The 68,761-nt window shown below is 43.8% G+C and overlaps 1 protein-coding gene across 2 annotated transcripts; it reads left to right on the plus strand.

Moving 5' to 3' along the window:
* Nucleotides 1-10,773: 10,773 nt before the first annotated feature.
* PRDM11 (PR/SET domain 11) lies at nucleotides 10,774-49,515 on the plus strand. 2 transcript variants are annotated; one of them, XM_066583477.1, is made up of 8 exons: nucleotides 10,774-11,120; nucleotides 20,914-21,035; nucleotides 29,094-29,197; nucleotides 33,497-33,759; nucleotides 36,043-36,110; nucleotides 40,319-40,506; nucleotides 43,917-44,552; nucleotides 44,898-49,515. In XM_066583477.1, the coding sequence occupies exons 2-8, from the start codon at nucleotides 20,920-20,922 to the stop codon at nucleotides 47,057-47,059; spliced, it is 3,537 nt and encodes a 1,178-aa protein (XP_066439574.1). In that variant the 5' UTR covers nucleotides 10,774-11,120; nucleotides 20,914-20,919; the 3' UTR covers nucleotides 47,060-49,515. The 2 variants fall into 2 exon arrangements, with proteins under 2 accessions (XP_066439574.1, XP_066439575.1); XM_066583478.1 differs by lacking the exon at nucleotides 43,917-44,552 and having other exon boundaries at nucleotides 10,776-11,120.
* The last annotated feature ends 19,246 nt before the right edge of the window (nucleotides 49,516-68,761 follow it).

A 68,761-nucleotide genomic window follows, 5' to 3' on the forward strand; every position in this document is an offset into this window, starting at 1 on the left:
AAAAGCTCCCCCAGCAACCCCTCTTCTAGTTCCCTAATGACGCCCCCAGCCGGTGTCCATCTAAACCTTTCACCTTTTAAGCCGTTGTTAATAACTTACTGCCAAGTCCGAAGGTCGCTGCTGCTTATTCGGCTTGAACTAGCCGTGGAGTCTGACGCAGCTGCTGCAGCCCTCTTCTCACAGGACATTGGCATGTAACCACCCTCATCTGATAACTATTACAGCTTCGAGTCACAAGACAGTCAAGTTGTACATAGACGGACGGACGGAAAGAAAACCGCTGAACTACAAGAGGCGGCCACAATTAAAACACTTTAATGATGGGGGTGCATTAAAACACGCTTCTATTCACGGTAACGTGTATAAAAATTCATAGACACTGCATTGTGTAAAGGCATGTGAGAGTGGACTTACACGAGATCTGATATATCTCCCTCATTAGCTCGCCTGTGCTCCTCCATCTCTATCAGCCCCCCTACACGAAAAGTCACAAAGCATTCAGCCACTTTGTAATTTATATCATACCCTGGAGCTGAGATACTGGAGGTTAGACAGCAAGCAGATATAGCTACACAGCTTAAGCTTGGAAGTGAGTATGTAATACTGCCTCCTGCGTCCAAGAATAGAACCGCTATAATACTGCCCCCTATGTACAAGAATATAACTACTATAATACTGCCCCCTCTGTACAAGAATAGAACTGCTACAATACTGCCCCCTCTGTACAAGAATAGAACTGCTACAATACTGCCCCCTCTGTACAAGAATAGAACTGCTACAATACTGCCCCCTCTGTACAAGAATAGAACTGCTACAATACTGCCCCCTCTGTACAAGAATAGAACTGCTACAATACTGCCCCCTCTGTACAAGAATAGAACTGCTACAATACTGCCCCCTCTGTACAAGAATAGAACCGCTACAATACTGTCCCCTATGTACAAGAATATACCTACTATAATACTGTCCCCTATGTACAAGAATATAACTACTATAATACTGCCTCCTATGTACAAGAATATAACTACTATAATACTGCCTCCTATGTACAAGAATATAACTACTATAATACTGCCCTCTATGTACAAGAATATAACTACTATAATACTGCCCCCTATGTACAAGAATATAACTACTATAATACTGCTATGTACAAGAATATAACTACTATAATACTGCCCCCTATGTACAAGAATATAACTACTATAATACTGCCCCTATGTACAAGAATATAACTACTATAATACTGCCCCTATGTACAAGAATATAACTACTATAATACTGCCCCCTATGTACAAGAATATAACTACTATAATACTGCCCCCTCTGTACAAGAATAGAACTGCTACAATACTGCCCCCTCTGTACAAGAATAGAACTGCTACAATACTGCCCCCTCTGTACAAGAATAGAACTGCTACAATACTGCCCCCTCTGTACAAGAATAGAACTGCTACAATACTGCCCCCTCTGTACAAGAATAGAACTGCTACAATACTGCCCCCTCTGTACAAGAATAGAACCGCTACAATACTGTCCCCTATGTACAAGAATATACCTACTATAATACTGCTCCTATGTACAAGAATATAACTACTATAATACTGCCCCCTATGTACAAGAATATAACTACTATAACACTGCCCCCTATGTACAAGACTATAACTACTATAATACTGCCCCCTATGTACAAGAATATAACTACTATAATACTGCCTCTATGTACAAGAATATAACTACTATAATACTACCTCTATGTACAAGAATATAACTACTATAATACTGCCTCTATGTACAAGAATATAACTACTATAATATTGCCCCCTATGTACAAGAATATAACTATTATAATACTGCCTCTATGTACAAGAATATAACTACTATAATACTGCCCCGTATGTACAAGAATATGACTACTATAATACTGCCCCCTATATACAAGAATATAACTACTATAATACTGCCCCTATGTACAAGACTAAAACTACTATAATACTGCCCCCCTATGTACAAGACTATAACTACTATAATACTGCCCCCCTATGTACAAGAATATAACTTCTATAATACTGCCCCTATGTACAAGAATATAACTAGTATAATACTGCCCCCTGTGTACAAGAATATAACTACTATAATACTGCCCCCTGTGTACAAGAATATAACTACTATAATAGTGCCCCCTAAGTACAAGAATATAACTACTATAATACTGCCCCCTATGTACAAGAATATAACTACTATAATACTGCCTCCTATGTACAAGAATATAACTACTATAATACTGCTCCCTATGTACAAGAATATAACTACTATAATACTGCCTCCTATGTACAAGAATATAACTACTATAATACTGCCCCCTATGTACAAGAATATAACTACTATAATACTGCCCCCTATGTACAAGAATATAACTACTATAATACTGCCTCATATGTACAAGAATATAACTACTATAATACTGCCTCATATGTACAAGAATATAGCTACTATAATACTGCCTCCTATGTACAAGAATATAACTACTATAATACTGCCCCTATGTACTAGAATATAACTACTATAATACTGCCCCTATGTACAAGAATATAACTACTATAATACTGCTCCCTATGTACAAGAATATAAACTACTATAATACTGCCCCCTATGTACAAGAATATAACTACTATAATACTGCCCCCTATGTACAAGAATATAACTACTATAATACTGCCTCATATGTACAAGAATATAGCTACTATAATACTGCCTCCTACGTACAAGAATATAACTACTATAATACTGCCCCCTATGTACAAGAATATACCTACTATAATACTGCCTCATATGTACAAGAATATACCTACTATAATACTGCCTCCTATGTACAAGAATATACCTACTATAATACTGCCTCCTATGTACAAGAATATAACTACTATAATACTGCCCCCTATGTACAAGAATATAACTACTATAATACTGCACCTATGTACAAGAATATAACTACCATAATACTGCCCCCTCTGTACAAGAATATAACTACTATAATACTGCTCCCTATGTACAAGAATATAACTACTATAATACTGCTCCTATGTACAAGAATATAACTGCTATAATACTGCTCCCTATGTACAAGAATATAACTACTATAATACTGCCCCCTATGTACAAGAATATAACTACTATAATACTGCCTCCTATGTACAAGAATATAACTACTATAATACTGCTCCTATGTACAAGAATATAACTACTATAATACTGCCCTCTATGTACAAGAATATAACTACTATAATACTGCCCCCTATGTACAAGAATATAACTACTATAATACTGCCCCCTATGTACAAGAATATAACTACTATAATACTGCCTCCTATGTACAAGAATATAACTACTATAATACTGCCCCCTATGTACAAGAATATAACTACTATAATACTGCCCCCTATGTACAAGAATATAACTACTATAATACTGCCTCCTATGTACAAGAATATAACTACTATAATACTGCCTCCTATGTACAAGAATATAACTACTATAATACTGCCTCCTATGTATAAGAATATAACTACTATAATACTGCCCCCTATGTACAAGAATATAACTACTATAATACTGCCCCCTATGTACAAGAATATAACTACTATAATACTGCCCCCTATGTACAAGAATATAACTACTATAATACTGCCCCCTATGTACAAGAATATAACTACTATAATACTCCCCCCTATGTACAAGAATATAACTACTATAATACTGCCCCCTATGTACAAGAATATAACTACTATAATACTGCTCCTATGTACAAGAATATAACTACTATAATACTGCCCCCTATGTACAAGAATATAACTACTATAATACTACCCCCTATGTACAAGAATATAACTATTATAATACTGCCCCCTATGTACAAGAATATAACTACTATAATACTGCCCCTATGTACAAGAATATAACTACTATAATACTGCTCCTATGTACAAGAATATAACTACTATAATACTGCCCCCTATGTACAAGAATATAACTACTATAATACTGCCTCCTATGTACAAGGATATAACTACTATAATACTGCCCCTATGTACAAGAATATAACTACTATAATACTGCCCCTATGTACAAGAATATAACTACTATAATACTGCCCCCTATGTACAAGAATATAACTACTATAATACTGCCCCTATGTACAAGAATATAACTACTATAATACTGCCCCCTATGTACAAGAATATAACTACTATAATACTGCCCCCTATGTACAAGAATATAACTACTATAATACTGCCCCCTATGTACAAGAATATAACTAATATAATACTGCCTCCTATGTACAAGAATATAACTACTATAATACTGCCCCCTATGTACAAGAATATAACTACTATAATACTGCCCCCTATGTACAAGAATATAACTACTATAATACTGTCCCCTATGTACAAGAATATAACTACTATAATACTGCCCCCTATGTACAAGAATATAACTACTATAATACTGCCCCCTATGTACAAGAATATAACTACTATAATACTGCCCCCTATGTACAAGAATATAACTACTATAATACTGCCCCTATGTACAAGAATATAACTACTATAATACTGCCCCTATGTACAAGAATATAACTACTATAATACTGCCCCCTATGTACAAGAATATAACTACTATAATACTGCCTCCTATGTACAAGAATATAACTACTATAATACTGTCCCCCTATGTACAAGAATATAACTACTATAATACTGCCCCCTATGTACAAGAATATAACTACTATAATACTGCCTCATATGTACAAGAATATAACTACTATAATACTGCCTCATATGTACAAGAATATAGCTACTATAATACTGCCTCCTATGTACAAGAATATAACTACTATAATACTGCCCCTATGTACTAGAATATAACTACTATAATACTGCCCCTATGTACAAGAATATAACTACTATAATACTGCTCCCTATGTACAAGAATATAAACTACTATAATACTGCCCCCTATGTACAAGAATATAACTACTATAATACTGCCCCCTATGTACAAGAATATAACTACTATAATACTGCCTCATATGTACAAGAATATAGCTACTATAATACTGCCTCCTACGTACAAGAATATAACTACTATAATACTGCCCCCTATGTACAAGAATATACCTACTATAATACTGCCTCATATGTACAAGAATATACCTACTATAATACTGCCTCCTATGTACAAGAATATACCTACTATAATACTGCCTCCTATGTACAAGAATATAACTACTATAATACTGCCCCCTATGTACAAGAATATAACTACTATAATACTGCACCTATGTACAAGAATATAACTACCATAATACTGCCCCCTCTGTACAAGAATATAACTACTATAATACTGCTCCCTATGTACAAGAATATAACTACTATAATACTGCTCCTATGTACAAGAATATAACTGCTATAATACTGCTCCCTATGTACAAGAATATAACTACTATAATACTGCCCCCTATGTACAAGAATATAACTACTATAATACTGCCTCCTATGTACAAGAATATAACTACTATAATACTGCCTCCTATGTACAAGAATATAACTACTATAATACTGCCCCCTATGTACAAGAATATAACTACTATAATACTGCCCCCTATGTACAAGAATATAACTACTATAATACTGCCTCCTATGTACAAGAATATAACTACTATAATACTGCCTCCTATGTACAAGAATATAACTACTATAATACTGCCTCCTATGTATAAGAATATAACTACTATAATACTGCCCCCTATGTACAAGAATATAACTACTATAATACTGCCCCCTATGTACAAGAATATAACTACTATAATACTGCCCCCTATGTACAAGAATATAACTACTATAATACTGCCCCCTATGTACAAGAATATAACTACTATAATACTCCCCCCTATGTACAAGAATATAACTACTATAATACTGCCCCCTATGTACAAGAATATAACTACTATAATACTGCTCCTATGTACAAGAATATAACTACTATAATACTGCTTCCTATGTACAAGAATATAACTACTATAATACTGCCCCTATGTACAAGAATATAACTACTATAATACTGCCCCCTATGTACAAGAATATAACTACTATAATACTGCCCCCTATGTACAAGAATATAACTACTATAATACTGCCCCCTATGTACAAGAATATAACTACTATAATACTGCCTCCTATGTACAAGGATATAACTACTATAATACTGCCCCTATGTACAAGAATATAACTACTATAATACTGCCCCTATGTACAAGAATATAACTACTATAATACTGCCCCCTATGTACAAGAATATAACTACTATAATACTGCCCCTATGTACAAGAATATAACTACTATAATACTGCCCCCTATGTACAAGAATATAACTACTATAATACTGCCCCCTATGTACAAGAATATAACTACTATAATACTGCCCCCTATGTACAAGAATATAACTAATATAATACTGCCTCCTATGTACAAGAATATAACTACTATAATACTGCCCCCTATGTACAAGAATATAACTACTATAATACTGCCCCCTATGTACAAGAATATAACTACTATAATACTGTCCCCTATGTACAAGAATATAACTACTATAATACTGCCCCCTATGTACAAGAATATAACTACTATAATACTGCCCCCTATGTACAAGAATATAACTACTATAATACTGCCCCCTATGTACAAGAATATAACTACTATAATACTGCCCCTATGTACAAGAATATAACTACTATAATACTGCCCCCTATGTACAAGAATATAACTACTATAATACTGCCTCCTATGTACAAGAATATAACTACTATAATACTGTCCCCCTATGTACAAGAATATAACTACTATAATACTGCCCCCTATGTACAAGAATATAACTACTATAATACTGCCTCATATGTACAAGAATATAACTACTATAATACTGCCTCATATGTACAAGAATATAGCTACTATAATACTGCCTCCTATGTACAAGAATATAACTACTATAATACTGCCCCTATGTACTAGAATATAACTACTATAATACTGCCCCTATGTACAAGAATATAACTACTATAATACTGCTCCCTATGTACAAGAATATAAACTACTATAATACTGCCCCCTATGTACAAGAATATAACTACTATAATACTGCCCCCTATGTACAAGAATATAACTACTATAATACTGCCTCATATGTACAAGAATATAGCTACTATAATACTGCCTCCTACGTACAAGAATATAACTACTATAATACTGCCCCCTATGTACAAGAATATACCTACTATAATACTGCCTCATATGTACAAGAATATACCTACTATAATACTGCCTCCTATGTACAAGAATATACCTACTATAATACTGCCTCCTATGTACAAGAATATAACTACTATAATACTGCCCCCTATGTACAAGAATATAACTACTATAATACTGCACCTATGTACAAGAATATAACTACCATAATACTGCCCCCTCTGTACAAGAATATAACTACTATAATACTGCTCCCTATGTACAAGAATATAACTACTATAATACTGCTCCTATGTACAAGAATATAACTGCTATAATACTGCTCCCTATGTACAAGAATATAACTACTATAATACTGCCCCCTATGTACAAGAATATAACTACTATAATACTGCCTCCTATGTACAAGAATATAACTACTATAATACTGCCTCCTATGTACAAGAATATAACTACTATAATACTGCCCCCTATGTACAAGAATATAACTACTATAATACTGCCCCCTATGTACAAGAATATAACTACTATAATACTGCCTCCTATGTACAAGAATATAACTACTATAATACTGCCTCCTATGTACAAGAATATAACTACTATAATACTGCCTCCTATGTATAAGAATATAACTACTATAATACTGCCCCCTATGTACAAGAATATAACTACTATAATACTGCCCCCTATGTACAAGAATATAACTACTATAATACTGCCCCCTATGTACAAGAATATAACTACTATAATACTGCCCCCTATGTACAAGAATATAACTACTATAATACTCCCCCCTATGTACAAGAATATAACTACTATAATACTGCCCCCTATGTACAAGAATATAACTACTATAATACTGCTCCTATGTACAAGAATATAACTACTATAATACTGCCCCCTATGTACAAGAATATAACTACTATAATACTACCCCCTATGTACAAGAATATAACTATTATAATACTGCCCCCTATGTACAAGAATATAACTACTATAATACTGCTCCTATGTACAAGAATATAACTACTATAATACTGCCCCCTATGTACAAGAATATAACTACTATAATACTGCTTCCTATGTACAAGAATATAACTACTATAATACTGCCCCCTATGTACAAGAATATAACTACTATAATACTGCTTCCTATGTACAAGAATATAACTACTATAATACTGCCCCTATGTACAAGAATATAACTACTATAATACTGCCCCCTATGTACAAGAATATAACTACTATAATACTGCCTCCTATGTACAAGGATATAACTACTATAATACTGCCCCTATGTACAAGAATATAACTACTATAATACTGCCCCTATGTACAAGAATATAACTACTATAATACTGCCCCCTATGTACAAGAATATAACTACTATAATACTGCCCCTATGTACAAGAATATAACTACTATAATACTGCCCCCTATGTACAAGAATATAACTACTATAATACTGCCCCCTATGTACAAGAATATAACTACTATAATACTGCCCCCTATGTACAAGAATATAACTAATATAATACTGCCTCCTATGTACAAGAATATAACTACTATAATACTGCCCCCTATGTACAAGAATATAACTACTATAATACTGCCCCCTATGTACAAGAATATAACTACTATAATACTGTCCCCTATGTACAAGAATATAACTACTATAATACTGCCCCCTATGTACAAGAATATAACTACTATAATACTGCCCCCTATGTACAAGAATATAACTACTATAATACTGCCCCCTATGTACAAGAATATAACTACTATAATACTGCCCCCTATGTACAAGAATATAACTACTATAATACTGCCCCTATGTACAAGAATATAACTACTATAATACTGCCCCTATGTACAAGAATATAACTACTATAATACTGCCCCCTATGTACAAGAATATAACTACTATAATACTGCCCTCTATGTACAAGAATATAACTACTATAATACTGTCCCCCTATGTACAAGAATATAACTACTATAATACTGCCCCCTATGTACAAGAATATAACTACTATAATACTGCCCCCTATGTACAAGAATATAACTACTATAATACTGCCCCCTATGTACAAGAATATAACTACTATAATACTGTCCCCTATGTACAAGAATATAACTACTATAATACTGCCCCCTATGTACAAGAATATAACTACTATAATACTGCCCCCTATGTACAAGAATATAACTACTATAATACTGCCCCTATGTACAAGAATATAACTACTATAATACTGCCCCCTATGTACAAGAATATAACTACTATAATACTGCCCTCTATGTACAAGAATATAACTACTATAATACTGCCTCCTATGTACAAGAATATAACTACTATAATACTGCCTCCTATGTACAAGAATATAACTACTATAATACTGCCCCTATGTACAAGAATATAACTACTATAATACTGTCCCCCTATGTACAAGAATATAACTACTATAATACTGCCCCCTATGTACCAGAATATAGCTACTATAATACTGCTCCTATGTACAAGAATATAACTACTATAATACTGTCCCCCTATGTACAAGAATATAACTACTATAATACTGCCCCCTATGTACCAGAATATAGCTACTATAATACTGCTCCTATGTACAAGAATATAACTACTATAATACTGCCCCCTATGTACAAGAATATAACTACTATAATACTGCCCTCTATGTACAAGAATATAACTACTATAATACTGCCTCCTATGTACAAGAATATAACTACTATAATACTGCCTCCTATGTACAAGAATATAACTACTATAATACTGCTTCCTATGTACAAGAATATAACTACTATAATACTGCCCTCTATGTACAAGAATATAACTACTATAATACTGCCTCCTATGTACAAGAATATAACTACTATAATACTGCCTCCTATGTACAAGAATATAACTACTATAATACTGCCCCCTATGTACAGGAATATAACTACTATAATACTGCCCCCTATGTACAAGAATATAACTACTATAATACTGCCCCCTATGTACCAGAATATAGCTACTATAATACTGCTCCTATGTACAAGAATATAACTACTATAATACTGCCTCCTATATACAAGAATATAACTACTATAATACTGCCTCCTATGTACAAGAATATAACTACTATAATACTGCCCCTATGTACAAGAATATAACTACTATAATACTGCCCCTATGTACTAGAATATAACTACTATAATACTGCTCCCTATGTACAAGAATATAACTACTATAATACTGCCCCCTATGTACAAGAATATAACTACTATAATACTGCCCCCTATGTACAAGAATATAACTACTATAATACTGCCCCCCTATGTACAAGAATATAACCACTATTATAGCGCCCCCTATATACAGGAATGTAACCACTACTCTAGCGCCCCCTGTGGCGGAACAGGTATTGGAACAGCTGCACTGTGTCACATCCTTCCCTCCCCGCAGGGGTTAACTCCAGCTGTCTGCCCCGCAGCCCTCAGCGCCGCGGGGGTTAACAGGCAGCGGCGGCACTGCAGGTCCCAGCAGGCCGGCAGTGCGGGGGTTAAGGAGCGGCCGGTGCTCGGGGTCCGGCTCTGCCCCGCACACGCCGGTTCTTCCTCCGTCCCCCGTCATTTCCTGTGGAAGAAGATGGTGGTCACAGCTGGCAGCAGCAGCAGCGGCGGCAGTGGCGGCGGAGGGGAGAGGAGTAGCCGGCACCGCTGAGAGCAGGGTCCCGCACACCCCACCTGGAGGGGGCAGCACTCCCACCCCGGGGCCGGGGACCCCCAAGTCCGAGGGCGCCCGGAGAGGTGAGTTTTCCGTACTAGCCAATGTGGCGAGTGGCCCGACTGGCGACTGCGTGGCGGACAGCGGGGCTCAGAGACACCGACCACCACACGGTGTCCGCCGGACACTGACGTCACATATCGGGGGGCTCCTCGGTGCCGGGGGTCCCTGGTGCAGGTATCAGCGGGAGCGCGCATCGCCTCTCACCACCGCGCGTGCCCGTCATTCTTGTTACACTCGATACATTATATAGCCCCGCCTCTTTTATGTGAGTGGCGGGCGCGGCAACCAATGCGAAGGGAAGGGGCGGGGTCGGGTCAGTCGGTCTGTGAACTGAGATGGGAGGGGCTGGAATAGGAAAGGGCGGGGCTATAGACCAGGTGGGCTCTGGGTGCAGCTGAGAGAAGAAGAGGCCCCGTGAGGTCAGGGTGTCAGATAACTGCTGTGTGTGCAACATCCGGCCGCAGGGCGAGCAGCATGTATATATATATACCCTGTGGAGTGCAAATACTATATATATATATATATATATATATATATATATAATATATATATATATATATATATTTATATATATATACATATATACACACACATATATATATACACATACATACATATACACACACACACAAACATATCTTGTGGAGTGCAGATACTATATATATATATATATATATATATATATATATATATATACACACACACACACACACACCCTCCCCCCCCCCTGTGCAGTGCTGCTACTGTACATATATACATGCCCACAGGATGTGTTCTACTATTGTGGATATAGAACACCCTGAGCACTTCTGATATTGTATATATTACACCCTGTGTGGTGCTACTACTGTGTATATATACCCACACACTCTGTATACTACTACAGTATATATGTAGCACCTTGTGTATTACAGCTACACATTTGTGTATATATAACATAAGTACTATATAGAACACCCTGTATATATATCACCCCTGTGTACTGCTGTACACTGTATATAGCACTTCCTGTTTGGCATTAGTAGTGTGTATATATATATATATGGAGAGAGATAATCACCTCCCGTTTGCTATGGCTGCAGTATACATCACACCTCCGTATACCGCTCCTCCATGCATTTATATATACAGCACATCTTGGTGTATATATGACATCCCCTGTATACCACTGCTACTGTATACATGACATCCCCTGTATACCACCACTGCTGTATATATAGTCCTTGGGCTATATGTGTTTCTCCAGCTGGCCTAGGGGGGGCTCCCTGGTAAAAGGTGTGCAGAAGGAGAACTATCTAAAGCCACCTACAGGTGACTGCCCTATAAGACAAATCCAAGCCATGACAGGGTAGGTACCAGTGGTGGCTGTAGAGGGGGCGGTCCTCTATATGGTGTCTGTGATATACTGTGCACACAGCAGGACCAGCATATTGGGTGTGTCATAAACATATAGTAATATTAGTACGGTGGGGGGGTTGTATATATCACACCCTACATTGTATGTAACACTCACTGCGTACTACTATATACATATATCACACCCTATATTGTACAGCTGTATATAACACCCACTGTGTACTACTGTATACATATATTACACATGATGTACTACTGCTGTATATAACACTCCCTGTGCTCTACTGTATAGATATATCACACCCTGTATAAGAAAAGCCCCTCCTATTAGTTAACCATTGAATAAATAGTATAGGTGACTGTTGTCTCACCTGGTGCAATGTAACACCCCCTGTGTACTACTGTATACATATATCACACCCTATATTGTACTGCTGCATGTTACACCCCCTGTGTACTACTGTATACATATATCACACCCTATATACTACTGCTGTATATAACACCCTTTGTTTACTGCTACTGTATACATGTATCACACCCTATATTGTACTGCTTTATGTAACACCCCCTGTTATCTATCTATCTATCTATCTATCTATCTCATATCTATCTATCTATCTATCTATCTATCTATCTATCTATCTATCTATCTATCTATCTATCTATCTATCTATCTCATATCTATCTATCTATCTATCTATCTATCTATCTATCTATCTATCTATCTATCTATCTATCTATCTATCTATCTATCTATCTATCTATCTATCTATCTATCTCCTATCTATCTATCTCCTATCTATCTATCTATCTATCTATCTATCTATCTATCTATCTATCTATCTATCTATCTATCTATCTATCTATCTATCTATCTATCTATCTATCTATCTATCTATCCCATATCTATCTATCTATCTATCTATCTATCTATCTATCTATCTATCTATCTATCTATCTATCTATCTATCTATCTATCTATCTATCTCCTATCTATCTATCTATCTATCTATCTATCTATCTATCTATCTATCTATCTATCTATCTATCTATCTATCTATCTATCTATCCCATATCTATCTATCTATCTCATATCTATCTATCTATCTATCTATCTATCTATCTATCTATCTATCTATCTATCTATCTATCTATCTATCTATCTCCTATCTATCTATCTATCTATCTATCTATCTATCTATCTATCTATCTATCTATCTATCTATCTATCTATCTATCTATCTATCTATCTATCACACATGATGTACTACTGCTGTATATAACACCCCTTGTGCTCTACTGTATAGGTATATCACACCCTTTATACTACTATTGTATATAACATCCCCGTGTACTACCACTGTATACCTATATCACACCCTATATATTACTGCTGTATATAACACCCCTTGTGTACTACTATTGTATAAATACATCACACCCTATATACTACTGTTGTACATAACACCCCCTGTGTACTACTGTATGCATATATCACACCCTATATACTACTGCTGTATATAACACCCCTTGTGTACTAATACTGTATACATATATCACACCCTATATATGTATACAGTAGTATATAACACCCCTGTGTACTGCTATTGTATACATACATCACACCCTATATACTACTGCTGTATATAACACCCCTTGTGTACTACTATTGTATACATACATCACACCCTATATATGTATATAGTAGTATATAACACCCCTGTTTCCTGCTATTGCATACATACATCACACCCTATATACTACTGCTGTATATAACAACCCTTGTGTACTAATACTGTATACATACATCACACCCTATATATGTATACAGTAGTATATAACACCCCTGTGTACTGCTATTGTATACATACATCACACCCTATATACTACTGCAGTATGTACAATGAAGTTGCCCACTAAGGACATCCCGTGTGTTTGCTGTTTTAGGGCCATATGCCCTCACCCCAAGGCTGGCGATACCCCAGCATATTCCATACGCATTTGTCGTCCATTATACTTATGTGTGCCTCCACCTAAGGCCGGGCTGCGTGAGACGGGTATGGGTGCGTGTATATACGCGCCCACAAAGAACAATGAGCTCTCACTCGCCTGGCAAAATAGAACAAGCTGCGTTCTTTTTTGCGCTAGCATATTACGCAATTCCGGCATGCTGATGTAAGCGGCACTGCGTGAGGTAAGGTAACTGATTGCCTACGAGTTAGTGCGTATCACACGGGCGTACGGCGCTCATGTAATCCGCGGTGATCATACGCTCGTGTGAGCCCGGCCTAACTGTGGGTCTTCTATCCCCAGCTCCTGGCATCATGGTTTCCTGTGATGTTCAGAGTTCAGGTCGGGAGACCCGCTGTCAGACCGGGATGTCCGTATTACGGATACTAAATGCGTCTGACATGTCACGGGCCCAACTCTGGCGCATCTGGCACAACCATGTATTAGCCTCAGGCATAAATCCCGTCCCAAATTCCGGACGTAGTCACGTGACGTACTGCAATACTTTTCCGGGAAAATGCTAGTCGCATGATGGAAGACCGATGGACCCCACTATAGTCAATGGGGTCCGTTGGGTTCTGTTCATTTCCACCATAGGACAGGATCTGTTCCTGGCCATCATTCCATGAGGTGATTCATGATTGCCTTGGTACCCCCAGCTGAGATTACCGGGGGCAGCAAGGCTTTTCCGCTACGGTGGAAATATCAGACTACATGGCGGTCATACAGATGAATGGTCGTCCTTCAAGGGCGGCTCAATGTCCACCAGAATGGGAGTGACACCTACGAAGCGTCTCTTCCAGCTCTTAGAGGGGATCCTGAGTAGGGAGACCCCCCTGACACCTGTGTGCCCCTATAGGGTATATAAATAGGGGTTGTCTTCATGGGGCGACCCTTCTTAGAGGTGTTCTCTTCTCCACATTATAATAAATTGCAGAACTGTCCAAAACGAAGCGTTTGTTGGAGCGTTAATTGACTTTTTTTCCTCACCGCTAATACTGATTTTAGTGATGCGATATAAGGGAAGTCAATGAGCGCTGCAGGGAGGCTGAAACCGTCAACCACGTATCTTGTGGTAAGCCCTGCAAAACTGAGAGGGGAAACAGGTTTAGTCGTGCTACAACAGGAAAACCCATGTGGGGAGTTTGGCGAGTCATGTAGACGAATAGGTTTCCTCATTGAATGGGGAACTAAACCGAAAAACCTGAGATAGAAGTGATATGTACAATGCAGGGTTAGCGCCCTTATAACCTGCCCCCTACGTGGCCAACGTGGACAATAGACGGAAATGTAGATAGGGGTCCCACACAGGTAGAGCGTGTTATGTAGCGTAGGTGCCATGAATCGTTAAGTTCCTACTGCACTACATTTGCCTCTATTGAAAGGATGGGACTTCCCCTTTAAGAGGCAGGAGGGACAAAACTTTGTCTCTCCTGACTTGCGGTGACTAAATGCATATTGACACAGGAAATTGCAGGAGATCCCATTATAAATACAGGGTGTTTCACAAATACGGACCCGAGCGGTGGACTTCACAAAGGCCACATGATCAATAAACGGACACAAAAAGTTACAAACTGTTTAACCCTTTGCAATCCAATTTTGGATTCAGGGTTTCCTAGGGGGCTTTCTCTTTCTGCCAATGGCGCCGTCCGCTGGCTACAGCCAGTACTGAGGTATGTGCCATGCTGGAGAGGCCCCCGACAACAGAGCGGCCAGTCATCTACAGTAAGAATACCCTGCCGGACGTCTTACGACATCGAAGCTGTACAGCCTTCAATCAGAATGTCTTAAGACGTCAGACAGTGGATTGGAAAGGGTTAATAACAGATCAAGTTTTACAAACTATTTTAGAAACCGTCTGCGCGCCCTCAACATCCAGGCAGCCGCTGAATACGGCCCAAACGCCTCTCAAAGTGTCTTCCTCCACTGAGGTCAATGCTGCCCTGATTCCGTTTTTGAGGTCATTAGTCGCTAATGGTGGCGCAAAAACAAAGTCGTTGATTATATCCTCACTAGGAAAAGTTGCATGTCTGGGAATCTTGGGGACCAAGGATGTAGCGCCAAACCTTGCGGCCATTGTTGAGGCTGTGTGTCAGCACAAAAACACGTTTGAAGAATTAGGCCTCATGTCACTTGGCGTTTTTTCACCGTGCGTTACGCTTGCGTTGTACGGCCGCGGGATACGTGGTGAATGGAGTCAATGGATTTTTGTTGACCCATGCATATGTGCGTATAGACACTGCGTGTCGATATGCGTGAAAAAAAAAATCGCAGCGTGCTCTGTTTTACTGCGTATTACATGTGTGCAGCCCTACTGAGTGTGTCTGAATACGCAACCGGTTGCGTAAGCAGTGCGTGCGAAATGCATGTTGCTAGGAGACATGCAATGAAGTGGAAAGAAAGTGGATGTTCCGTCACATCACTAAGTTCTACAAGCTTTCCTTCGTCACTGACGAGCCTGTACCGGTAGCGACTAGAGATGAGCGAGCGTATACTCAGGCGAGTATTGTCCCTTTTGAGTACCTGCCCGCTCGTGAGAAAAGATTCGGGTGCCGGTGGGGGTGAGCGCTGTGTTGCGGGAGTGAGCAGGAGGGAGCGGGGGGGAGAGAGATCAGGCGATTCGTGCTTGCAGAGATATGGCGCCTTCAGACTGCGGACATCTTTTTTATGTAGTGTATACATGTGATCTAATATGACACATGACTACGTCCAAACTGGGAGTGTCCGAAAAGACTGGCACATGGCACAACTCTCTAGAGAATATGATGCCAAGTACGAGGGGTACGAAGCACCGCTGATGTGATTCTACTGCAGTGAATTGCCCTGTATGAGCTGAGGAAGAGCCCGTGGCATCGAAACATGTTTTGTGCTGGTTTCAACCTTTTTTGCATAAGAAACGGAATCATTCGCTCATACTTGGCATCCTATTTTCTGGAGAGTTGCGCCATTTTTTCTTTCATTATCAAAGCTGTCAAGGGTATGTTCACGCGTAGCGCGTTTTACAGCCCCGGAATGTATAAGAGCAAAAAACGTGCGCAAGAAAAATCGCAGTATGCACTATATTGGCACATATTACACGCTCATACATGCCAAGATAGTGCCTGGCGATTGGTGGCATGCAGCAAGTACGCGATGGCATAGTGTACTTGCTGAGTGCCACGCGCGTGTCTCCTACGGGCGGGAGCCATCTGAGCCTCTGACTGTTGTGGATAACAATAACGGTGAAATTACTTATTGCTTGAAGGGGTTTTCAGGTCCTGCGGAAAACTTTGTTTTGGATTAGAGGAAAGTGGCGTAATATTGACTGATGTCCTCCTTTTGGGCCGTATTCCCCCGGATCCACTGTTTTCAAGATGGTGGAAACTCTGCTGTCTTCATATGATGCAACACGCAGGGCATTTGTAGTCTCAGGCACTTTGTGCTGCTCTGATTGGTCACTGCTGGTCACATGAACAGCGATGGCCAATCAGAGCAGCGTGTAATGTCTTAGGCTGCTGATGTGCTGCGAGTGCTCAATGTGCATTAGATAATCTGAAAGTGTGGCTATCTTGGAAGAACAGACCGGGACTCTGTATCCGGGGGTCCCATGGGAGAATTACTAAATGCCGGGTCATATTACTCCGTCTTATGGAATTTGTCCCGAAACCGGAGAGTCCCTTTAAGTTTTTATGACCTATCCTTTAAGATCGGTCATCAGTATCGTAAGTCCTGGAAAACCCCTTTAAGGGATTGTCCAGGAAATTAGACTATTGTAATTAACGTCCATATCTTGACCTCCGTCCTGGAGGTGGCGCTTAGACAACCTAGACCTCGCTATCGATGTCCTTGATATATCTGGACGTGGAGGAGGACGTATGTCTTTGGGGCCCCCGATGGACAAGGGATGCCGATATGTCTTCGGCTTGAACTATTTCGCCTACTTTTAGACTAAAGCTGCCTTCAACAACTGCCGGACAAACGGTCGTCCATCCTACAACTGTCCCCCCGGCTCGCCCATACACGAGAGTGTTCGACTTGGCTGAGCGTACTTTTTTTTAGGGAGGAAGGCCACAACAAGGCAGCTCTGGCACCGGCTTATCTCCCCGGCTTCAGACGAAGGTCTAATGTGGGGGGGGGGGGCTCACCGTTTATTGTGTTTTATGCGTCGGACCTACATTTTCTAGTTGTAGTTTGATGTATTAATATTTTTTCCGCAGCTCTGTGATTGTGGAGGTAAGCTCCAGAAAGACATCTTGTTTCCTCGACACAATGCCGCTCCTCACAAGGCGGGCGCGCGCGCCATAAATTGGCAGATCTTCTCTCTGGAGTTCTGGAACTCCCGGCTGCTCAACCGACCTGCCAATTTCTAGGGATTTTTTTGAGAAGGATTATTCGTTTTACGTTTTTTTAGCCTTTTTGGTGGCATTTTTTTTACACTTTTTTAAATATTTTTACTTGGTACGTGTGTTTTAGAGGTATTTTTTGGGTGGCGTTTATTTTTTATTCACACATTTTTTCCCTCCATACAATTCTTTCTAGTGTTTTTATTTCTCTAAGAGAAGCTTATGCAAAACGCAAAAGCGGACAAGCATAAAAGTGAGAAAAAAAAGCCAGAAAAAGACGTCTTGCTGTCTTATTTTGTCTTATTTTATACTGCTCAGCTGTTGCAGAACCTCTTTTTGAACTGGAAAATTGCTGTCAGTCAATGAAGTTAAAGGGATTGCTCTTTTTAGACGTCCCTTCAGGGCATAGCGGGTTATACAGGATGGCCTACAGAAAAGTAGCCCATCGCCACCCTGTTGTGAAAGCTGTCCAACAAAAAATCTGTCTTTGTTGCCCATAGCAACCAATCACAGACCAGCTTTCATTCCTTATACTGCTGAGTTAAAATGAAAGCTGCGCTGTGATTGGTTGTTATTTCTTATACTGCTGAGGGAAAATGTACCAATCACAGCACAGCTTTTATTTTACCTCAGCAGTATACGAAATTGCAACCAATCACAGCGCAGCTTTCATTTTACCTCAGCAGTATAAGAAACAGCAACCAATCACTGCGCAGCTTTTATTTTACCTCAGCAGTATAAGAAATAGCAACCAATCACAGCGCAGCTTTCATTTTACCTCAGAAGTATACGAAATAGCAACCAATCACAGCACAGCTTTCGTTTTACCTCAGCAATATAAGAAATGAAAACTGTGCTGTGATTGGTTGCTATGGGCAACAAAGGCAGATATTCTTTTGGACTGCTTTCATTTGAGTGTGGTGCCGGCCTACTTTTCCGTGGCCGACCCTATAGCCGGGTGGGATGGGGGTCCACTGGTCAGAGACCCCCTGAGAGCCTCTCCACGTCACGTTTTTTATTTAAGCTTATTATGTATGCTAGGAAAGCTCCATATTTACACCACGGGCTAAACGCGTCAACAGGGCTCCATTTGTCAGCCAGAGGCCAAAATAGCGTCCTCTCAGCCGCCGGCCGGCATACATTAGCATACCGCTAACAAACATGTCCTAAGCTTTTCCGTAGCGCACCATGACGTATCTGTAAGCCCCCATCACCTTTATTTTGCGTCTGTGATGTATACAGAACATTAAACGGAGGCTGCGGCGAACGCCTGTCCGCGGCGCCATCACCCGTAGACTCCAACGGCGTGCTTTTAACAGATACATCATGTAAAGGTCACGATAAACAAAAGCGTCCGTCATCCATAGACTATAATCGCCAATATTCAGCATCGGTCGCACCTCCGTTTAACCCCTTAATGACCGCTGGTACGCTTTTTTAGGACCTTATCCTGATGCATATTCCTCTTTATGGCGCGGCATCACAATACCGACGCAGGTCTTCCGTGCCAGTAGGAGCTCGGGCACCAGACCTAGCGCCAGGCCTGGAGAAATAGCCGATCCCAGCCGTTTTAATGCTTTACATATAAAAGGCGGACAGAAGAAGGGGCTTTCGCCGTCGCGCATCGGACCCAGGCGGGGTGATTACAGGGCCCTAATGGGCTGTTATGGTACCTGAGGGTCATCTGTGGTGACACTGTTGTGTTCACTGATGATGTCACAGCGCCCTGTGTATACGGCTACGTGCGCCGGTGGATTATACAACTATTCGCTGCAGGTTTAGTTTTTCGTAATTATCTGAACAGGAGTGAACTGGGTTGTGGGGTCACCTGGTGCCAATGAAGGGGCGGCTTGGAACCGGAGGAAGACAAGTTGAGAACTGTCATGCAGGTAGAAAGGTTGGAAGCCGCATTCCTGACGTGAAAATAAGACACGGGTCGCGCCGTAACATGTCACATACCAGACGATGGCGGTAACCACCCCCCCCCCCCTCCTACAGGTCTGGCTCTCTGCAACCAGCTGCGTAAAAACTATCATGGGCCTCTGTCTACTAAGTAATGGTGAGCTGCACCCCGTCATGAACGTCTGTGAGGGTAACGTGCTTCTCCCTTCTGTTATAGGGCATCATGAGCGAAAGTGGCAAGGAATGCCGGGTGGCGTATAGTCCCAATCTTGGGGACCTCGTGAGAGTGAAGACGGAATTGGGGTCACCAGTTGAAGAGAGGAAGTACAGCAAGCAATGGTGAGTCCGCTAGACGACCGAAAATACTTGATGAACCCTCCAAAAATGCTGAGAAAATTGCTTAGAGGGGATTTCCATGGAGATATCATTGATGGGTATCTACAGGATAAGTCATCAATAGTTGGGCCGCCACCCAGAACCGCTATCAGCGCTGCAACACACAGTGATCAGAGCGGAAGCTGCTGCTCCGACCCCTGTGTAGCGGCCGGCGCTTGTAGCTGCAGCTCCCATTGATTTTAAAGAGAGCTGTGCCTGCAGTTACAAGTAGCGCCCACTACACAGGTCGGAGCTGCAGCTTCCGTCTGTACCCCTGAGTGTTGCGCCGGGACAGCTGATCAGCCGGCGTCCCGAGTGGTGGACCCCAGTTGATGAAATATTAATGATCTAGCATCTAGAATCAGTAATCGCCCGCGGATCACGCTCTGCAAAGCTTTCCATAGCGTTGCTATGCAAAGCGCAGCCCTATGTCCATGAGTGGAGAATCATAGCGATTCTCCGCTCGTGGGATTTAAATCGCGGCATGCTGCGATTGCCGTGATTCTTTGCAATGAGCCTATCTGTCCGATAGGCTCACCTCGGAGACTTGTCAGCGCTCCCCCCTCCTCTCCCGCTGCGGAATATGGCTAGCGATATTTCGCCTCGGCCTTGCACAGGGGGCCTAAGCTGAATAGCGGAGGTGCCGGGGGTCTGATATTGATACTGATCTGATATCCTGAGGACAGGTCATCACTTTCTTAGACCTGAAGAACCCCTTTAATCCTGCAATATATTCCTCAACATCCCACGTGACATTTTGTGGAATATAGCACCCACCACAGTACCTATCCACATTATACCCCCAAAATAAGACACTGACCTATATTAATTTTTGACCCAAAAGAGGCACAGTGCCTTATTTTCAGAAAGGGGGGGGGGGTCTTATAATACTCTCCTAGTAGACGGCTTTCGGTTCCCCCGCGCTGGGCTGCAGTGCTGCTGCAGGCTTCCGTGCACTCCTGAGCGCAGACAGAGCATTTCTTCCTGGTAGCCGGGCTTGATTATCCCACCTGCAGCAAGCGATTGCTCTGATTGGTTCATCGAGCGCCGCGTCAGCCAACCAGAGTCGGCACTCGGTTAAGTAATCACAGCCATACATTGAATGACATCATTAAATGGCTGTAATTGGTCAATCAAGGGCCGGATTTTATTGGCTGACGTGGCCCTTGATTAACCAATTAGAGCATGAGCTTGCTGGAGGCGGGGTATTCAAGCCCCGCTACCAGGAAGAACTGCTCTGTCGGCGTTCAGCAGTACGCGGAAGCCTGCAGCAGCACCGCAGTCCAGCGCGAGGGACCCGAACGCCATCTACTAGCTGAGTATTGCTTTTTTTCAGGGCTTATTTTCGGGGGAGGACTTGTATTTCAAGCCTCCCCGAAAATCAGGGTAGGGCTTATTATGGGGGTAGGTCTTATTTTTGGTGAAACACGGTACATATCTAATCACCGGGATGGGGTCCTGAGCCCTCCATTCCTTTAGGCCACCACTATTCGGGCTGCATTCAGACAGCCGATTGGAAGGTGTGCTTAAGAGTAAACTTTGCATGTCCTACTCTTGAATTGGACCAGAATAGGACATGCTGCAGTTTTTTTTTTGGTTTTTTTTTTACATGGACCATCAGTCTGTTAAAAAAATCACGTCTGAAAAGCCTCATTGACTTTAATAGATCCAAGGTGGCTCAGAAATAAAAATCGGGCGTGTGAACTACCCCTTATAGGGTGTTTGAATGGACCTGCGATCGAGGATGCGCCCTGCTACTCTATTCCATGTCTATGAAGCTGCCCCAAAACAGTTTTACTCATCGTATAAAAATAGGAGAGATGAAAGGTGCTGCATACGAAGACTCGGAACCGGATAATTAAATGGTGGCATGAAGTCTTTGGACCGCTACCTGCGCCACAGATGCCTTCTGTACAGGTGAAGGAATTAGGGTAAACACAGTAGTTAGAACAGAGCTCTCTCTGGCGGAGGTCCCAGTAGAGTCAGCCAGGAATAGCTTCCTTCTTTAGTATCCTTTATAGGTATGAAAACACATCATAACGCGTTTCAAGCCTGTACTAGATGTCACCTGATGCAGAATCCAGTACAGGCTTGAAACACGTTGGGGTTTGTCTTGCTACCAATAAAGGATACTAATGTACAATCTGTTCCTGGCTGACTCTATTGAGTCCTGCGCCAATTCTGCATGCGGGAGCCTGCAGCGCAATCCGTCTCTGTTCCCGGCCGGCGACCCTGCATACCTTTTGCTTTTCTGTATTGCGGATGACCACGAGCGCTCGCCGTCGGTCATGCGCAGTACAGATTTTTTATCACAAGGATTTTCTATCACGAAAGAAATATATATTTGTTCTTCCCGCGCCGTCGTTGGGGGATGATGTGGGAACCCGCATCAATCCACAATGTCAATTGCGGATGGGCCACTGGTCGGATGGCCACGATTTTAAATCCACTTGCGAAAAATCGCTATTCGCTCATCTGAACAGATATGCGCATGTTCTGTTCTTTCAGCGTGTACGGAATGCCGCGGAGCGTCCTCGCAGGTGACAAATATGGTCGCAGGAGACCGGCCTTACTCTGCTGTTTCCTTCAGCCCCATAAACACTGAATAGACAGCAGGGTGCTTGCTTGATTGCTGCGCCATTTAAACTCCTTACTTCGCTCAGGTAGTGAGGAGGAACGGGGGCTCGGCGGGGATCGGATATTTATCATCCCTATGCTGTGGATCACTGTCCTACATGGGTAATCCCTCTAAGGATGGCTTTACACAGGATGAGTCTTATCAAGGCTGCGCTTTCACATAAGAGCGATAGTCCTTCAGTAAATGAAGGCGGAGCGCGCCAAAGATCGTTTACGGCCGCCCTCCTCCATTCACTGCGAACAGGCAGTCGTTCAAAGATGCCTGTGAGAAAATTTGCTCACTAGTCGCTTCGTCGTAGGGAGTTGAAATGAAGGGACTGAGTCATCTCTCGCTCGGCACCCTGTCGGGTTTCTGTGTCCACATGGGGCAACTTTTGCCGAAAATCGCCCAGTAGTTGACCCATGTAACTTATGTTCGTACGTCACATCACATTTGGCTCGTACTGCACATCTTTCGGTACTACGGGTCCCTATAAAGCAAGAGCGTTTCTCACGGCTGGGGGTTTGTTACAAAATCGTATCCAGGCAATTGTAGCAGGAGGTGAGAAACGGCGGCGGCGGCGGCGTACGAAAATGTGACCTTTATTGGAGCTTATTTAGAATAAATGTCTGTATTAATGCAGGAAGGTTCCCCGTATTCAGAAGTGTTGAGGGGTCACTTAGATACAGGGAAGCGCATTAATATAGACATTTATTTCAAGTAAACGCTAATGAAGGGCACTTTTTAACCCCTTCATGACACGGCTTATTTTGGGCTTAAGGACGCAATGATTTTTGGCGGATTTTCTCCTCCATTTATCAAAAGTCATTCCTTTTTTTATTTTTCCGTCGACGCGGCCAAATAAGGGCTTGTTTTTTGCGTGGCGAACTGTAGTTTTTATCGGCGTCATTTTTGGGTACATAGACTATATTGTAAAACTTTTGTTTTTTTTTATGATAGCAGGGAGAGAAAACGCATCAATTCTGCCATAGATTTTTTTTTTTTTTTTTTTACAGCGTTAATCATGCAGCATAAATAAGACACTCCATTTTTTCTGCGGGCCGGTACGGTTACAATGATGCCAAAATTCTTACATTTCTTGTAGGTTTTTCAACTTTTCTGCAATAAAAAAACCCCTTTTTTTTGGAAATCTTTTTTTTTTCTCTAAATTGCTGCATTCAAAGTCCTGTAACTTTTTTATTTTTTGATGTACGGAGCTTTATGAGGGCTTATTTTTTGCGAGACGAGCTGTAGTTTTTAATGGTACTATTTTGGGGTACATGCGGCTTTTTTTATCACTTTTATTGCGTTTTTAGTGAGGCAAAATGCTAAAAATTAGCATTTTGCCTCATTTTTTTAGGTTTTTTTTTTTTTTTTAAGCTTTTTTCCGTGCACAGTCAAAAGCATGTGCAGCTTATTGTACGCTTCGTTACTTACGCGACAATACCAAATATGTGGGGTTTTAATTTTTTTTTACCTTTTTTTTATGCTACTCTAAGAAAAAGCATAAAAAAATGTTTTTTTTTACATTTTTTTTTTAATTCATTTTTTTTATCTTTTTTTTTTTTTTTTTACAACATTTGTATCCCTCTGGGGGACTTTCACAACAGCCCCGATGATCGCTGTGATAAGGCATGTCAGGGCTACTGCCCTGCCATGCCTTATCGCTTATGCAGCGACCTCAGACACTGGCAATACAGGACGTCAGTGTCTGGCATCCTATCACCATGGCGATATCGCGAGAACCGGCCGAAGACACAGAAGGAGTGCGCTCTCTCTGTGAACTCCTTCCCTGCCGCAATCTACTTAGATCGCGGCAGGGAAGGCGTTAACAGCGGGGGATGCATCCCCCACTGTTTCAGCGGGAGGCCGGCTGTGACTGACAGCCGGCTCCTGCTGCGGAATAGCGCCGGATCATATGTGGGAATTTGAGCGCTAATCGTCCCGCGTAGATGCATGAAGTGACTGAATAAGAGTTCAGAAAATTGAACCATGCGCCGTTCCGTGTAAACAGCAGTTGGACAATTTTAAATGACTGTCTGCTTAGGCGGGCGGGATGGGGACACACACGCTTCCTGGCCCCCTCCACCTCCATGTTGGCCACGCTGTGAGCGATGCCAGAGATACTCACTCCTGTGTAACAGCGCAGGAGCAAGTATCACTGGGATGAGTGTGGAGCATTGTGTCCCTGACAGTCCCGTCTAAATGGGGCATAGGACACTACATGGTGTGATTGACCAGTTGGAGCAGCACAGAGTGTCTTAGACTATCCATACATTCTAATGTACAGTGTGCATTGGGTAGTCAGGGAAGCGGTGCGGCCATCTGTGTTAGTTGAGGGTTGCTTTAATGTCCACTGAATAGCCCCCGGCCCTCTCGCGATTGGTGCTTCCCTGTATGATAATTCTCCCCGTGACCCCGGGGTGCAGCATAAAATCACGTGACAAGTTTTCCGTGGATCAGTTTCAGCGTGAATCCTCATTATATGGGAAAATCCAGCGATCTGAGTGATTCCAACGAGGTCCGGTCATCGGTGTTAGACTAGCCGGGGTCTCACTGCCAACCGCGGGGGGGTTCTCATTAGGTAGAGCACCTAGACGGTGAGTGAGGAGACTCAAAATGCCATTCATGCTCCTCTCTGTAATATGCAAATTAGGGAGATGGAATAATACCTCCACAGTGCCACCTATTGGAAGGCAGTATTCCTTCAAGCCAAAGTTAGACTCTTTATACAAGCCTTGTAACAATGACCGGGAATTAAAAGTAAAAGGGTTTTCTATGTAATGGTGTGGAGAGTATACCGAGAATGGCGGAAGCATCCAGCGAAAGGGGATCCTGTGGATGGAAACAACTAGTGAACTAAAGGAGGGTCAGAGGAGGATGTCAAGAAATGTTCTGACCTGTTTAGGCGCTGCACAGTCTTGAGCAGCTGAGTACAACGCTGGTGCTCAAACTGACATGTCAAAACGCACAACTTGTGTTTCTTAGCAAAGAAAACGGACCACCAGCTCCAGCGCCATTGTTATATAAGAGAAACAGAAAGACTGCAATGGTCAAAAGAGCACAAAAATGGTATCACTGAGCAGCGGAAAATCATCACCTGGTCAGATGGATCCAGATTTCTGTGCTGATGGGGAGGTCAGAATTTGGCGCTAGCAGCATGAATTGATGACCCCTTCCTGTCAGGCTGGTGAAGGAGGAAAAATGATGTGGGGAATGACTTCTTGGCACACCGCTGGGACTTGTGATACCTCTGGACAGACGTCACAACAAATTGCTGCGGCTCTGAAGGCCAAAGGAGGTGCAACGCACTACTAGATGGGAAGGAGGTGCAACGCACTACTAGATGGGAAGGAGGTGCAACGCACTACTAGACGGGAAGGAGGTGCAACACACTACTAGATGGGAAGGAGGTGCAACACACTACTAGATGGGAAGGAGGTGCAACGCACTACTAGATGGGAAGGAGGTGCAACGCACTACTAGATGGGAAGGAGGTGCAACGCACTACTAGATGGGAAGGAGGTGCAACGCACTACTAGATGGGAAGGAGGTGCAACGCACTACTAGATGGGAAGGAGGTGCAACGCACTACTAGATGGGAAGGAGGTGCAACGCACTACTAGATGGGAAGGAGGTGCAACGCACTACTAGATGGGAAGGAGGTGCAACGCACTACTAGATGGGAAGGAGGTGCAACGCACTACTAGATGGGAAGGAGGTGCAACGCACTGCTAGATGGGAAGGAGGTGCAACGCACTACTAGATGGGAAGGAGGTGCAACGCACTACTAGATGGGAAGGAGGTGCAACGCACTACTAGATGGGAAGGAGGTGCAACGCACTACTAGATGGGAAGGAGGTGCAACGCACTACTAGATGGGAAGGAGGTGCAACGCACTACTAGATGGGAAGGAGGTGCAACGCACTACTAGATGGGAAGGAGGTGCAACGCACTACTAGATGGGAAGGAGGTGCAACGCACTACTAGATGGGAAGGAGGTGCAACGCACTACTAGATGGGAAGGAGGTGCAACGCACTACTAGATGGGAAGGAGGTGCAACGCACTACTAGATGGGAAGGAGGTGCAACGCACTACTAGATGGGAAGGAGGTACAACGCATTACTAGATGGGAAGGAGGTGCAACGCACTACTAGATGGGAAGGAGGTGCAACGCATTACTAGATGGGAAGGAGGTACAACGCATTACTAGATGGGAAGGAGGTGCAACGCACTACTAGATGGGAAGGAGGTGCAACGCACTACTAGATGGGAAGGAGGTGCAACGCACTGCTAGATGGGAAGGAGGTACAACGCACTACTAGATGGGAAGGAGGTGCAACGCACTACTAGATGGGAAGGAGGTGCAACGCACTACTAGATGGGACGGCCATTGCTATAATTGTATACAGCGCAGGCAATCTTCTGCCCCGATAGTTTGCTGCCATGTTTGAATCAATAATATATCAGATCAGTCTGGAGTCCACGCTGTCCTCAGGGAGGAGTGTCTTAACTGAATGCAATTGTAGCAAACCTGCAGCTGTGAGAAGTAATATTTTTACAGATTTTCAGCCTCTGGATGTAAACATGAATGTTCCCATTCGTTGACACCCAGCAGCAATAGGGAAAATGGGGGGAATTGAAACACTAAGGGCTCCTATCCACTTGCAGTTTTTTAACGCGATTGTCAATGGGACTTTCTAATATTAAAAAAGCATCGCATAAAAATCGCGAAGCACAAACTTGCGTAGCGTTTTTAACATTAGAAAGTCCCATTGACAATCGCGTTAAAAAAACGCAGCGTTACCGTAGCGTAAAAAAAACGCAAGTAGGTGTGAGCCCTAAGTATATTGAAAACTTACAGAACTTTTTATTAAACAATGGTTAAACTTTATTTACATAAAACTGGAAAATCCCTTGAATTGGCTTGTGCTTGGAGTCTGCAGTACAACACTGCCATCTAGTGGCCAAGGCATAAAAAGACTTCACTAACATGGATTGAAGGGATTGTCCAGGTCTTTATTGATGACATATGCTCAAGACAAGTCATCAGTAGTTGATTGGTAGGGATCTTCTGCTTGGGATCTACGCCGGCTGTCATTGCAGAGGACTCTGCCCATTGTGCAGTAGCCCATGTTGATACCATGTTTCTCTGAAAATTAGACACTGTCTTATATTACATTTTGCCCCAAAAGAGGCACAGTGTCTTATTTTCAGGGGCAACGGTCAGTGAGCAAGTGCCTGTTTAAACTGCCGAACGAGAAGAGCACAAATTCCCAGCTGTCTGACTCGCACCCGCCATCTAGTGATATGTCACATATATATGTTTGAAGGGTGAAAATAGCAACTTGAGCTCTCAAAGTGATGGAAAATATTCGGATCCTGACTCTTATGTTTTGTCCAGCTCTGCAGGGTCCAACTCGCGCTGCAAGGACTTGGAACCCAAAAGGCTGAAGGAGAAGAGGGACGCTGCAATGTCTAAGAGTCTCCAGCAGGTGGATTTTTGGTGTAAGTTGAACAGTTCATAGGAAACAACGCATTCAGCCTTTGCATTTTGTCATTCCTCTGTAATTCCTCCTGGAAACAGAATGACTGGACTGGGCCCAATATCAACATGTTCTCAGGCTACTGTGGGCACTGCAACGGTTGGACCCTCATGATCAATATTTTATGACTGATTTTGGAAATCATCTTTAGGGTGCGTTCACACACACAGCAGACTTACTGTGGAGAATAGGATTTTATGCAGAGAATTCCACAGCAGAAAATCACGATTTTGGTACTGCGGATCGAGACGAAACAAGCAAACCTTACACATACCTTCTGTACTTTCTGCCCGCTCCCCTGAACAGTTCTGCCTGCTCTCCCACTGACGTCTCGGTCACTGCAGCCTATGATTTGCAGCAGCAGTTTCCTGTTTGTACGCCCCCTCAGCTCTGGAGGTCTGGATGCTGAGACCGGCCAGTAAAGCAGGCAAGACTGTTTAGGGGAAGGAAATGCAGAAGGCGAGTTTAAAGGGGTTGTCCCGCGAAACAAAGTTGGGGTATACACTTCTGTATGGCCATATTAATGCACTTTGTAATGTACATTGTGCATTAATTATGAGCCATACAGAAGTTTTTCACTTACCTGTTCCGTTGCTGGCGTCCTCCTCTCCATGGTGCCGTCTAATTTTCAGTGTCTAATCGCCGGATTAGACGCGCTTGCGCAGTCCGGTCTTCTTCTTTTCTGAATGGGGCCGCTCGTGCCGGAGAGCGGCTCCTCGTAGCTCCGCTCCGTCACGTGCCGATTCCAGCCAATCAGGAGGCTGGAATCGGCAATGTACCGCACAGAAGCCCTGCGGTCCACTGAGGGTGAAGATCCCGGCGGCCATCTTCAGCAGGTAAGTAAGAAGTCACCGGAGCGCGGGGATTCAGGTAAGCACTATCCGGTTTTCTTTTTTAACCCCTGCATCGGGTTTGTCTCTCGCCGAATGGGGGGGCTATTAAAAAAAAAAAAACAAACCCGTTTTGGCGCGGGACAACCCCTTTAATATTTTATTTTTTTAATTATCTTGTCACCCGCGTATTTTGCTGCGGCTCCTCGGGTAATCTGCAGGAAAATGCGCAACTATTCGGATTTATTTGTTGCGGATTTTGACTTTCCCATTAAAGTCAAATGGGGAAAATTTGTAACAAATCCGCAGCCAATCCATAGCACATGTTGACGTGCTGCAGATTTAAAATCTGCACTGCAAGTTAATTTGTGCAACGGATGTTGTATGTAGCATGTGGATGGGATTTCCGAAAATGCCATCCAACTTGCTAGTACTGTGATATGCTGGGTATTTTCCAAACATGTATCCGCTGTGAAAAATATGCAACATATCCTCCCCATGTAAACATACCCTTTAGGCTAAAAAGATCTGGAAACATTCTAAATGTCAAGACATTGCTAAATAGTTGATAATGACTTAAAGGGGTTGTACCAAAATCCATTTTTATCACCTATCTATAGGATAGGTAATAAGTCTGATCGGCGGGGGTCTCTCAGCTGAAATCCCCAGTAATTGCCAGAACGGGGGGCCCGTGACCACTTTTTCTCCTCACTGCTGGTTCACTTCACCCACCCTCAGTGATGTGAAGATTGAATGGATCGGTGGTCGAGCATGCGCGGTGCCACTCTATTCATTTCAATGGGGCTGACAGAAATACTGTAGTAGAAGCGCTCGGCTATGTCTGGCAGCCCCATTGAGTCATAGAATGGTAGACCTGGATGGGACCCCCGGGGTCATCGGGTCCACCCCCCTGCTCAGTGCAGGATTCACCAAACGGATGTCTATCCAGCCTCTGAAGACTTCCATTGAAGGAGAACTCACTACCTCCCATGGTAACCTGTTCCACTCATTGATCCCCCTCACTGTCTAATATCTAATCTGTGTCTCCTGACTTTCAGTTTCATCCCATTGCTTCTAGTCTTTCCTTGTGCAGATGAGAATAGGGCTGATCCCTCTGCACTGTGACAGCCCTTCAGATATTTGTAGACTGCTATTAAGTCTCCTCTCAGCCTTCTCTTCTGCTAAACATTCCCAGATCCTTTAACTGTTCCTCATAAGACATGATTTGCAGACCGCTCACCATCTTGGTAACTCTTCTCTGAATTTGCTCCAGTTAGTCTATGTCTTTTTTAAAGTGGGGTGCCCAGAGCTGGACTCAGTATTCCAGATGAGGTCTGACTAAGGAAGAGTAGAGGGGATAATGACCTCACGTGATCTAGACTCTATGCTTCTCTTAATACATCCCAGGATTGTATTTGCCTTTTTGGCTGCTGCATCACATTGTTGACTCATGTTCAGTCTGTGATCTATTAGTATACCCAAGTCTTTTTCACATGTGCTGCTGCTTAGCTCAATTCTGTATGTGCTTCCTTCATTTTTCTTGCCCAGATGTAGGACTTTGCATTTCTCCTTGTTAAATACCATTCTGTTAGTCACCGCCCACTGTGCAAGCTTTTCTAGATCTTTTTGAATCCTCTCTCTCTCTTCCCTAGTGTTCGCTATCCCTCCTAGCTTCGTGCCGTTGGCAAATTTTATCAGTTTCCCATCAATTCCCTCCTCCAGATCATTTATAAAATGTTGACCACCACTGGGCCTAGGACAGAGCCTTGTGGTACCCCACTTGATACATTCTTCCACTTGGATGTGCAGCCATTTATAACCACTCTTTGAGTATGATCACTCAGACAGTTGTGAATCCACCTAATAGTTGCCTTGTCAATCCCATATTTGGTCATTTTTTCAATAAGTATAGTATGAGATACTTTGTTAAATGGTTTACTAAGATCAAGATATACTATATCCACCACATTTCCCTGATCAACCCAGTAGGTGATTCTGTCATAGAAGGAAATTAAATCTGTCTGGCATGACTTGTTTGTTACAAACCCATGCTGGCTCTGGTTAATTACTCCATTCTCATCCAAGTACTTGCATACATGCTGCTTAATAATTTGTTCAAAGATCTTTCCCGGTACAGAAGTCAGGCTCACAGGCCTGTAGTTTCCTGGATCCAGCTTCTTCTCTTTTTTGAAGATAGAGACAATATTTACCCTTTTCCAATCTTCTGAAACTTCTCCTGTTCTCCAGGAATTTTCAAATATTATGGTGAGTTGTTCAGCAATTACTTCCGCCACTACCTTTAGTATCCTAGGATGTAATTCATCTGGACCTTGAGACTTGAATTCGTTTAAGTTAGCTAAGTGTTCCCTCACCATCTCTCTGCTTATAGATAGCCTGCATTCTTTTATTCCAGTAATAGCACAGGGAAGGTCAGTTGATGTTCCATCTACTTCCTGAGAGAAAACAGATATGAAATAGGAATTTAAAAGTTCGGCCTTCCCAACATCATTCTTAACCACTTCACCATTTTCATCTTGTAAGCATCCAATAACATCTTTCACTTTTCTTTTGCTTTTGACCCCCAAAATCCTTTTTTTATTGCTTTTTGCCTCTCTTACAAGCCTCAAATCATTAATAGCTTTAGCTTTTCTGACACTTGCCCTACAGTTTCTGCAGACCGCATTATATTCTTCTTTAGATATTCCCCCCTCTTTCCATTTGATGAACATATTTTTCTTCATTTTTAACATGTGTGCAAGTTCTGTGTTCATCCATCCTTGTCTCTTTAAATGCTTCCCATTCTTCCTTCTTTTAGGGATTGTTAATGATTGTGCTTTGAGAATCCCATGAAGTGGAGCAGTGTGTGCTCGACCATCGCTCCACTCAATCTCCTCACTGCAGGGATGCAGTGAGCCTGCAGTGAGAAGGAGGGGCACATGGGACCCCCATTGTCAGGATCCGTGCAGGTCTTAGTGGTGAGATGCCCAGTAATCAGACTTTTATCAACTACCCTACAGATAAGTGATAAAAGTCGATTTTCGTCCAACCCTTTTACAGGGTCATTCTAGTCCCTGCAATTGTATAAGGTAGAGGAGGTATGCCACTTTCTATTACTTTGTACACAACCGTTTTCAAGATCTCTGCTTGCACTCATTGAATGGGAACCTTCATTATTAGCATCCAGAGTGTGTAAATCTATTCTAGTCATGTGAGGATCACACGGTTGCACGGCCTCTTAGAAGGAACTGATATGCTGCAACTAAGATTATCACTTAATGACAGCAAGCAGAGATCTTATTATAAACTATGTAACAATGAATGAACTTTATCTGCTGAAACTTGAATACTGTTAATTAAAAATCATTGGACTGTACCATTCCCTACTGGGGGAAATAAGCTTATTCTATTTTTTTTTCTCTTTTCCCCTTTAGTCTGTGAGCTGTGCCAGGAATACTTTGTCGATGAATGTCCCAGTCATGGACCCCCTGTCCTGGTGCCGGATACACTGGTTCCCCTCGGCATGTCTGATCGGGCAGCACTTACAGCACCATGTGGGATTGAGGTGGTGAAGGACGACACCGGAGAGAGTGAAGTGCGATGTGTGAACGAGGTCATACCCAAAGGGCAGATCTACGGGCCGTACGAGGGGAAGATCTCCTCCCAGGACAAGTCGTCGGGATTCTTCTCCTGGCTGGTGTGTTCTTGCTAAAGTTTGATACAAGCAGTAGAGCTATAAAGAGTTAATGCCGAACGAGATTTGACCTTTTTATAGAAATAACACCCCCCCCCCCCCCCCCCCCGTGAATTCCGCAATAATGTCCGTCCATAGACATGCCATGTTAAAAGATTCATTACCTGCGATTTTCGGCTCGCGGGGGAGAATCGCAGCATATTCTATTTGGTGCAGAAAATCACACAGACGGCTTCCATTGCAGGCAATAGAAGCCGTCCGTCCCGCAGCACTTTCGCAGTGAGCAATCTGCGTAATAGCCCAGTGCCAACCCGTCATACCCTGCACTGCGGCAGTCCGGACAAGTGAGTATGGGTCTCTGGGGGGGGGCACCGGGTCTGTTTCCGCGCCGAGATTGCATGGCACACGGACACTCTGCCTATAGGCTGTGCCATGTGACGGATCGCACCCATTACATGTCCTGCTCTCCTGCGAGGTTCGCGTAACAATAGGAAAAGCAGCGGCTTTTCAGACTTGAACTATCAGTCTGAACGAAAAATCGCTTGTGTACCTGAACCCATTCAAATGAGCGCATTCTTTCCCCGTGCGATTTCCATCCATATTGCGATTGTAAAGCACTCGTGCGGGAATATCGCCTGCCTAAATATAGTCTGGACTCCAGATTGATACATTTTATCTGCACTGATACATTGTAGCAAACTATCAGAGATTTGTGCTACAATGTATTCAGCTCACAGAGGATTGTCAGGGCTGAATACAATTGGAACAAACACTTAGCTGGGAGAGGTATTAGGGTTGTACAAGGTTTAGTCTCTGGGTGTAAACATGTTCTCATTCACTGACAGCAAGCAGCAATCTTGAAAATAACAAGCAATTGAAATAAAAAGCTTTATAGAGGAGTATATACGAAAAGACATTAGTTACTACAGAAGGCGTGTAGGATTGTGAACAGGCACCTCATAGTGATATGAACCGGCACCAGTAGGGGGCGCTGTTCTGATTTTTTATAATGGCCGCTTTGCTTTTAAGAATACGCAATCGATAAGCAGACTCCAATTTCCCAGGATGCAAAATCAATACAATCTGGCACCATCCAGTAGAAAAGTCTTCGGTCTTTATTAGGACGGGAGCCTCGAGGTGATGGATGACATTTCTTATTCATCTGGTGCTTTACATCTCATGAAATCCACATAGATTACCTGCTGTTTAATTTCTTCCCCTGATCTGTTCAAAGGCGAAGGTAATTTAAAGAGCCACACCAGCGATAACACATATTTATTTTTCCATCCCTGCCCCCCTCACCTGATTGCCTGTCCCACTCTAGGCACCTCCTATGTATATTGCACTCGCTTTTATGCAGTGCAGCCTCCTGTCTGATACTTATCAGACACTATCTTGATATTTCAATTTCTCTTCCTCTATGCTGGCAATCTCTCTCTTCCTCAGCTAGAACCAGTACCATCTCTGCCTGCTGGGAGGATACTATGGTCATCATTACCCTCTATATTTTCCTAAATAAGCTACGGACCATAAGTATACAGTCGAGAGGATGAGCCGTGAACTCCTTCATTATAACTGCATAACAGGAGCCACTAATCATCAGCAGTAACTATGATAAGAGTTTCTATGTCCCCTCTAAAGAGCTTGTGTGGTAGGGACCTTGCAGTATCATCATGCAGGAAGTTCTGGTGACTGAAATAGTGACTCTTGGAGAGAACATACTGAGTCACAATGAGATCACATGACGCAACTGTAAAGAAGGATCAAAGGGATTTTCAAATAGTAGGAACAACTGAACTAGGTAATACTAGTCGACTTCTATATAATGGGGGACTAGTTAAACAATGCATGGAAAACATTTTTTTCCGGAGTGCCCCTTTTCAGTGTTTCTCAACTCCAGTCCTCAGGACCCCCAACAGGTCATGTTTTCAAGATGGCCTATAGTAAGATCACTGGTAGCAATGTCTGAGGCACTGACAATAATTACATCATCTGTGCAATACTAAGGAAATCCTGAAGACATGGCCTGTTTTGGGGTCCTGAGGACTGGAGTTGAGAAACACTGCTTTAAATAATGCAATTCTTTCTGGTGCCACTGGGGAACTCTATCCATCCATCCACTAACATATACAGTATTGAGGGTGCAGAGGCAGTGATTATACCCGGGCTCGGGTGTCTGGGTGGTCCAATGCCACATATGAAGACAGCAGAGATATAAGTGACTCAGTAGGTAAGGGACCCTGTTATGGAGCTCACTGAATGCGGTTTTGTTATGTTTGTTCGTAGATAGTGGATAACGACAACCGGTATAAATCCATTGATGGGACTGATGAAAGCTGCGCCAACTGGATGAGGTTAGTATTTTGTTACATTGTATCACTTTTGTTAGAGGGATTCTTCCATCTTGGTTAGAGATGAGCGAGCATATTTGCTAAGGACAATTACTTGATCGAGCATTGTCCTTAGCGAGTACCTGCCCGCTCGGGAGAAAAGGTTCGGCTGCCGTCGTGGGTGAGAGGTGAGTTGTGGCAGTCAGCAGGGGGGGAGCAGGGGGAAGAGAGGGAGAGGGATCTCCCCTTCGTTCCTTCCCGCTCTCCCCTGCAGCTCCCTGCCCGCCGCAGGCAGCCGAATCTTTGCTCCCGAGCGGGATCGAGCAGTTGCCCTTAGTGAGTATGCTCGCTCATCTCTAATCTTGGTTTTTCATGGCCAAGATTGGAAAACCCAACATTCTGTGCCGAGCGGTCACTGAAGTGAATGAGAGCTGCGGACACGGTGCAGCACAGCGCGCTCGGCCGTCCCAGTAACTTTGGGATATGTGGGAATGCCATAGTGTGCTGCGCTATTTACGTAGTGCCCATTTACACTCGGCTATTTCCCTGGGCTATGACAGCAGTTTCCCATCATGGCTATGAAAAGCCAAGGTAGGTACACTCCTTTTATGGTTGCATCCATTAGTACAGTCGGAAATTGTTGTATATTGAGTTCACTCATTGTTTTAACCCCTTAAGGACTCGGCCCCGTTTTTTTAAATTCTATTTTGGTGTTTCCTCCTCACTTTTCAAAAATCCTAACTCTTTTATGTATCCATCAGCATAGCTGTCTGAGGGCTTGTATTTTGTGTGATGACTTTTATGTGCTACTATATAATGTACCATATAATCTAGTGAAAAACCTAAAAAAAAATTCTAAGTGGAGTGAATTGGGAAAAAAAATTCCGAGATCTTTGGGGGTCTTGTTTCCACGGCGTACGCACTGCAACAACACCGATGATATCTTTATTCTGTGGGTCAGGACGATTACTACAATACCAAATTTATATGGTTTGTCATTTTTTCTTAGAGATGAGGTGACCAAAAAAAGCGCAATTCTGGCGTTATTTATTGTTTTTTCTTAGGACGTTCACCGTGCACGGTAAATAATGCGTTAAATTGATAGATCGGACTTTTACGGACGCAGCGATATCAAATATGTTTTTTTTATTTATTTATATTCTTTTATTATGGCAAAAGGTTTTTTTTTTAAGTTTTTTATTACCATACTGCTTTTTTAAAATAATTGATAAAACTTTTTCAAACTGATTTTTACTTTTTTTTTAGCCCCTATAGGAGTCATGAACTTGCGATAGTCCGATCGTTCCTGCAGTATGATGTAATGCCATAGTATTAAATTATACCACGATCGGACGGGCAGTTATCAAGCAATGCCACAGGCATGGTTTGATAGGCACTCTGCAATGGCAGCCCTGGGGGATTTCAGGAGGCCTCCAGCCTCAATGGCAGTCGCACGGTACCCTGCAATCTTATTGCCGTTTGGCTGCCATTTAAATGCCGGTGTCTGATTTGAAAGGGTTAACAACTGCCATGAGCAGTGGCGCTGATCAGAGCTGTTGAGTGTAGGTGTCGGCTGTATATAACAACCAGCACCTGCATTGTATGGAGTGGGATCGACCTCTGACTAATGTAAAAGTACTTCCTGTAGCATTAAGGAGTTAAAGAAGTTTTCTAGCAATAGACCTTTCTAGATGACTACCGTGTTTTCCCCAAAATAAGACCCTGTCTTATAGTAGGTCTTATTTTCGATGGATGTCATATAACAGCTGCAGAGCACTGCTATTTGAATCGCGGCACCCTGCCGCAATCTTACTTTCCGTTTCGGAGGCAGTGTTCCAACCTCTGACAGCGGCTTTAGCACGCCCCATCATTGATGAGGTGCGCTGAACGCAAAAATAGAACAGAAAGCGCCAAAAAGTCGTGTTCGAGTGCAAGTCTGCGAGGTTCCCATTGAAATCAACGGGAGCGTTATACCATGATTACCGCAGTGTTTAAAACGCGGTAAAGCAGTCTGTGTGCTGCTTGCCTAGCACGGTCCGGGGTCCTCCTGCTGGTCTATGGAGTTCCCGCAGCTTGCTTGCAGTCGCCGACAGAAGATTGCTTTCTGGTACCAATCGCAGCTATTGCATTGAATGGCTGTGATTGGTTCATTGAGCGCTGCATTGACTGGCTGAGACACGGCGCTCGAAAACCAATCGGAGCCATGGCTTCCTGGAGGCGAGGTTTAGGGCTCATGTCCACGGGCAAAATGTGATTTAAAATCCGCAGCGGATCTCCCGCGCGCGGATCCGCACCCCATAGGGATGCATTGACCACCCGCGGGTAGATAAATACCCGCGGATCGTCAATAAAAGGCATTTAAAAAAAAATGGAGCATGAAAAAATCTGGACCATGCTCCATTTTCATGCGGGTCTCCCGCGGGGACGGCTCCCGCGGGCTTCTATTGAAGCCTATGGAAGCCGTCCGGATCCGCGGGAGACCTAAAATAGGAATTAAAAGCATTTACTCACCCGCAGCGGGCCGCGAAGCTCTGCTCTTCCTCACGGCCGCATCTCCCTTGCTTCGGCTCAACGGATGTGCCCGGCGCATGCGCGCGGCACGTCGACGACGTGCCGGCGACGTGCCGCCGGCGTCAGGAATTCATCCGCCGGCCGAAAATGAAGATCCGGCCGTGAGGAACAGCTGACCTTCGCCGCCCGCTACGGATAGGTAAATGCTTTTAAATTTCTATTTTCGGCGCTCATGTCCGCGGGGCAGGAGGGACCCGCTACAGATTCTACATGTAGAATCTGCAGCGGATCTGATTTTCCCCGTGGACATGAGGCCTTACGAACTCCGTTACTACCGTGTTTCCCCGAAAGTAAGACAGTGTCTTACTTTCTTTTTATCCCCAAAAGCCCCACTATGTCTTACTTTCGGGGTATGTCTTATAATTAAAAAAAATCATTACTCACCTCCCCTGCGTTCTGTCGCGCTCCGGCAGGATGTCGCTCGCTCCTCGTCCCCGGCGCAGCATTGCTTTCTGAATGCGGGGCTTGAAATCCCCGCCTCCAGAAAGCTAATACACACGCCATCAGCCAGTTACAGCCATTCAATGACAGCATTGAATGGCTGTGATTGGCTGAAGGCGCACGTGGCTTCAGCCAATCACACTATTCAATGACATCATTGAATGGGTGTGATTGGCTGAAGCCACGTGCGCCTTCAGCCAATCACAGCCATTCAATGATGTCATGGAATAGTGTGATTGGCTGAAGCCACGTGCGCCTTCAGCCAATCACAGCCATTCAATGCTGTTATTGAATGGCTGTAACTGGCTGACGGCGTGTGTATTAGCTTTCTGGAGGCGGGGATTTCAAGCCCCGCATTCAGAAAGCAATGCTGCGCCGGGGACGAGGAGCGAGCGACATCCTGCCGGAGCGCGACAGAACGTCGGGGGAGGTGAGTAATGATTTTTTTTTTCTCCACTACGGTATGTCTTACTTTCGGGGTACGGCTTACATTGGCCGACCCCCCTGACACCCCCGATACGTCTTACAATCGGGGGTGTCTTACTATCGGGGAAACACGGTAGGAAGCGATGTTTTGTCAGCTGCTGAGGACTGCAAGCAAGGTGCCGGAACTCCGCAGAGCCAGACGGCGCCTGTTAGGGTACCTACCCACTACAGTTCTTCTTCACAGCGAAATTTGCAGCATTTTTTTTCTCCCGGGGTCTATGGGACTTGTTAATGTTAAAATCGCATCGTGCAAAATCGCGATTTTGCGGTAAATTGCGATTTATTTATTTTTTGTCGCGATGCATTTTTAACATTAGAAAGCCCCATAGACACCTGGGGAAAAAAAACGCAGCAAAATTCGCAAACGCTAGTGGGTAGTCACCGTAAGGTAAGTATTGGGTGTTTTTTGTATGTAGTGAAGCTAGGGCTTATTTTTAGGGTAGGGCTTATATTTCAACTCCCCCTAAAATAAGGGTAGGGCTTATTTTCAGGGAAGCGCGGTAGTAGGTCAGGTTCCCAGACCGCTTGTAGCGGTTACAGGAACAGCCAAGCAAGCGCATTTGATGGTTTCTACATCCGCCATGGACTACTTCTTTTCTTGTGGACAGCAGCAAACTCGTCAGATTCTTCTCGCTTGCCCTTTAGTGGAAAGGAAATTCCAATATATCTGTAAAGCGGGGTGCAATTAACCCTTTCACTGCATTACCCACACCAAGTCCATTTCTCTTCCTCAGGTACGTGGTGATATCTCGAGAGGAGCGGGAGCAAAACCTCATGGCGTTTCAGCACAGCGAGAAGATTTACTTCCGCGCGTGTCGTGACATCCAGCCGGGGGAGAAGCTGCGGGTTTGGTACAGCGAGGATTACATGAAAAGGCTGCATAGCATGTCTCAGGAGACAATCATCCGGAACCTCAGCAGAGGTAGGAGGCCTCCTTATTACCTCCATCTTTGTGTCTTCTCTCTTCTGAACTTTCCTACTGTACAACATATATTAAAGGGAACCTAATAGCCGTGCTTTCTGCCAACTAACATTCCTACCCAAAGCTAAAAATCGGCAATATGTTAGAAGTTAGAGCAACATTGTACTACTTGCAAACTTCGGTTATCACTCTAACGTCTAATTCTGTGGACAAATTAACATTTTGGTTGAAATCCACTTTAAAGAGAATTACGAAATCTATAGAGATTGTCCCATTCTCTAAACTTTACCCCCCTTCCTACCTATTTGGAACAGTTTAGTCCCACTTTCTAATACTATACAGATGCTGTGATGGGACACCCCATTTAATGGTAAGTTATTCGCTATCCACAGGATAAGGGGTAACTTGCTGATCGGTTGGTTTTACTCCCGGGACCCCCACTGATACTGAAATTGCAGCCGTGGCACATACCGAAGTTTGGACAAAGGAGGCTGCACATAGACACCTCTGCTCTATTCATTTCAATGGGACCACTGGAGGAGGCGTTCCCATTGAAGTGAATAGAGCAGAGACACGCATGCACAGCCTCCCTAACCCACACTTCAGGGCTCATCATGGCTGTAATCTCAGGATAGGTGGGGGTCTTAAGGCCCATTTAGACGCAATTATTATCGCTCAAAGCCGTCTTTTGAGCGATAATCGTTGTGTGTAACTGCGCTGACACCGTGCAGTATTCGTTAAGCCGTCGCTGATCGTCGTCTTTCAGCATGCTGAAAGACATCAATGAGCCTTATCAAGGATTCACAGCGGGATACAGCTGATACTATTGTTTCAGCTGTATCCCGCTTCTTGATGACAGACTGGGTATGAAGAACAGAGCTTTCCAGCTGCGTTCTCCATACCCCGCTCGGAGCGCTCGGCTGTATAACAGCCAGGTGCTTGGAGCAGGGAACAGCTGAATGCAGAAGGCAAGCGGGAACACCTCGCTTGTCTTCTGCATTCTCCGCAGGGAGCACTTGGCTGTATGATAACTGGGCGCTCCCAGTGGGGAACAGCTGGATGCAGAGAACAAGCAGCCCTCCGCTTCTCCTCTGCATCCTTCGCTGGGAGCGCCTGTCTGTATGACAAGCGACCCCTGCTTGTTCTCTGTATCCTCCGGAGCGCAAGTTGATCGCTCAACGTTTGACCGATCAACTTGTGATGTAAATGACACAATGATTTTCGCTTAAAAGTCGCTCAAAAGACATCTTTTGAGCGATAATCGTTGTGTCTAAATGGGCTTTTAGCAGTCGGGCCCTCTCCGATCAGCATGATATCTTGTGAACGAGGGGTAACTTGCTATGATGGGAATGCCCCTTTAATTCAGGGTTGGACTCGCCCATCAGAGGACAGCAGGATCTTCTAGCACCCATAACAGATAATGGACTCCAATCACATAAGCGACTCACCATGATGTCCAATGTAGTTCACAGCGGACGGTACGCCCCCAGATAATTGGCGCACCGTGTAACGAGCGGTAATGATTTGTATGACAAGTTCCCTTTAATGATGTTGGTTTCCTCTCTCTGTGGCGGTTTTACAGTTATGCACCATGTGTACCTAGTTTTCTTATTCCTTATCAATCTGTCAGTGTTGGAGATCAAAATTGTTTAAAATGTGAAAATTGATGTTTCTATAATGGTTTTTAAAGGTACATAAAAAAATCCCTCCATCAGTTGCCTTGAAGTGTTTATAGCATCACTTAAAGGGACTTTAACTCTAAAGTCTGCCCTTCTGTACACTGTCATTGCAGTTTAGTGTTTACTGTTATCAGCTGTTTCATGTTGCTAAGTCTGACTGTAGCATTTTGCAATGGGGGGGGCGCTTAAAAAAAAAAAAAGTCCAAATTGTTACTTTATCTCTAGTTCAAACACATATATGTCCAGGGATGAGAACTTGCCGGGACATTTGGGGTTTGTTCTCATGGTGTAATTCCACATCAGAAGAATCTGACATGGATCTGCAGCAGAAATCCAAATCTTTCTGCTTTGGATCTGCATTGACCGCTCTGACAGATCTGCACATATATTAGCCCCATTGAATGAACCTCCATTGTGAAATGCCATGATGGGAATAACCCTGAAGGGGTTGTCTGCTGTAAACTATTGATGGCTTCCCTTTATGACAGGCTATCATAATAGATCATCGTGAGTCCGTCACCCGGGACCCCCACTGTCCAGCTGTTTTTTAGGCCATCGTGTTCATGCACTGAGTTGATTTCTGCAGGAAGCAGACAGCTCCGTTCTCACTGCAGTGGCCAGGCTTGGTATTACAGGTAACAGCACCAATTCACTTCAATTGGAACCTTGCCTGTAATACCATGGCCACTGCAGAGCAAACCGAGCTGTCTGCCTCTTGCAGAAATCAGCTCTGTATAAGAGCATATAGGCTAGGCGAACAGCTAACTGGCGGGGGTCTGGGCTGGCAGACTCACTTTGATCTTCTGTTCATAGCCTATCCTGCAGATAGGCCATAAATACCTTTACAACTGGACAACCCGTCAGTGATAGTGTTTTTTTTTTAATTTGTGCTCCCCATGTTTAAAAACATTTTACTCCCCTCTCCCAGCTCCTTGCAACTCCAACGCCACAGCTCTGATCTCCACTCTGATGCTATGCCGATGGGCTGCAGTCAACCTGCGTACAGGCTGCCACAAGCTGTTCCAGCCAATCACAAACCTCAGTGTTGGGACGCCGAGGTCTGTGATTGGCTTCAGGAGACGGTGACGTCCCGTACACAGGTTGACTGCAGCCTATCAGCACAGACCCAGCATGGAGGATGGAGCTGCAGCAAGCCTGGAGAGGTGAGTACATAAAGTTTTATTGTGTTTTATACATGGGAAGCATGAATTGAAAATTATATAATTTGCCATCCCCTTTAATATGTTTATGTCCAAAGTCCATGTGAGGAATAGAGCTGTGTTGCAGTTCCCTGCGGAGTCGTCAGTGAGGCGCACTGCTGTGCATGGAAAAAGCCAATAGGATATTGTTCCCTTTGTTCTTGGGATTGCCTGGTCCTCTGCCAATCATGTTATTATAGCATATCCTACTATAATAAGATCAGGATACCACTTTAAGGGACTACTGTAATGAATGGATGCTCATATCAGTCGTCTGCAATGTACTGCTCTGTGATCCTCTGGCCCCAAAGTCTGCTCCGGTCATGGCTTGGTTCTAGTTAATAGTGGGGGTCCTAAACATGGATCTAGATCCACTCAAAAAGGGTTATTGAAGATTATGTAACCAATGTAATGTTACCACCTTCTCATTAGTGTTGCCAAAAAATGATGGCCTTCTTCTATGGAGGCAACCTTAAAATTGTAATATGGGAACATGTGGCAAACTGGTAACACACCTAATTTTCCTTTCTAGGAGGAAGGGGTTTGTTAAGGGAAAACAATGACAGACTCTTGGAAAACCAAGAAGATGTGAAAGGTCCATTTCCACTTACAGCCCTTAAGCAAGGGAAGAGCCTCTACAAGCGGAGCTCTGAGGAAGGGGAGCTAAATCCTCATACCAAGAAGAAAAAAATAGATTTAATCTTCAAAGATGTCTTAGAGGCTTCTCTGGAGTCTGCTAAGATGGAAGACCACTCCCTGGTGACAAGTAGTCCGATACTGGGGAGAAAGGTTCTCAAGTATCAATATGAGGACCATGGAGAGAAATGTAAAACAAACCAAAAGTTTTCTGCCCACAACCAAACAAAAATCCCCATGGAGTGGAAGGTCCCTTATGCTTCTGCTCAAAGTCTAGACAGGGAGTCCAACGTACCAGAAGATGATCTAGAAGACCGTTCATCCATCAAAGTAGAGAGTCCCGATGAGTTCTCTGCCCTTGGTGACACTGATGAGATCCCCACCACTTCTTTTTGCCCTAATTGTATCAGGTTGAAGAAGAAGATCCGTGAACTTCAGGCTGAGGTGGAAATGCTAAGGTCTGGAAAGATCCCAGAAGTTCCTCAGTTGCTTCCTCAGAAAACTGAGGTTCCAGAGTTTTCAGATACTTCAGGTATGGAATTGGCACTTGCCGACCGTTTACACTTCATAATGTTGGTGCTCATGGTAGCTCCTAGTTAACCTTGACTAGTCAACTAGCCTTTGTTATTCCTATGTAGTAGACTATACAATTTACAGAACGTAGACTAATCACAGGAAGTTTTTTTATTCTGGGTTTTTCTTGCCTATTATGCCAATTTTTTTTAATTTCCCAAAACGTCTTTAGTCTTCCAGGGTCACATGGTGCATAATAAACACATCCCAACACGCTTCTTAATCTCTTTACTACCCGTCTGTTTTTGCTTTTCCATGTTCAAGTGCATTTTTTTGGGTTGACGTGTTTATGTTTGTTTCCCAGCTCCAGAAAACATGTCCATCGCACCCACAATGATGGAAGACGATGATCAGGAAGTAGACTCTGCCGACGAATCGGTCTCCAATGAGATACTGGCATCTACAGATGAGCCTTCTAAGATGTCAGCAGCCTCCGGTAGACGGATCCGCCGTTTCAAACAAGAATGGTTAAAAAAGTTCTGGTTCCTGAGGTACTCGTCTACGTTGAATGAGATGTGGTGTCACGTGTGCAGGCAGTACACCGTTCAGTCCTCAAGGACTTCAGCCTTCATTATCGGTTCTAAGCAGTTTAAGATTCATACAATAAAGCTCCACAGCCAAAGTAACCTCCACAAAAAGTGTTTGCAGCTCTACAAGCTCAGGATGCACCCCGAAAAGACAGAGGAGATGTGCAGGAACATGACTCTTCTTTTCAACACAGCATACCACTTGGCTATGGAAGGCAGGCCTTATTATGACTTCCGACCTCTAGCAGAACTACTGAGAAAGTGTGAACTCCGTGTAGTTGACCAGTACATGAACGAAGGCGATTGTCAGATTTTGATTCATCACATCGCCAGAGCACTTCGAGAAGACTTAGTAGAGCGTATTCGACAATCCCCTTTCCTAAGTATTATCTTGGATGGGCAAAGCGAAGACCTTCTCGCCGATACGGTGGCTGTCTATGTCCAGTACACTAGTAACGATGGTCCACCTGCCACAGAGTTTCTCTCTCTTCAAGAGCTGGGATTGCCTACCACTGAGAGTTATCTCCAAGGCGTTGACAGGGCTTTCTCAGCTCTTGGTATCCGACTGCAGGATGAGAGACCAACTGTAGGGTTAGGAGTTGATGGAGCCAACATAACGGCTGGACTAAGAGCAAATATGTATATGACAATCAGGAAAACCTTGCCTTGGCTACTGTGCTTACCTTTCATGGTGCATAGGCCTCACTTAGAAATTTTGGATGCAATTAGTGGAAAAGAACTTCCATGTTTAGAAGAATTAGAAAACAACCTGAAGCAGCTACTTAGTTTCTACCGGTACTCCCCCCGTCTGATGTGCGAACTTCGACTTACTGCCGCAACACTTTGCGAGGAAACGGAATTCCTGGGTGATATTCGAGCAGTGAAATGGATAATAGGTGAGCAGAACGTGTTGAATGCTCTGATTAAGGACTACCTGGAAGTGGTGGCCCACTTGAAAGATGTCAGTGGTCAAACCCAACGAGCCGATGCCTCTGCAATTGCATTAGCCCTCCTTCAGTTTCTCATGGACTATCAGTCAATTAAGCTTATCTACTTCCTTTTGGATGTGATCGCCGTCTTGTCCCGTCTGGCCTACGTCTTCCAAGGCGAGTACCTCTTGGTTTCCCAGGTGGATGAGAAAATAGAAGAAGCCATTCAAGAAATTAGTCGTCTGACAGATTCTCCTGGGGAGTACCTTCAGGAATTCGAAGAAAACTTCCGGGAAAGCTTCAATGGGATCTCCTTAAAGAATTTGCGTGTGGCCGAAGCTAAGTTTCAGTCCATTCGTGAGAAGATTTGCCAGAAGACCCAACTCACACTCGCCCAACGGTTTGATTCTCGTAGCCGAATATTTGTTAAAGCTTGTCAAGTTTTTGACTTGTCCATGTGGCCCAGGAGCACAGAGGAGCTCATAAGCTATGGAGAGGAGGAAATGCTGCAAATATATGAACACTTGAGTGGCGTCCCGTCGTTTCTTTCAGACTGCAGGGAGGGTACTGACATCAGGAGCGGCCTGTTAATGGAATGGCGGGAACTCAAGGCCGACTACTGTACCAAAAACGGTTTCAAAGATTTGATAGGCCATATCTGTAAGTACAAACAAAGATTCCACCTCTTAAACAAGATAGTACAGATCCTCAAAGTCCTTCCCACTTCAACGGCCTGTTGCGAAAAAGGCCGCAACGCTCTTCAGCGGCTACGCAAAAACAACCGTTCCAGGCTAACCTTAGAACAGCTGAGCGACCTCTTGACCATAGCCGTGAACGGGCCGTCCATCTCTAATTTCGATGCCAAGAGAGCTCTGGACAGCTGGTTTGAGGAAAAGTCAGGGAATAGCTACTCCTTGTCCGCTGAGATGCTCAGCAAGATGTCCTCCCTCGACCAGAAACCCATGCTTCACACTATGGAACTCGGCTCCGAGTATTACCAAGACATTTAACATTGCTACGGTGGCCCTGAAGCTATCGGATATGTTTTTTTTTCTATCTATACTATAAGTTTTTGGTATATTATAAAAAAAAAATATAAAAAATAAATATATATAAATATATATTATATATATATTAATAGAAAAAAAATCCCACTAAATATTTACAAAAAGACTGAGCCTTTTATTAGGAAACCTCACAAATGGTCTCACATTTTTCATCTATGGCAGCTGCCGTGGTTTCCTTACGGCCAGAACAGAGAACCCACAAACCCTTTCCACAAAGCATGTTAAACCTGACCAGGTACCTTTTTATGAAGCCCCTCCCCCCCCCAACCCCCCTTTTTTTTTCTTTCTTTTTTTTTTTTTTTTTTTTTACCTTTCCGTTTTGTTTATAGGTCAGAACGAAGGTTGTATATCGAGGCACAGGAAAGTCCAAATCCACAAAATTTGTGAGGATTTTTTTATATATATATAATTTAATCGATGTTTTATCCTAATTTGTATCCTTCAATGTATTACATTCAAAAATATGTATCTAGTTTTTAAGATAAATATCACCAAATGGGCTAACTTTTTTTTTTTTGTTTTGTTCTCACTGCCTCTCTGTCCCCAGGGTACAATTTTGGGTCCAAAGTAGGCTATAACCGCACTTCGGGGAAGTCTCTCTGTTCTAAGGACAAACACTGTAGAGGTTACCCCCCCAATGTTTATAAGTAAATCACTTTTCCGACACTTACAGAGTTTTGTAATCACACATGATGTATACTTATTGTATTGTTTGGGGTATTTTATGGCAGAGTTTATGTTATAAAAATTTTTTGAATATATCTTTTTTTTTTTTTTTTTAATTCTGTTGTAATGTCTTTGCTTGTATGGATGTAGCGGAGCTGAGTTTGTTACTTGGCACATGGTGATATCACAGTGGTAGTCTCGTCTGGAGTTTTAGATAGGACTGCAAGGTCAATCTACCGCTTCACACCGCGCAAAATAAAGCGTTAAAGGTCAAACTCGGCTCTGCTACATCTCTATTGTGCTGCAGAGATAATTCTTTATGTGAAAAAAAAAAAATAAGCTAAGGGTTCATTAATATGTTCTGGGTGGAGCCACGTATGGATACCTTCCTTTGTTTCCAATCACTGTTGATATATGATACAGTTTTTTTATGTTTTTTTTTTTTTTTTTAACGAAAAATAAGATCAGGTCTCAAAAACAAAAAAAAGGGAAAATTATTAAAGGGGTATTCCTGCCGGGAACATTTATCATGGGGGTACTTGGGGAAGAGTCGTATCCCTTAAGGCCCGTCACGTTTTATATAGGTTTTAGGTCACTTAAAGGGTACATTCACACTTGGAAAATCTCGCAGCAAGATCTGCAGCAATTCGGCCACATACAAATGTACCCTAAAGGGGTTTTCCAGTTGTAAACTATTGATGCCATTTCCTCAGGATAGGTCACCAATAATAGATCAATGGGGGTCAGTTGCCACCAATCAGCTGTTCTCTGGATTGGTGTTCTCGTGCACAGAACAGATTTCAGCAGGAAGCAACAGCTCTGTTCATACTGCAGTGACCAGGCTTAGTATTGCAGGCAAAGGTCCCATTGAAAGGAATATGAACTTGACCTGCAATACCAAACTTGGCCACTGCTGTGGTAACAGAGCTGTCTGCTTCCTGCAGAAAGAAGGATCGGGAAGAACGGATATGAGGCTGCTGATGCAGGAGAAAATCTACAGTGTAGAGAAGTAGAAGTTTATTGGGCAACACATTCTACTATAGATGACTTGTCTTGAGGTTAAGGCCATCAATAATTTACAACTGGACAACCCCTTTAAGTAATATCTCTGGGGATAAATGTTGTAACAGGGATGTCTGACTTGGGACCTCCTATAGTAGCTGGAATAGGGGTCCTCAGTCCTCGGACATCCACAGTGGGGGGAGGCGGATGGCCTCCAATCCATTCAACTCCATGCTATTGGAAATATGAAAAGAGACTAGCGTTCTCACAGCCTAGCACATCCGTGGGGGGGGAGGGAGACCCTCGTTCTAGTAATTGGTGGGATGATAAATGTTTAGGGCTGGAATATCTCTTTAAAGGGATTGAGTTCTAGAGACACGATGCCCATTCTTGTGAGCGGCTCTCCGCTCCGGCACATACAGGGTGGTTGTGAATGGAGGACGGCATGTAGAAAGGGGTTGTCTTCACGAATCAACTTCTTTCAAGCTTTCCTATCTCGTTTTTTGCGATCCATTCCCAGTTTCCCCCTAAAAATGCAAACTGCAACTGAACCACTTTGTGGTGAGTGAACTCGACCTTGAAATGACGCTTATCCAAAGCAGCTCTTTCCTGCCCTGTAATGTACGACTGTGAGGTCGGGCGCTGTCACCCGGGTTGCTAGCATGCTGCAATATGATGCAGGCGTTCTTTATAAAATTCTAAAACTATATTAATAAAATGGATAAAAAGCCTGCAGTAAGCCAGTTCTTTGTGTGTGAGCCTTGTGCGTCCCACTATATATACTGTAACAATGCTGTGTGTATGTCATGTCAATACATGTGGGCACCCCACTACGTAATACACTATATGAATTGCCAGCCTGATCCATGGGAGCTCTACGTAAATTAAGTAAGAGTCGCTGTGTACATACATTACATTGCTTATCCATTACTGATCTTGAGTTACAACCCTTATTATACTCCAGAGCTGCACTCACTATTCTGCTGGTGGAGTCACTGTGTACATACATTAATTATCCTGTACTGATCCTTAGTTACATCCTGTATTATACTCCAGAGCTGCACTCACTATTCTGCTGGTGGAGTCACTGTATACATACATTACTTTTCCTGTACTGATCCTAAGTTGCATCCTGTATTATACTCCAGAGCTGCACTCACTATTCTGCTGGTGGAGTCACTGTGTACATACATTACTTATCCTGTATTGATCGTCAGTTACATCCTGTTTTATACTCGAGAGCTGCACTCACTATTCTGCTGGTGGAGTCACTGTGTACATACATTACTTATCCTGTATTATACTTCAGAGCTGCACTCACTATTCTGCTGGTGGAGTCACTGTGTACATACATTACTTATCCTGTACTGATCCTGAATTACATCCTGTATTATACTCCAGAGCTGCACTCACTATTCTGCTGGTGGAGTCACTGTGTACATACATTACTTATCCTGTATTGATCGTGAGTTACATCCTGTTTTATACTCGAGAGCTGCACTCACTATTCTGCTGGTGGAGTCACTGTGTACATACATTACTTATCCTGTATTATACTTCAGAGCTGCACTCACTATTCTGCTGGTGGAGTCACTGTGTACATACATTACTGATCCTGGGTTACATCCTGTATTATACTCCAGAGCTGCACTCACTATTCTGCTGGTGGAGTCACTGTGTACATACATTACGTATCCTGTACTGATCCTGAGTTACATCCTGCATTATACTCCAGAGCTACTTTCACAATTCTGCAGGCCTCAGAGCTAAAATTCATCATTCCCTGCTTATAAGTGTTTTCAAAAAGCTTGCTGTGGGGATTTACATACAGGAAAGTGGAATCCTCACAGCAACTGGCTATATTCAATAATATGATGTAGGAACAATTAACACCTCCAAATGTATATAGTCAAGCTTGTTGACTGTTTGTAATGAGAAACAGCAGAATTGTGATTACAGCTCTGGAATAGTTTTTTTTTTTTTAAAGCTGATTATTTCTATATGAGCTGTGATTGGTTGCTGTGGGCAACAAGGACAGTCTGTCTCTAAGTTAGACAGTTTTGATAAATGAGGACCATTAATGTGTCTCTAGCAAATTGTCTCAGATGACTCAGCTGCTGAGCTTAAGCTGGACCATGGTGACAAGAGACAAAGGGATAAGTAGCTTGGCCTGGGTCACAGCATGACATTGCCATTCTCCGCCTAATTACTGAAATTCTTCTGTTTTAGACACATTCAATGCAGTTTTCTATTTCCATGTTGGTGAGCACTGCACTGTATTATGGGTTTCGCCATGTGCAGCACTTTTACATTACTGCCCTAGGCCTATGCAGCTATGGACATCTATCTGTTGCGGGCATTTAGGCTTAAAACCCCTTTAAAGGGGTTACTCCAAAATAGTCTTTTATCACTTAACCATAGGATAGATGGTAAAAGTTTGATTGGGGAGGGTCTCACCACTGAGACCCCCACTGATGCTGAGAATTGGAGGTCCCATGACTCCCTCTTCTCGTCACTGAAGGCTGACTTCACCAACCCAGACTGCATGGAGTGGTGGTCATGCATGTGCGATGAATTCATTTCAAGGATTAGTATTGCAGATCTCGGAAGGTTCTGTTATCCACCCTTCATCAGGCTAAAATGGAGCTGGTTTGGATGGTACACAATTATAACACACAAATGCAAAGGGGAGGGGGGGGCTCTTGATCTAAATACACGTTAACACACAGAAATTTGAGACTTAAAAAAAACACAAGACAGTCTGAGCAGAGAGACAAATACTAAATCAGTCCACTGAGCCGAGGAATGTAACAGTTTTATAATGTCTTTTATCCTTTCTTGAATTGCACGTGGAGAGATGGTAATACTAGCTCTGTAGCACCACCTATTGAATGGCAACATTCTTACAATCAATTTTCTGAATTTTTATGAGAAAAACAAAAAACAGACAATGATTGGGAAGAGGACACTCGTCTTGACCTACTTCAGACCTTTCATATTCCCCACTTATGCAAGAATCCCAGGCTGAGGTTCATTCCATTCTTGAGGCTATCAAACATGGCCATAAACTTGTACTCCCAAATTCTGCTGTGACTTAAAGTTGCCCTTCAGTATGATAACTCTTATCTGCTCTATGCTGCGTTCATGAAGTGTTCAAGAAAAGATAAGAGACATCATAAAACTGTCACATTCCTCGGCTCAGTGGACTGATTTCGTATTTGTCTCTCTGCTCTGACTGCAGATACCCCCCCCCCCCTTCTGCATTTGTGTGTTATAATTGTGTGCCATCCAAACCAGCTCCAGGAGAAGGGTGGATAAGAGAACCATCCAAAAGCTCGCTGTAACATCATGTATTTTTGTTGGCCATTAAAAGGTATCATATCTACAAGATTACCTGGTTTCTCTTACTGAGAACAGTCACACTTTACTCTACTGGCTTAGGGCTCACACACACTTGCGTTTTTTCAATGCTGCGATATCGCTGCGTTTTTTTTACGCAGTTGTCAATGGGACAAAGCCCCATTGACAATCGCGTGAAAAAAACGCAGTGATATCGCGTGAAAAAAAAACGCGCAAGAAAAGCACAAGTGTGCAGGAGCCCTAAGGCTTCATGTCCACAGGAAAAATCAGGCCCGCCGCGGATTTTTCATGCAGAATCCCGCAGCGGGTCCCTCCTTTCCCCCGTACATGAGACTAAAAAGTAAGCATTACTTACCTGTCTGGACGCTGCGGATCTGCCCTCCGTCGCGGCCGGATCTTCTTTCTTCGGCCTGGCGGATGTGCTCGGCACATACGCCCGGCAGCGTGCCGTGCGTATGCACCGTGCACTCCCTTTTTTTTTTTTAACTCCTGCTCTCCTGCGCCGGAGAGCAGGAATTCAGCTGCGGGTGTGCGCGGATCCGGACGGGTTCCATAGGCTTCAATAGAAGCCTGCGAGAGCCGTCCCCACAGGACACCCGCACTAAAATGGAGCATGCTGTGGGTGTTTTCCCGCACACGCAATCCGCGCCTCAAGGGAAAATGACATCCGCAGGTATTTAATCACCTGCGGGTGTCCAATGCATCCCTATGGGGTGTGGATCAAGCGTGCGGGTGACCCGCTGCAGATCTGTCCCCACGGACATGAGGTCTAACACCATACCAAACCTTTTTTTCATATTGCAGATCTAGCATTGAAGGTGAATGGAAACTTGGCCTGCAATACCAAGCTTGACCACTGCAGTGAAAACAGAACTGTCTGCTTCCTGCAGAAATCAGATTATTGCACAGGCCCAGCGAACAGCAGTTTAGTGGCAGTCCTGGGTGCCAGACCGATACTGGTCTATTATTCATGGCCTATCCTGCTGACAGGCCATCAGTGGTTTACAACTGGACAACCCCTTTAATAGAGGTGTGAATGCACCTTTATACTTACAAGGTTGTCACAGTCACACCCCTTTGATCATCCCAATGCAGAAGAGGCATTGATAGCCGTCTGACATGCAGCCCTTCCGCAAGTGTGGAAAGGTCGCATGACCCACGTTATCGCCTAGCGACGGCGCGCGAAAATCTGAACTGCGCATGTCCGGGGGCGAGCCATTCGGACCATCTGCAGTACAGAAGAAGACGATGACAGGACAGGTAGGCGGGGTCACCAGCCGGGCACAGGGTCAAATTACGGTGCGGGATCCGGAATCCAACCTGTTCATGTGCAGCCGGCCTAAATCACTGTGACTATTACTGTGACCCATCTCTCATGCCAGTCACACAATGGACCAGGAAGCTGAGATCTATGCTGCTGTTTGCAGCTCTGGTGCTATTATGCAATGATTGAAATGCTGCTATGCAATAGCTTTATACAAAGTCATTCGATGTCTAGATATTTGTCTCTTTATATATTGTTTTTTAAAGGACTTTTCCATGACTTAAAGCTGCCCCACAACCACTCTGTACTTCCTGGTTGCTGCTGATAGGACATGTGACTGCTGCAGCCAATCACTGGCTATAGAAGGTCATTGCTGTAGTCAGTGATTGGCTGCAGCAGTCACATGTCCTGGTCAGCAGCAACCAGGAAGTGCAGAGTGGTTGTGGGGCAGTTTTCAGTAATGGGAAAACCCTTTAATGTTTCTGTTTTCCTGCCCTTGTATGTTGTCAGTCCATATCTCTTATATATACTGTATGTATACTCCCCTCCAGCTGAGCCAGTTAGGAGTCGTAATAGTGGTGGTTTGTTGCCGTTGCTCCTTATAGGCAACCATTAACATCACCTAGGTTTGCCACCTTTCTCACAAAAAATACCGTCCAAGGAGGAAAGGGGGCGTGGTGATGGGCGTGGCTTATCACAACATATGTTTTTACCTCAGTTATTCTAGTGTCCGCAACTAGAAACTATGGTCCCATTAGTAGTAATGCCCCTAGCTGTGGCCCCAATAGTAAAAGTGCCCCCAGTTGTGGCCCCAACAGGAACAGTGCCCCCAGTTGTGGCTCCAAGAGTAACAGTGTCCAGAGTAGTCATAGTGACCCTAGTATAGTCATAGTGCCTTCATTAGTGACCCCAGTATAGTAATAGTGCCCCCCGTAGTGGCGCTCCCAGTTGTAACTCCAATAGTAATAGTGATGCAGTTAGTGGCCTCAATAGTGATAGGGCCCCCTCTGTGCCCTCCATGCCCTGATCCCCTCAGCATCTAGTATGTCACTCTCTTTAGCTCACATTCAGCCACTATAATTAGAGCTATGACCCCTCCTCCCAGCGTCTCCGGCGTGTGCAGGACGCAGACGCCGGGAGGAGAGGTCGGGTCGCAGCTCTGATTACGGGAGCTAAATAGAGATGCTGTGTGGTTGCAGCCCGGCCGTCTCTCAGCTCACAATTATTTTCTACTGGCCATTAATATAGCCGGTAAAAAATAAATATGGACACCGGCCCTTGGACATAATTACCGGTGCGCCGGTGACTAACCGGCTGAATGGCAACCCTAACATCACCAGGGGACCTAGTACACGAGAACTAGCAACACGCGTGATGTAGCGCTAACTATCAGGCTGGACATGTGCGCAAGGGAGCAGCCCACTAATTGGTTCTAAGTTGTGAGCCTCAGGCCGTATTTACAGGAGTGAGTGCGATATCACTCCGAGAGAGTTGGACAGATATACGTTATACAGTTGAGTTGCCCCCGAGTGCAGCTGGCGGTAGCCTGGTTTTACATTGCTCAATATGAACCCAATGATAAGCGCCAATTGATGAGATCAGCGCTTATGCGTATGGCCTTCACCCAGGCTGATGCAGACCCTATGGGGGAGAAGCGATCGTTCACCCCTATGCATTTTCCTCCTTGCCGGCAGCATAGCCCCCCATTTACAGGGAGATGTGCTCCCTACAGCAATGATTTTCTTTCCAGTTGCACAAGAGATGCAGTCAGGTGACAAATGAGCGGTTTGATCTGATCGCTGCCCTGTTTGTTCAGGATCATTGACCCATGTAAAAGGGTCTTAAAGGGGTTGAGTTCACAGAGCCTATTAGGACCACCATAGTGTGGGACTCCCCCTCTATGACCCAAGATGGGAGCTGCTCAGTAAGTGCTGCTCCCGTCGTGGTGGCGGACCTTGTAATGTCCTGATATTATAGGATCGCCATCCATGTGAATGGCTGCCCTGTAATTTACTACATTTCCCTACAGTGCCCTCTACAGGGGAATGTTTTAGCTGGCTGCGACCTCCCTGATCGCTGTGATTGGACCCTGGACCCCACATTCTGGGAGAGGTTGTGCATCTTGGCACAACCCCTTTAAGGCAAGACACGCCTCCCCCTCGATTTATATTCTTAAAATCACTGAATATAGCTAATTAAATCAGCTAATCTTCCCAGTGGCTATCACAGTGTGTGCAGATGGAAAACATTCTGACCGAATATTAAGGAACTACACAGAATATACTTGTCCTGCCGTAGACGAGATTACTTCCTGCAGATGGATGGAGGCGTTTTTCCTTATACCTTAAACAGAACATCCCATCCTGGGCAACTAATGTTACTTGAGGATAAAACAGGATCATTTTCCAAAGCAGTGTAATGTCTTGTTACATCCAGCAGGTGGCGCTGTTACTGCTTCCAAAATGTTCAGTCGAACACAGAGACTCTGCAATTGTATCAAATGGATATTTCTTGTTATTTTACATCCCGCTGCCCCCTATTAAATTCCTTTATCTTTTTGGAGAAAAGGGGGGGATGATTGTCCTTGTTGTTGGACTGGAGTTCACTTTGGGTCAGCACTGATGTTAGTCCCTCTCCAATAGATCTATGGCTGAGAATGAGTTTCATTCATCTGGGGTTTTTTCATCTATGTAGCACCAACATTATGTGCTACATTTGTATTATAGGGGCCGGTGCTTCATTCTTCTGATACAGAGCTACAAATCCCATGCACAGAAATAATTAAATGGGTTTTTCAGGACTTTAGCATTGATGACCTATCCCCCACCAATCAGGTGGGTACCACTAGGGGTCTCCCTTCTAACTTGCTATCCACAGCCTATTGTTAAGTGAAATCCGTCTCTAGTAACAGAGATAATAAGACGGAGGTTTTGTTTGGAGACTTCAGAACAGCAGGCTCCTTCAACCAGCTCAGAGAGAACTGAGAATTAGGGAGAAAGCCTGCAGAGGGGAAACTGGCAATAAATGCAGGATACAAGCCATATAATGGCCAGATATAGTGTAAGGCTAGGGCTACATATCATTTGACAATGGCCTATTAGCTATTAAAGAGACAGTACTCATACCAATTGTGACACATCTGAATGTTCTTGCCTCAGGATCCACAAACAGAATGTATAATTTGCCTCAAAGTGAAATGTTTAAAGGGGTTGTCCCACAAAATATGGGAATACCTTGCTGATTGCTAGCAATCCAACCACTGGAAACCGAAGAACGGGGGTCTGTTGAATCCAAGAATGAACGGAGTGGTGGTCACATATGCATGCTGCCACTTCAATCTTTTCAACGGGTCTGTTGGAGATAGCCAAGTTCCAGTGGTTAGACCGCATCAATCAGCAAATTATCTCCTATCCTTTGAATAGGTGATAGCTCGCTTTCATGGTACTAAAGGAACACTGAAAAAGCCCCAATGCATTGATTTCTGTCTAATGCAGCTCCTCAGGGGTGGAGCTTGTCGCTAGGATTATCTCTTCCTGTCTTATGCCCCACCTCCTAGGGAACACTGCACATTTTATAAGCTTTGTCTATAGAGTTCCTTTAATAGTCTTCAATGGTTAAAATGTTCACTACAAATTTGATAAGGGTCTTTCCACATATATGGGCTACTTTTAAAAAAAAAATCACAGGTATAACCTGATTGGATGGGAAATGCAATTTTTTAACTCTTTTCAATTAACATTTTTTTAGATCAATCTTTTTGCTTTCTTTTGCTAGTTTTCTACCTCTTCCCCATTATTCTGTACCCTGCAGCTGATTCTGGAGGGCTCGCTTCGACCTATAAACCTTGTCAACGGCACAACACTGAGTTCTATGTAGATCACAATTTTTGTTTTGATTTTTTTTTAGTCTTTTTTTAACCTATTTTTCTTGCCCCGACAATGCTCTTTGTGTTCCCTTGTGACCTCACTATAGTAACACCGGTTACAGATGAAGCAGTTTTTGGTATAATAGTTATGTACACCGAAATTTCCCTTTTTTTTCCTGTTTATTTTGTTATAATCTCCCTGTAATGGAAGGAAAAAAAATTGTTAATAAAAAAAAATCAGTTTCCTGAGAATGTCTGTGTGATTTTGTCACAATGCAGTCCTGTTCTAGGTAACACATGGCGGAAAGTGCAGGATGTCATGTGGCTGCCTCACGGATGGTGGTGGGCGGCAGGACTTTGCTTTTACAGCTCGTACTGTGAGTTCTTGATGAAGAGGGGAGACAGATGGAAGTTTTTGGAAAAAAAAACTGAAGCGTGTGGGTATTTTTGTAGCTGAGAATTTGTTGTGTGTAAGATGTAATGTTTGCAGATTTGTGTGTATATGTATATGTGTAATATATATATATATATACTGTAAATGCCCCCATATTAAAATGATTGCAGGAGCGCACGTTATGGTGCCCTGCTCTGTATCTGTGTGGCATGCTGGACCTCCTTTCCAGGGCCAGGTCAAGGGGTAGGTAACCGCCGAGGCCACCATCTTGCCGCAGGGCAGAGGGGATGCAATTTTATTGGTAAAGAATTTTGCAACACTTCCATCTCTATACAATGAACTTTTCCATCAGTCCCTGGGAGCGCTGAGCACCTTTTCTGTTGCTCCTTGCTCCCAGTTTGTTGTTTTTCGCCCTGGAGGCCAACACTGTTCTGGATACCGACACCACCTACATTTGTTTTAACTTTGGGGTTAGATCTGGGGTCTCTTTTAATTGTGGGTTTGGTAATAATTATGGGAGACTAGGTTGATTTGGGGGCTAGTGAAAATCTCTCACTGGGCCCCCCAGGAATATTTGGTATTTCAGCCACAGTTCAGTAGTGGTGAGCGATTCCAGCGACCTGATTGGTTGTTGGGTACACCCCCCCCCCCCTTTGGGGATGTGCACGAGTGGCCGGCCCGTTAAATAAGCAGCAGCAGGGCCGTAGGAGGGTCGGCAGCTAACCCTAATCCTAAACCACAACCCTAAGCCTAACCCTAAACCCTAGCCCTAAACCTACCCCCCCCCCCCTCCCCCGCTGGTCTCGTGAAGTAGCACTTGTGCAGATCTCCAAAGGGGGTTGTGTACCCAACAACCAATCAAGTCGCTGGAATCGCTCACCGCTACTGAAGTGCGGCTGAAATACCAAATATGCGCCCCCCAGCCACCATGTGTCCTTTATAATACTGGTGACTTCAGGCTCCAGGGCTGTGACTGCTACGTCTGCACCCACAATAGCTATACTCCTGGCCAAAGACACCTCAGCAACCAACTGTGCAGTCTTCAGAAGAAATTGCCAGGACGGTCTGGGCCGAATAGAGAACAAAAGTAAAATGAGGCGCTGGATTAAATATTTATATTGCCTCTCTGCTTCTTTAAGGTGTGTTTAAATATAAATAAGGAAAGTGGTTCTTTACGGAGTCTTGAGGTTGGGGGGGAGACACAATTTACTTAGGGCAACGAATCACCTTGTCCCAGCGTTGCTCCTTTGGTCATCAGAAGCGCCCCATTCATTGTTGAGGCTTCGGTTCCACTAGTGGAGGAAATCATTCTGCAGGAATATTCGTTCATTATTGCGTTACCGTAGTTGCCAAAAATTAGATCGGGGTCCTGATCTGTTCTGACCGATCTGGCAGGAAGGGCTCATTGATTCATGCTGCTTGCACCACATTTTGCACCTCCCATCAGTGTTTTTTAGTTTATTACGTAATAGGGATCAATTCAGATGGCCATATAGCTGGGCAGCATACAGTCCCATAATAGCCTTGGAGGTTATTAACCGATGGTCCGTGTGAAAGACATTGCTGCATATCCTGTTCTCATCCGTTTTCATAGTACATGCAATGTGCAGAGTTCGTGCCTATTAGCATACATGTACAGCACTTGGTCATAACCGGGTTAAGAACAGCTGTGATACCCTGCACCTAATGAAGTAGGACTACATAGTAACATAGTATGTTAGGCTGAATGAAGACAATGTCCATCAAGTTCAGCCTTCCCCCCTTCCCCTTGTTGACCCAGAGGAAGGCAAAAAACCCCAACGAGGCAGAAGCTAATTTAGCTCATTTGGAGGAAAAAAATTCCTGCTCAACTCCATAATCAACCTTTGATAGTTCCCACCTCACTGTAAGACCCGGATCAACAACCCCGCTGGTCACCTAATGTCTATATCCTGTAATATCATTGCGCTCTACAAAAACGTCTAGTCCCCTCTTAAACTGCTCTATGGATTTTGCCATCACCACATCCTCAGGGTGAAGTCACACGAACGTATATCGGCTCGGTTTTTACGCCGAGCCGATATACGTTGTCCTCGTGTGCAGGGGGGGGGGGGAGGATAGAAGAGCTAGGAGCTGGAACTGAGCTCTCGGCCCCCTCTCCGCCTCCTCTCCGCCCCTCTACACTATTTGTAATGGGAAGAGGTGGGCGGGGGCGGGGCTAAGTTCCGAGAATTAGCCCCGCCCCACCTCTCCCCATTGCAAATAGTGCAGAGGGGCGGAGAGGAGGCGGAGAGGGGGCCGGGAGCTCAGTTCCAGCTCCTGGCTCTTCCATCCTCCCCCCCCCTGCACACGAGGACAACGTATATCGGCTCGGCGTAAAAACCGAGCCGATATACGTTCGTGTGACTTCAACCTCAGGCAGAGAGTTCCACAGTCTCACTGCTCTTACAGTAAAAAACCCCTTCTATGTTGTTCTAGACGTAGCGGATGCCCTCTTGTTACTGTCGCAGTCCTGGGTATAAACAGATCCTGGGAGAGATCCTTGTATTGTCCCCTCATGTATTTATACATACTTATTAGATCATCCCTTAACAGTCTTTTTTCCAGGGTAAATAATCCCAATTTTGATGCCTCTCTGGGTATTCCAGTCCTCCCATTCCGTTTATTAATTTAGTTGCCCTTCTTTGAACCCCCTCAAGCACTGCAATGTCTTTCCTGAGTGCCAGTGTCCAGAACTGTACATAGTATTCCATGTGGGGCCTGACAAGTGCCTTATATAGTGGGAGGATAATGTTCTCGTCCCTCCCCCCTATACCTCTTGTAATGCACCCCAAAACTTTATTTGCCTTTGCAGCAGCTGACTGGCATTGATTGCTCCAGTTAAGTCTACAGTCCACTAGTCCACCAGGTCTTTTTCCATATCACTATTCCCTAGCAGTACCCCATTTAGTGTATATTGGTGACATGCGTTTCTCCTGCCCATGTGTATAACCTTACATTTATCAACATTGAACTTCATTTGCTATTTTTCTCCCCAAGCCCCCAGCTTATCTCGGTCCGTTTGTAGCCGCACTTTGTCCTCCGTTGCATTGATTATATTGTATAATTTTGTATCATCTGTAAATATTGATATTTTGCTGTGCAGCCCCTCTATCAGGTCGTTGATAAATATATTGAACAGAGTGGGGCCTAATACTGAGCCCTGTGGCCCCCACTAGTGACTGTGGCCCAAACAGAGTACAAACCATTTATTACCCCCCTCTGCTTTCTATCTCTGAGCCAGTTCTTTACCCAGATACACACGTTTTCGCCCAATCCGAACTGTCTCATTTTATATATCAGCCTATTATGTGGCACAGTGTCAAATGCTTTAGAGAAATCCAGATATGCGAGATCAATAGACTCTCCCAGGTCCAGCCTAGGGCTTACTTCATCATAGAAGCTGATCAGATTGGTCTGACGTGATCGACCCCTCATGAATCCGTGCTGATGAGGAGTTATTCCGTTGTTCTCCTTGAGGTATTCTAGGATGGCGTCTCTCAGAAACCCCTCAAATATTTTTCCAATTATTGAAGTGAGACTTACCGGCCTGTAGTTACCAGGCTCCCTGGTGCCAGTTCAGGACTAGCCTCCCTGGTTCTCTTCGCTCTACCCCTTCTAACTGTCACCCAGCTGGCTACCTGCTTGTCCGGCTCTTGTACTGTCTTCCCCCACCTCTACCCCTAATAGGATGATGAACGCATCAGAGAACTAGATCCACCATGATGTTATAATAGGTTCTGGGCTTTAAATCCACACCATTGTATTCACCATTGAAATCCATGGGAAAATTGCCTGTAGTACCAAACCGGGCTGCTGCAGTACAGACAGTGGTATCTCCTGGCAGCGCTGCCCGCACTGATAGTGAGCCCAGGAGTCAGCTGATTGGAGGGGATATTGCCATTCAGTTATTGATGAACTATCCTAATGACGGGTCATCAATCGAACAACCCCTGGGAGTAAGTTTACCAGGATAAGGGGCAGTTAACTCAACAGGTCGTTAAACCTATGTCCTGTGGTAGCTGAATGCTAGTCAGCCTTCTGCTGCAACAGCGGGGATCAATAAGAACATTGATCCCCATTCTTAACACCTTCCATGCCATGATCAATGTACATCACGGCATGTACAGGGTTTACAGAGGGGGCACACTCCCTCTGTGACGACATCGGCACTCCACAATGTAATCGCAGAGGGCCAATGGGTTGCAATGGCAACTGGATGCCATACACCGATGTCCAAGACTACCATATCCTGCGATTGCTATTGTGAGTGATAATGCATTGCAGTACAAAGGCCCCTCCTAGGCACAATGAGAATCACTCAAAAATCGCTTAAAGCCTTGAGCGATTCTCGAGAATCGCTTTGAGCGATACTAGTTTTTTCGTCCAGGAGTCGTCGATCATTGATTCTAGTTTTCTAGAATTGAGCAACCAGCTGTTATCAGTGGAGCAGGCTGTTATCAGCTGGCTGCACTGATAAGATTCTCTGTGCCGATGTCCTGCTGTGAATTCACAGCGGGGGCGCAGGCTGTAAGCACAGAGAACACTACAGCTGTTTGCATTTGCTAAGCAGCTGTATTGTTCTATTAGAGGCCGTGGCTGTGTCCGCTTGCATATACTGTAGTAGCTACTATAAAGTATGCAAAGATGATCGCTGAAAAATGTTACTTAAACTATCATTTGAGCGATCGTCTATCAGAGTAAATGGGGCTTTAAGGTATCTTTACATGGGATGACTATTGCACTTTTACACATGAGCAGTAGTAGTTCTGCAGAATAGTGAGTGCAGCTCTGGAGTATAATACAGGATATAACCCAGGATCAGTACAGGATATGTAATGTATGTACACAGTGACTCCACCAGCAGAATAGTGAGTGCAGCTCTGGAGTATAATACTGGATGTAACTCAGGATCAGTACAAGATCAGTAATGTATGTACACAGTGACTCCACCAGCAGAATAGTGAGTGCAGCTCTGGAGTATAATACAGGATGTAACTCAGGATCAGTAATGTATCTACGCAGGGACTCCACTAGCAGAATAGTGAGAGCAGCTCTGGAGTACAATACAGGATGTAACTCAGGATCAGTACAGGATAAGTAATGTATGTACACAGTGCCTCTACCAGCAGAACAGTGAGTGCAGCTCTGGAGTATAATACAGGATGTAACTCAGGATCAGTACAGGATAAGTAATGTATGTACACAGTGACTCCACCAGCAGAATAGTGAGTGCAGCTCTGGAGGATAATACAGGATATAACACAGGAGCAGTGCATGATAACTAATGTATGTACACAGTGACTCCACTAGCAGAATAGTGAGTGCAGCTCTGGTACAGGATAAGTAATGTATGTACACAGTGACTCCACCAGCAGAACAGTGAGTGCAGCTCTGGAGTATAATACAGGATGGAACTCAGGATCAGTACAGGATAAGTAATGTATGTACACAGTGACTCCACCAGCAGAATAGTGAGTGCAGCTCTGAAGGATAATACAGGATATAACACAGGAGCAGTGCATGATAACTAATGTATGTACACAGTGACCCCACTAGCAGAATAGTGAGTGCAGCTCTGGTACAGGATAAGTAATGTATGTACACAGTGACTCCACCAGCAGAACAGTGAGTGCAGCTCTGGAGTGTAATACAGATGGCCAATTTAAACTGCTGTTCGCCAATGCCGACATTAGAATAGCTCCTACCAACTTTAATGCTTCATTCATAGTATATGAATGGGGAAGATAAACCTTATGGGTCCCCTGAGGCTGAGGGGTCCAGGTGTAACTGCGTCTTGTGCACCCATTATAGTTACAGCCTTGTGCATGCTGGGACCTGTAATTGTGAAGCTGAAGGAAGGCTGTTATATTTCGAGCTCCTCCAACCCCGTTGTGAACATTCGAGTATTAATATTCCTGCCAACGTTCTGCTATTCATTGTAGAAATCGCGGCTCGGGGTAAAATGATAAGATCACCCCTAATGAGCGCGCTCGTTCAGTGCGTGCAGACAGGGCGCAGTCCTCTTCATGTGTTGTGCCTGGTTTCCTAATGAGCGGCTGCTTGCATCATTGTTTCCATGGTGATATATCTTTCATTTTTTTTTCTCTAGCAACTAATCCGTTTTTCATTTCCTGCAAAACGTCTATCCTTTTGGGAATCGGGGTTTCTGTCCTGTATTATAATCCATCTCATCCCATGAATTAAAGAAACACTGTAGAAAAAACTGATACATTGTATTATGCTTATTGTTGGGGGCGGAGTACAATCCTTGTCATGCCCCGCCCCCTCAGAACCTACAATAGTCCCAACACAATGTATCAGTTTTACCTGGATTGTTCCTTTGAAGTAAACTTCTGCTTTTGAGCAAGATTTACCAATTCATTGGAGTACTAAAAGTCCGATACGATTTGCTGATGAGTTCCTCTTAAAGGGGTTTTGTCACATCAAGTTTAATCTCTTAAGGCTGCATTTATGGTCAGTATTGGGATAGGCATGTTCCGCAGTGCATACTTCGTGTGTTATAGCCCCCTGTAACTGGGCACCAGGGGCGCATCTTCTTTACATGCCTTGTAATGGCGCCGCAGCGCTTCCGGTCTGGCCAGCGGGGTCAGTTCCCAGAAGGAGTAGCATTGGCTTCTACACCTGCGATACTTCCACCCTTCCTCCTATCTGCAGTGCATAGCGTTGTGGGCTCCTCGGTGAACTGAGCATACGTGAATATCACTTGGTACCATGCATGCGCACGCCATCACAGACGTGCAGGAGTTCTGCATTTCCGGCAAAGCTAGTGAATCTATGTCACCAGCGACGTTCATAAGTTCAAGCCAGGAGTCAATGTGACGTAAGCGGATCCGGTAAAACGTGCGCTGATTTGGGTCCCGTGTTGAAAATGCTGGAATGGTGCAGAAAATGGAGCGCATATACATGGAGAAATTGATGGCAGTGGGGTGTGAGGTGCAGCGACACTACTTTATTATGGCAAAACCCCTTTAAAGTAAGGATGGTTTCACATTTGCATTGGAATCTCCGGTTGAAGTTTCCGTTGCAGATCCGGTACAAAATACTGGAATAAGAAAGCTGGGCAGCTGAGCGGAAACCAAACGGACCCCATTATAGTCAATGGGGTCTGTTCGGTGCTGTTTGGTTCCACTATAGGACGGAGCCATTCCGCCAGGGGATTCCCTTTTCCTGCTCCCCGAATGGAGCAGGAAACCAGAACCCCCCACCCCTCACCTTGATGCAGGTGGGAAACCACCCTAAGAAATGTTGAATTCCTATTGCTTTTAGAGGATTGAAAAGCGCTGCTTACTGATCTCTGTACATGTTCACTACCAGGATGATGGGAATCCTCGGGACATGCTGCTCACACCTGGATGAAGGAGAATCGGAGTCCTCAATCTTAATGGTTGGCTGCTCCCTTATCCATATCCTGTATGTGCCCCAGACTTTCTGTCTCCTCTTGCTAACTTTTTGACAACACAAAAGAAGACAGATGGAAGACATATAAGACTGCAAAGGGCCGGTCACCAGGAACCTGCTACTCTTCTCCTCTCCCTCCGACAGCCGTCTGATCGCAGGGCAGAAGCTGGCAAAGTGCCAGCTTCTGCCCCTTCTCCGACCACTGCCGGAGGGCAACTCCTGACGCTGGGGTCAGTGGTCGACTCGGAGAGTCGGCGGTGAGTTTGCACGCGTCCCCCCTTCCCGGCGCACTTGCGGACTCCCTGTCGACTCTCTGTGGACGGCAGAGGTTAGACACAGCCCAGGTCGGCGGGAGCGCGCAGGAGCTGCTAGAGCCGCTGGGAGATGACCCCTCACATGGCACCTAAACAACGGAGGGACCAAGTACAACGGGGTTAGGTGAGTTTGCTTTGTTTTTTAACTTTTCTCTTTCCACAGGTTAGACTGTAAAGGGATGCAGTTGAGTATATTTTTTTTTATTTGGCTGACAGAACCCCTTTAATCAATGCTACTTTCATATTCATCTCAACTTTGTTTTAGATGCATTGGCAAATGGTTGCAAAAATATGCACATCCTTTAATTTGTTGGCTTCCATTGTATCCTTATAGTCACATCAATGTATAGAATCACAGACTGAGCTCTCCATCCATAATTGGTGTCCAGTAGACTTAGCTAAAAGTTTGGTTTGGCACGAACCCGAACCAGGCTTTTATCAAACTTCTACCCAAAACAGGGCTCTACTGGTTCACTTCACTCAACACTAGCCCTGAACACTGGGGTATAACATTGTCCAAGAGCCATTAAAGCCCTGCGTAACACCCTCAGACTATTATACGAAGCTGTCACGGCTCTTAGTGTTATACACCAGTTGTTGTGGTTTGGGTGAACTTCTGGTTCGGTTTGAACTAATTCTGGCCAAGGCAAACTTTTTGCTAAAGTTCGATGACCTGGCCGAACTGAACTTTTCCAAAGTTTGCTCATCACTCGCCATCCATGCCCTCTTCCCTACAGATTGTCATAGAATCTTTTATATTACGACACAAGAAAACGGAAGCTTCATATGTTTATTATTGACCATGCAATAGTTCTCCACATGAACATAGTGCAACATAAATATGTACTGCCAAGGAGAGAACGACGATAGATGTGACACATGTAGATGTAGTTCGCAAGAAGTCTCTGCTCCTCCATTTTTACTGCTTATGACTTTCAAGAGTAATCACACTTTTTACCTTTTTTTCAAAAATATACAGAATAGGTGATAAGTATTTTTGCATTATGTCTTATTAGCCTATTCTGTACATTTTTTTTTGTACAAACCCCTCTTCAGCTATGCAGCTAGGAGAAGACGGCGCTGAGACATTCATCGTCGGCTAGCTAACTGTATCACATGGAGATCCAGCTGTGCCTGCACTGTTCGCTGTAGTGCAGGCGCAGCAGCTTTCAAAGAACAGAATAATAAAGTGATTGCCTTTATGTTTTATTACATTTTTAACCCTCTCCAATCCACTGTCTGACATCATCGTACATTCTGGTTGAAGCTTGTACAGCTCCAATGTCAAAGGATGTCCGGCAGGGTATTCTTACCATCTATTGCTAACCACTCCGCTGTCGGAGCCTCTCTGGCGCACACATACTGGCTTTAGCCAGCAGATGGCACCGTTGTATAACGGCAAAAAGAGAAAGCCTTTTAGAAAAACCCTGAATCCAATACTGGATTGGAAAGAGTTAAATACATTTTCACCTTAGCATCCTCTCCTGATATCCTTTTCCATAGGACACGCCCGCCTCTGCCCCCCTGGCACTGGGAAGTGAAGAGGCCTTCCTGTGCTACAGACAGCTTCTCCTTTTCTCAGCGCCCCTGTTCCTCTCCGGACCCCATAAACTGTCATGGTCTATGTGCTTACATACAGTATATCACATCCCAATGCTCTGAGACCCTGACAGGGCTAGGAGTCCGGCGGGGAACAGATGCGGTGTGAAGAGGAGAAGCTGTCTGTACCACAGGGCAAATTCTTCATTTTACAGCGCTAGGGGCGGCGGCAGGAGCGATATATAATAAAGGATGTAAGCAGAGGACAATAAGTAGAAAATATATATAAATGTTATAAAACAAGGTCAACACTTCATCATATTCTGCTATGAAAGCTGATGTACCTGCACTAGAGATAAGAGTGCAGGCGCAGCACAGACTGGAGCTCCCATTACAGCTATGCAGTTGGCTGGCTGAAGATGGATTTCTCAGCACCGTCTTCAACTAGCTGCATAGCTGAAGAGGGGTTTTATATGAAAAATGTGCAGAACAGGCTGATAAAACATATTGCAAAAATTCTTAAAATTGCATATTCTGTACATTAAAAAAAAAATTAAAGTGCAGCTACTCTATAAACAACCATAGACAACCATAAACTGAAACCCCAAAACAACATGAAAGTTGGCCATTAATTTAGAACCTGTCAGATGTGATGTATCCTCAAGTCATAGCGGGAGTCAAAAATCAGGAACCACTCACAGATCTTAAAGGATTTGTCCTCCTTATGGGACATTTTTAGCTGCAACATGCTGTAGGGATTCATTTCTTAACATATCCTTATGGTGTTAGGAGCTCCATTTTTCTGATACAGAGCTCCAAATCCTGTGCATAATAAAATGCACAGAATTTTCACTACTTACAGCCACCACTAGGTGGAGCAAATTGCATACCAAGGTATTAACATTAAAGTGTATCTGTCAGGCACTTTATGCTGCCCTTACTGAGGGCAGCATACAGTAGTGACTAGTGTTGAGCAAACTGAACCTGTCAAACCCTGTTTTGGGTCGAACATTGCTAAAAACTCAGTGAGAACTCAAACTTCAGGCGCTTCGTCATGGCTGCACACATTAAAATTCCTTCTTGGTTAGCACTGTCGCCTTGCAATGCTGGGGTCTTAGGTTTAAAATCTGACCAAGGACAACATCTGCATGGAGTCTGTATATTCTCTCTTTGTTTGTGTGGGTTCCTTCAAACATTCATATAAACTCCATGCAGATGTTGTCCTTGGCCGGATTTAAACCTAGAACCGCAGTGCTGCAAGCTAACATTGGAGGAGCTTTTTTATGGCTTTTAGACGGTGTTTTACACCAGTTTTAGGGGTATTGATGAAGGTCCGGTTGAGTTCAAACTAATTTGAACCAAACTTTTTGCCGAAGTTCGGCAAACCAAACTTTTCAAAAGTTTGCTCAACAGCAGTACTGATAATCATGTTGATTCCAGCGGCCAGTCATTTATGGGGTAAGGTTTAGTAGACTCTTGAGCAATTAGAGTACATAAAGAAGCTGATGGGTCTTGACTATTCGTGGGCCTTCGCTCGTCCTGACACTTTTCTAGCTATTACACTGCATACTGACAAAAGTGTCAATCATGATGGGTAGGCAGGGTAACTGTCTTCTTATGAATAATCAAGACTCATCTCTCCCTAGATGCAGTGGATTCTCTATGTAAGTGCTCTAAATGTACTAAACCTCACCCAATACATGACAGATCGCTGGAGTCAGTCTACCTATCACTACTTTAGGCTGCCCTCATTGAGAGAAGAATAAGGTAGGTTAGTTGACTTTAAAGGGGTTTCCTGGGA

The sequence above is a fragment of the Eleutherodactylus coqui genome, chromosome 11 (genome assembly GCF_035609145.1).
Source record: "Eleutherodactylus coqui strain aEleCoq1 chromosome 11, aEleCoq1.hap1, whole genome shotgun sequence".
Classification (NCBI taxonomy): Eukaryota; Metazoa; Chordata; class Amphibia; order Anura; family Eleutherodactylidae; genus Eleutherodactylus; species Eleutherodactylus coqui.

Excerpts from the sequence above, each read along its gene's own strand:
- PRDM11 (XM_066583477.1), top strand. The coding sequence starts at position 20,920 with ATGAGCGAAAGTGGCAAGGAATGCCGGGTGGCGTATAGTCCCAATCTT. Across the intron at positions 21,036-29,093 it reads AGGAAGTACAGCAAGCAATG|CTCTGCAGGGTCCAACTCGC; the intron begins GTGAGTCCGCTA and ends TGTTTTGTCCAG. Across the intron at positions 36,111-40,318 it reads AGCTGCGCCAACTGGATGAG|GTACGTGGTGATATCTCGAG; the intron begins GTTAGTATTTTG and ends TCTCTTCCTCAG.